Source organism: Uloborus diversus, chromosome 7 (genome assembly GCF_026930045.1).
Source record: "Uloborus diversus isolate 005 chromosome 7, Udiv.v.3.1, whole genome shotgun sequence".
NCBI lineage: Eukaryota > Metazoa > Arthropoda > Arachnida > Araneae > Uloboridae > Uloborus > Uloborus diversus.
Genome location: NC_072737.1, coordinates 66413041 through 66473988, shown reverse-complemented (window position 1 = coordinate 66473988; position 60948 = coordinate 66413041). Strand labels below are relative to the sequence as shown.

At 32.1% G+C, this 60948-nt stretch overlaps 2 protein-coding genes across 2 annotated transcripts; one reads left to right on the top strand and one right to left on the bottom strand.

Moving 5' to 3' along the window:
• Positions 1–344: 344 nt before the first annotated feature.
• LOC129225639 (nucleoside diphosphate kinase A2-like) lies at positions 345–11415 on the bottom strand. The gene is made up of 4 exons (XM_054860107.1): positions 11191–11415; positions 10608–10709; positions 5567–5679; positions 345–577 (listed from the first exon to the last, which is right to left on the bottom strand). The coding sequence occupies exons 1-4, from the start codon at positions 11314–11316 to the stop codon at positions 457–459; spliced, it is 462 nt and encodes a 153-aa protein (XP_054716082.1). The 5' UTR covers positions 11317–11415; the 3' UTR covers positions 345–456.
• Positions 11416–11846: 431 nt separating this feature from the next.
• LOC129226713 (probable inactive tRNA-specific adenosine deaminase-like protein 3) lies at positions 11847–36007 on the top strand. Its single transcript, XM_054861342.1, has 8 exons — positions 11847–11898; positions 13715–13769; positions 13854–13924; positions 14964–15183; positions 19731–19830; positions 22905–23058; positions 33594–33750; positions 35723–36007. The coding sequence occupies exons 1-8, from the start codon at positions 11847–11849 to the stop codon at positions 35916–35918; spliced, it is 1005 nt and encodes a 334-aa protein (XP_054717317.1). The 3' UTR covers positions 35919–36007.
• Positions 36008–60948: the final 24941 nt, after the last annotated feature.

Here is a 60948-nt window from a genome sequence, read left to right as displayed (position 1 = left end):
AAAAAATACCCTAATAATTCCCGATTTTTTTCCAGAAAAAATTTCTCCGATTTCCAGGTTGTGTTACCACTCTGAATATTGTTACTTATTTATCTAGCCCACTAAACAGTGGACAATAAAAAGCAGAAGCAAAAAATAAAAAGCTGCTTTTAGCATGTTTTTTCGTTTTGTTAAATTCTTCTTCCTGAAGAGCGGAAAAAATTACATGTCTGCTACAATAGCAATATGGATTGGCAATAGTAGGTGGTGGGGAGCTTTGACTCCCTAACCCTTTTACTATGCTCCTGGTTTGTTGGCATTTTTGTCAACAGCAAATATGAAAGTTTAATGACAGAAACAATTGATCAATAAGAAGCCACTTTATTTCTCAAAAATAGAAGCTGCAAACAAGTGCTCCCGATTCAAAATTGTACCGCACATGGTCCCTTTCCAATTAAAAAAAATAGCAATTTGAAGCTAGTTTTCATAAATCCAGCTTTCCATGCAACTTTTATAATTAACTAATTCTTCATCTTTAAACCATAAAGCTATTTCTTTATCAGCACTGGGAACAGAGTCGCTGCCATGAATGATGTTTCTAAAAAATAAAAATAATAAATTAGTTGTGTGCAAGATATTCTTTTTTTTGGAATTGTTAAAAAGATTGAAAGAACAAAAAAAGTAAATCTTAGATCTATAGTATTTGATCTGCACAAAAGCAATTCAACGCATTAACATTAAAACCGTATCCAGTTCTCTGCAGATGTTTTTGAACAGCCTGCTTGCCCTTTTCATTTAAAAATTAACCTTAGTTTTCAAAAATTAAATATTGTTCACCATAAAGAAACATAAGACATTTTACAGAATCTATGAATGGGTGGCAGAAAAAACTTTACAAAGCATAAAACGTTTACTAATATTGAAAAACAACATTAATGTTAAACTAATGTTATTATGAGGCTAAGCTCAACACATCATGAGAACATGACACTTCGATCACACAATGATATAACACATTTATGAGTCAAAGAAATGGCTAAAATTTTTCTTTAACGTACCAAGTCTGCTAACCTTATGATGAGAACAAGAGATCAGGATAAAGTTTTAGTGAATAAAAAGGAAAATTTTAAACAATGTTATTTGAGAGAAAAACATGGTTTTGTCTAGTATTTCTAGCTTAAAATAGACTAATGCATGACCTTAGAGTGAAAAAATTCGTTATAAAATATTTTTTTAACAAATACAATTATATTATAGCCATTATTACTAAGACATTCTTCTCAGCTTAGTTATGTTTTTCATCATGTTAAAAAGTTGAAAAAATATGTAATGAAAATTGTTAAAATATTGCCTTGTTATATCTCACTTTTCCGGAGACAAAGAAAAAGAGCGATATATCCGAAAGCGTGATATAACGGAGGTCATTGAAAATAGTTATAAGTCCAATGTACAAGTAAATTAGCATTCGTTCTTTTTGACATGATTTTCGAATGATTTCGATGTAGATCACGAATGTACTATCACATCTGTTGAAATTTAAGTAAATTTTCACTGTCAGAAAGTTAAAAACATCAAATGGCGAATGAAGCAGGGTTGGCTTTCTGCCGGCAGAAACTAGTTTTTGCCGTGCCAGTGGCAGAAACTGGATATTTGTTTAAGTAAACTAAAAAATTAAACATCATTTCATCATTTAAAAAAATAAAATCCCATGCTAGTGCCCCTTGATTTAGTTCAGAAAGGGAACTTTCCAATTGCAGAGGCTTGTAGCATTTGGATTAATTTAACAAAGGATAAAAAATCATACAGGGGTGCTTAGGAAAGAGGAGTGACATACAGAATTAAACAGGCATTACTGATTGTAATTTGCTCACTTATATGCTTCCTCTAAATTGTTCATGATTGAAATTATCATGTCATGTGCTTCAAGAAGAAAGTGCCAGAATTTTACTTGCCTAAATTTTGTACCTAATGTCACAGCTTTGCAAAACAAATTGGCCCCATTTCTCAAAACCCTTTTTTTTAGTTAAATTTTTACCACAACCTCATTTACTACATGGTGGACCAGTTATACAATTAGTGATGTGGATCGGGTAAATACCCAGCGGGTAGGTAAATATTTTTTGGGTATTTACCCAAGGCCTGGATAAATACCCAAAAACTGGGTATTTTACAAAAAAAATGCAAAAAGTGAAAGGGATTTCTTTTTAAAATCTAAATATAAAATAATTGGTAAAACTGACACATACATATGTATTACACAGTTTATAATATTTTTTATTGAGAGACTTGATTAATTTATAAAAGAAACATGTTGTGAAACAAAGAATCTTTCTTTTCAATGTCATAATTGGAGAAGTATAAGCAATTTTATGATGAACTTCAGAATTTCAAAATCACAATCTAGGTTAGTCATATATATGTATATATATATATATATATATATATATATATATATATATATATATATATATATATATATATATATATATATATATATATATATATATATATATAAAGAAGAAACATTAGGGATGTTTTGAAGAATAAACTAAGAAATTATTAAGACTGATGTTATTAATTAATTTTATTGTTGTTAATGTGATAATGTGCCAAATATAGAAAAAGGTTTTACATTAGTAAGCAAAAAAAAATCAAAAATCAAAATGTTGTTTTCTGTTGCGTTGCTCATTTGCATTTGCTCCCCGGTACTTCATGATGAAGATTTATTCAAACTATTTTTAATACACGCAATTAGTGATGTAGGGTGGGAAGGTAAATAGTTTTTTGGGTATTCATCCGAAGGCAGGGTAAATCCCCTAGTAATTGAGCATTTTGCAAAAAAATTTTGGGTGGTATCAAAAGGTGAGGATTTTCTTTTTTAAACATAAATCGTAAAATGAGAGATTAAAATATAAAAATTTATGTATTATAATTTTTTTAATTAAAGGCTTGATGAAATCTTATCACTAAAAAAAAAGAAAAACCGTCAGAATTTAGAATGAACTATTCTAAAACTTAAATGGGATGTTTACTTTTTTTTGTAACAAGTTAAGCTTTTTACTTTTTGTAGAAGGACTTTTTATATCTGAAATTTGACACTCAACATTGAGTAGGCATATACAACACATTTAATGTTAATATCATATTAGATTGCTAAGTTTTTTCACACAATAATTCTTTAAATAGTGATCAAAATACATTTTTTTTGCAAAAAGTTATTGTTTTGTATATGGTTGGTTATATATACATAGAACACATACAGGAAAGTATTTTAGTGGAATATAAATTTTTGAAATAAATACCCGGGTAAATACCCATTTTGGATATTTACCCAGGTATATACCCTGGGTATTTACCCCTAAAAATAAATACCCAGGTATTTTACATCACTATATACAATAGATGAAAGTTTCACGAACATTGCTTGCTCTTCTGTTTTAAGAAGATTCTAAAACTTCTCATTTGTGCGTAGTAAATTGAGAACCTGTTTAGATTTTTGAAACCACCTTTTCTAAGAGGCAATTGCAGGGTCCAAACAATATAGCATTTGATTTTGAATTGTGATAATTTTGTAATAAAATTACAGTACTTTGGTTAACAATTAATTATTTTTTCCATGCATTTTCTGTTGTATATCAAGAATTAATTTTTCATTTTGTGAGTTTTTGCCATGCCGGTTTTAACCGGTTTCTACCAGTGGTTTTAACCGCCTCGGCAGAAACTTGTCAACCCTGGAATGAAGACTATCTTTCTGAGCTACCGCGAGACAAAAATGAGCATTCCAATACCCTCTTATTCCCAATAGACTTTCCAATCCGTTTGACTTGCTGTAGAAAGGATATGAAAAGTAAAAATAACCACATTGCTAACAGAAAACTCTTTCGTCTGTCCAGATCATTCTTCCTTTCTTTGATGCAAATCCCGATTTGTGCAACCAAGCACAAATCTTCTGTACTAAAAGGGCGTATGTTCTCTTCTACACAGGCTAGTATGACATGATGCTTGCTTGATGTCTCTCACTCATTATAAAGGCAATGTATCAATACAAAAGATGTCAAGTAGTTTACAGACTATCCGAAATATACTGCATTTGAATGACAGGTATTGCTCCTGCTTTTCCAGTGAATTCAGAAGAACAGCTTCCTGTTGTTCCTTGACAAAATAAAGGAAATAGACCTTCTCTGAGCAATACCATGTTTTCAGGAATGGTTTCAAACTTAAAGCGAGATTTTTTTCTTATTTTAGACTTTAATACTTCGGGGAAAAAAAGTGACAAACTTCTACTTCAAACAAGGTTTTTTTTATTATAGGGGTGGGAGAGGTGGACAAACTAGAAAGATTCAAAAATATTGCTGCTTATTTACAAGCAATACACTAAAATTAAATAGGCATCTTCTCCACACACATACAGAATACAGATAAGTTATCCTGTTGGATTGGATCGTTTGACAAGCTCTGGCAAGGGCCATCAGACTTGGATAAAACAATGGTTACACATTTACAAATGAAAATCTATATATTACGAAAACCTATTATAAAATAAAAATCTAATGACTAATAAGAGAAATTAATACTTAAAACTGGGAGGAAAGGGTAAAAACCTAGAGTCTCCTTCATGGTTCATACTCAATTCGAATAAAAAACCACGACTTTTTCACGATTTTGTAAAAATTTTCATGACCTCGTTACACAAAGAGAATAGTACTATTTAATGTCAAAACTAGTCAATTTTCGCAAATTTTGTTGATGCCCTTCAACAAAACTTTTATGTGAATACCATTAGCTCATCGAAACACTGAAAAAAATATAGTGAAGCAATACACTCTGATGTTTAAATGTCTAATAAATATTTAATAAATAGGGTGTGAAGAATAGTAGTGAATGGGACCATATCCAACATACTCCTATGAACATTTTTATCATCTTTATATTTATGCCATTCATCGAAAAAGTGTGGGTCAACTGTTCAAAACAATATATCATGAGTCATAACAGCAAACAACGGCAGTCCAATACTATATTACAGTAATTCATTGTGCAACTTCAAAGTTAGTTAAAAGGGTAAAAGTACAGGATCTTTTTCTTTAAACATAGGATTTACATATAATAAGATAGAACGAAATTGATTCATGTTAAAACAAACTTCATTTAAACGTTTTTATGCAACTTTATCGAATTCCTTAAATGTGATGATTGAAAAGAGGTACTTTTCCGCTATAGGTACCTCACTTGGCCAATTTTTTATCTTTGGCAAATTTTATTCATTGATATTGCAGAAAAAATTTTATAGTTGAAAACATCAAACAATTTGAATTTCTAAATCCCAAATTGTATTTAAGAATTTCATTTTTTCATGTGTAAAAATTAAAAACTTTTTTTGCCTTTGTGTATATGTGTGTACGTGGGGACACTACAAATTACCATCCCGGGCGTCACTCATGCTAGGCACGCCACTGCATATACTTATAGATATCGCCAAATGCTTTAAGGAATATCTTTTAAGGCAGAAAATAAATCAGTAAAGAAGTCGTCAAATCAAGTGACATACCTTTGGAACAGAAAAGTATCTAAAAAAATAAAGACTTACCTTCCAACTTGAATACATAAATCACCTCGAATTGTGCCTGGTTGTGCATTGGCTGGATTTGTAGCACCAATTATATCTCTGCCTGTTTTAACAACATTATCACCTTCCCAAACCTAAAAGAGTAAGAAATAAGACTGGGTATTTAAGATTCTTAAGAAAGTGTAAAAATAAATAAGTCACTGCTCTAACTGATCAACAATTACTTCACTGGTAACACATTTTGAAGTCTATTTTCGGGTCAAGGAGCAAAATGCAAATAAAAGAAAAAAAATAAATATGCACAACCAAATTGACCTTATAAATGGATTCAATCATCTATTTTTTACAATCTCTAAACAACTGGGGAACAGAAAGAGCATCTTTAACATTAACAGCAGTCAGAGAATTTAGGAAATAAAACTATTGCTGCTCTGGGAAGGGATAAAAAGGGAGACCAAAACAATATGTTGTAATGCTGTTAGAAATTTAACATACCTTGGGGAACATTCGATAAAGGTGCTTTTTCAAATGTCGCCAAATTTTGGCGATAAATCTCTCTCATGGCAACCAAGCGCCACTGTTGCAATACTACGGCAACCCTACTATTCCCCCCTTCCCTGGCAAAAAACTGCTCTCATAGCAAACCGGCGCCACTACGGGGATACTACGGCACCCCCTTCATTTCTCTGACCCTACTACCCACTCTACGTAATGCCCACTGCCTTTTCCCCCTCCACCCCCGCTTTTCAGATGGGAGTGCAGTGGTGAATTCGCCTCGTGGCCACATTTTTTAAAATTAATTTAAATTGTTTCTTTTTTTCGCAAAAACTAAGAGGATCTTATTGAAAACCCAGCAAGCAATGAGTACAACTTTTTTTTTTTATTTAAATTTCTAATAGTTTTTATAAAACGGCATGCGATGCAGTGATTTCATTGTTACATAACCACTCTTCTTTAGTGCTAAACTGTTGCTAAATTTTTTGGCCCCCATATCCAGATGCATTTTTTTTCGCTCTATGAATGAAAAAGAAAGGGGGAAAATAATTTTTTTTTCTATCCTACTTCCGTGGAAAATGAATGAATTTCTCGTGCTTTGTAGAATTTATTTTTTAATTGAATTTTTAAGGGTTTATTTATTTAGATTAGTTAAATAATAGTGTTTTTGAGGATATTTCCCAAATTAATTTTTGATTTGATGTTTTTTTTTTCAATGTTTTTATTACTGTTTTATTAAAATTCATTTGTCTGGTTATAGTAGTATTTTACTGTATTTTTTGGGGTTTATTTATTTTGATTACTTTGTAATTAATGTTTTTGAGGAGTTAATTATTCAAATTGATTTCTGTTTTGCTGTGTTAAGTTTGTTTTAATGCTCCTTTACCGTTTTGCTAAAAATATATCTATCTAGCTTTCGTAGCATTTTATTGTATTGTTTAGGGTTGATTTATTTAGATTAGTTTATAATTAGTGTTTTTGTGCATTAAATGATTCAAATTAATTTCTTTCTTGATAAGTTAGTTATTTGTTTTAATGCTTTTTACCGTTTTTTTTAAAGATTTTTTTTGCCCAGTTTTCGTTGCATTTCAATGTAATTTTGAAGGTTTATTTGTTTAGATTAGTTCATATTTAGTGTTTTTGAGCAGTTGAGTTTTTTTAGTATTTATTTCTCGAGATTGAGTTGTTTTTGAACCTTTTGTTTACATTTTGATTTTCCAATTTCTTGTATTTCTGATGCAAAAACTCCATTTCATTCATTTTCCAGTAGGTTAGTAAAAAAAACATACGTTTCTCCCCCTTTATTTTCATTGGCAGAGCGGGAAAAATAGCGCCTAGACTTTAGCGCCAAAAAATTTGGCGAACTTTGAAAAAGTCGCCAAGACGCACCTTTATGGAAAACTTCCCTATACCTTTTCTTGTGAAACAGATTTAACACTAAGGAAAAAAAAGAACTTTATTGGTTCCAAGGACCACTAAAACATATTTTGCTGGGTCGAAATCGAAAGGGTTTCTGTGTCGCCACCCCCCAAAAATGAGAAAAATACCCCTCAAAATTTCAATCGATTCATATTCTCTGTGACTGTCCCTTAATCAGAGGTAAATACATTGGGGGGGGGGGACGGTATCTTTACGATATTTAGCAGGGGTAATTTAGTAAGGGCTCTGCTGAATACATGGAGATTCCTATTTGAAGGAATTGGGATCAGAAAAAATGTCCTTTAAAGAAGGTGCGACTATTTTATAAATTATATTATTTATAAAAGAATTTTATCATTACCTATACATCTAATATAAATTAATCTCTGAGCTAGAGAACAATGTACTTTTTCATATTTTTTGGAAAACTTTGTCGAAAGATTTCTACGCATTACTTGCAAACATGTCCTGCAAGCAGTGCTGCAATAGATACAGTCGAGTCTCAATTCGAAACCTCACAACTCATGGGTCTGGCCAGAGGATATTTGGGTCCGTTAACGGACCCTTCACAAAAATCCGATCAACCAAAACGGACCTTTCACAAAATCCCGATCTAACAAAACGGACCCTTCACAAAATTCTGATAAACAAGATCGGATCTTTCACAAATTGTTTATTGAAAGAGCAAATGAAATCTGAAAGCAAAATAATGCATATTTCTGTGTATAAACCAATAGTTTTTGGAACCTTTTTTTGAGTCAAATTAGAGGGATCAGCTTTTACAAAATCGGCTAATTTTGAAAAAAAAAAATCGGCACTCTTGCGATGCTCCTGCAAGCGATAAATAATTGCTACTGCCAAATAAATATAATGGTTGTTTGTTTTGTCACAGCTAATTAGCAGCGGTGTTGTTGTAAACTTTTCTGAAAAGGCATTGGTAAGAACTTTTCTCCCCGCTCATGATTTAATAAACAATAATAATATATATCTGCGAAATGAACTTAGAATTGCAAAGGGATAGTAAAGGTGGGGGGAAAATATGATTGCTTCAGATAGGGTTACCAACTTCAAAATTATCACCACTTAGCGTCTGGCGTTGAACCTTTATAATGACTTGACTCGAAAATATTCTCATCATTTTACCAGCTTGTCAATATTTGCGTTTTTACGGGTGCGGTGCGATGTTTAATTGTTATTTTGGGAGAAAATTATATGGGTTTTGATTTTTTGATGCTAACAAGGATGATTAACTTTAAATAAACTCTTTTAATTACCGTTTTTTTTTCTTTAGATGTCTACATTTTGAAAAATGCAATCTTTTAACATCCGATATGAGAATCATATTTTGTTCTTTTTTCAAGCTAACTTCGCTTTATTAGGATGCAAATAAATGAAAAGTCTCTTTATTTCTGTTAGAATTTTCATTTCAAGTTTTTAAAGCAAAATTCCATTTTCTGTTATGAGTCAAAAATTAAAATGCTGAATAGATGGTTTATTTTATTTATTTATATATTTTTTTTTTGGCGTCAACTGTGTCCACATATATTAATGAAATGTTTATCATAGGACTCTAAAATGCAATTTAAAAATAATTTTATCAAAAATATTTTTTTTACAAGCCGTTTTTATACTTTTGATGCCTTCACTTTGAGAAAGGCGATCTCTTTGCATCCGATATGGGAATTTCAATTTTTCGAAATTTTTATGATTATTACGCTTTGTTAAAAGGATATTTTAATTGTTTACCTCGTATTTTTGTTAAAATCACGGAATTTATAAGTTTTAAACGAAATTCTGTGCATTTTAAGAGTGTCTTGGGTCAAAAAGTTAAATGCTGAACTCCCTATTCTGAATTTTAAGTTATTTATTTATTTTTTTGTTAATTATTTTAAATGCTGTACAGAAATATTTCTAGTATAATTTAACATAACGTAGAAGGGTAGATAAATATTGTTACTTGAGAGGGCGATGCCCCCCCCCCCCCGGGCCAAATATCGGGAAAAACACTCAACTTTATGTGTAATTGATGCAGTTCGTGCCATCTCTAAATTCTAAAATTTCGTTTTAATAATTTTTTTTTGCGAAGTTATTTGATTTTTCACAAAATTAATTCATTTTTCACAAAATTATTTGATTTTTCACAAAAAACGGACCTTGTGAAAAATCCTGGACAGACCCCTGTAACTACAATATTCCTTTAACTGGAAGTTTTCAAAGGTTCCCAAACTCTTTAGATAGGTGTGCGAGCTTCTTATAACCCAAATCTACCAATAACTAAAGTTTTTACTAGTCCCTTGGTATTTTCAGTTACGAAGACTTGACTGTTCTAAGTTTTCCATCTTTCACTTAATTTATTTTCCTACACCTAACCTTACAAATCTAGTTTATCTTTATGCTATGATGAAACAGTAAAAAAGGTTTTAATGAACATTTTATAGCCTGCACTTATATTTAAAAGCTGAACATTAAAGGAAATTTGTTTAACTTTTCATTTAACTCGGTATCTTTCACTTTATAGCTTAGTATTGCTTAAAATTATACTATTTCTAAAAATATGGACTTGTCCGTAAAAATTGCTATAAGACAATAATCTTTACATTACAATTTAACAATTATTTTTCTGCCTCTAACACATACTGTAAAAATTTTTATGTTTGAAAAATTCAAAAACAAATTTTCGAAACAATGCCTAGAATAGACAAGTATCACTATATTTTTACTATATGAACACAACTTTTAACGAGTTACATGAATTTTTATATCGCAAGAATACAATAAAGGTAACACAGGAGATACAACATGTCCATTTAATGAGGAAAGATATTCCTAAACAAAATATCATAAGATACTATAACTTTATTTTCATAAGAAAGTAAAAAATAAATAAATATTCAATTTATAATAACACACAGGAGATATTACGTGTATACATTTCTAAGATTTGCTATTTATATTTTTAAAAAGTGCACAGCTGATACACATTCTTGAATAGAGACATACCACCTTCTCAAACATATTTCAGATTCTATGCAAAAAATCATTTTTTAAATACATGAAAGGGACTTTTATTATTAGAATGACTCATTTTACAATATTTTTGCAGCATTATGCACTATACTTCTGAGCTTACAAGACAAAAAATACTTACCATTGGAACAACAGGGCCTAATTGCATATACTGAACTAAAAAAGGGAAAAAAGGCAAGCTGGATAAATCTGCATAATGCTTTTCCAACAATTCTTGGCTCGCCTAAAATAAATTAATTTTCATTAGTATTTCAATTACATGACTGAAACTTACTCATAATATTGACTGTCTTTATTGAACCAAAGCAAAAACTTGAAAAAACAATTTTTATTTTGAAACCCTCAATTCGGCAACCAACGGCACATATCTGGTTGGATTGAATTCAAACGGATTTTTCCTGGATTGTGCAAATATAAGCCAGAGCTATTAAATCTTTTCCTTTCAGGAACACTTTAAACAAACAATTATCTTAAAAGAACCTCTTGATCAAGAAAAAAAAAATCCCCCCCCCCAAAAAAAAAGAGAAAAATACGCCTCAAAGCCCCCCCCCCTCTAGATATCAAAGCTTTAGCCCTTCCCCGTTCATAGTTTTTACGAAATTTGTAACTTGACTATTGAATATATACTACAGGAAAAAAGAAAACGTTGAAGTCAAATGATAAAGGATTTTAACATAAAATTTTAAGTTACACGTGGTCTTTACCTGCATGAATTTCATTGCCACGAGTTTGAATCCTTTTTCTTCAAATCGTGCAATAATTTTGGCAATTAAACCTCTCTGCACCCCATCTGGTTTAATCATAATAAAGGTCCTCTCTCGTTGAGCCATGATTCTAATTTAGTTTTAATTAAAAAAGTTTAATGAATTTAAATACGAATTGAATCTCACGACCGGCACCAAACAACGCGCAAAGAGAAAGAGAGCGACACAAATGTGGAGAAAGTATTTATAGACGAGTGATCTTTTTCTTTTTTCCTTTATTTTTTTATTTAAATTTTACCTATAATTAAAAAAATGTATCGTTTTCAAGCAATTAAAGCAACACACATTAAAAAAACATCTTTAAATAATTCTGAAATTTCACTGTTAAAATTTTTACTATTTTAGCGCTATCTAGTGAGCCTATCTCAAAACTAATTACTCTCGTCCTCACACATTTTTACTTGTTGATGTTGCTTTTGTAAACATGAAAACGTGGTTTTCACTTTCCGTCGTCGCAATGTTTGTTAGCATAATTAAACAGCAGTTTATAAAACCCTTCTACCTTACCATCTAAGAGAATAATAAATAAATTTTAAAAAATATCATTCTAACTATGAGCTAAAGACTTAGTTGCATGTTCATGTTTTGTAGAGATAATGAGTAGTAACAAGCCACAAAAGAAGAAATTGGAGCATGAAAAACTAAGAAGTATGTTCCCTTTTAGTGATAAAATGATTTAAAAAATGCAGGTTAAACCAAATTGCTAAATGTTTTTGTTATATTCAAGTGAAATTCAGGTTGTTTTGATTTTATTTACAATAATTTTCCTGGAGATCACGATTATTATTTAAAAAACGCAAGCTACTGTTTAAAACTACCAAGTGATGAATCTTAAATTTAAAAAAAACACCAACAAGTATTTATAATTGTATTATATACGTAATAGCAAATCAATATACATATCATTTTTCATCTTTTACTCAGAGTGAAAAGTGTATTCAATTCAATTGTTTGGAAAGAACGTTTTGATGCAATAAATGATAACAGAGAACGACCAAACAAAATTCTTTCCACAATGAGCAGCATGCTTTGAAGAGTGATAATGACATCCAGATGGAAGTCCTAGCAATTCCCATTGTGGGGAGAAAGAAACAGAGTTTCACCTTTCCACAGAGAGCATGCCAAATTTAACCTTGAAGGCTCAAATCTTCAGCAAGTCAGGTTCCATGGTGCTGATGTTTTCGCAGCTTAATTTTCCATTTTCCTTTCGCAGTAAAATACTTATAAATTAAATACATTTAACACACAATAATTTCAAATATATGTCTTGATCATGCAAATTCTCTACTTTTCAATATTATTTGTCAATTTATACCCTTTTAAACTTTTAAATAAAAAGGAACTACTTCACGGCGCAAATTAGCACATCCCTTCATTGCCAAGTTAGATTGGCACAGACTATAGTATATTATATTGACTCAAATAATTTATGATGTCTGATGTTAATTAATGATTTTATTTTGAATAGTTGAAGTTAAAAAGGCCAAAAGGACTTGTGAGACTGTACAAACCAACATGTCTCCAACATTTTTTCCCGTTCTAGGAACTGAGTTATATAGAGAAATTGTAACAGGTAACATACTTTGATTAATTTTGTTAGCACAGTATTAATTTCTTAAGTTTTTCAAACAAGCATTGCATAGTTTTTTTGAGCAGTCACGATTGCTTATTGTCCTCACTTGACTGTTTTGATGGCCCTCTGCAGGCCAGCACCACCGTCGCGTCGGCTGGCCGTCTCACAATGCTGCTCCTCTAGCGAAAACAGTCTTCAGGCTGTATCCATATCCTGTATACACACGCATACATAGATACACACATACTCATTCCTGCACACAGACAAAAACACACACGCATACACACACACACACTACCACACTCACGCCTACACACTGACACAAACACACGCCTTCATACGCACACACTCGTGATTGCAAAAAAAGGTGATTTTAATTCAAAATGTCAAGATTCAAATTATTATTATTATTTTTATTTTTTATTTTTTTGAGTTTTTTTCCATTTTTCCATCTGACCTATCTTTATGTTTCTACATCATTGACAATTTCATTCTGAATGAAAATTTTATTACTTTTTCCCTTGTTATTCTCACTGTTAAATGCATTATATAAAAGTGTTGTATTAAGATTCTCTATCTAACTGTTGCAATAAACTGCTTATAAAACAAATGGTGAAGAATATAATTTTCACTTAAAATTCATTTTGCACTTAAAAATTAGTTCATTCCTATTGCTGTTGTGATGTTGTTTAAAAAATTATTTCTCCTTGCTAATCCTACATGAGTTATAACTAATACAGTTAAATATGTGATAGCTTATGTTTAGAAAAACCCACTAATGCCCATAAAAAGTTTGCAAATCCTGAATTACCTATATTTAGTTTTATATACCAAAACAGGTTTTTGTAATTTTCTGCTTTTATGCGAATTCTAATTATTTCTTTATTTTAGAACCTATGATAGTGGGAAAGATAAAAGAGAAGAAAGAAACCTCTCGCCTTATTAAGTAAATATTACACTTCCAATTAATTACTCTTTTGCGTTTATTTATGTAACTGGTTATTTTAATGTATTTGAAAATACTCTACAGGGAACTTGCTGCCATTTGGCCTTTGGATGGGAAATCACACCTAAAAAGAGTTAGAAGAACGTCAGAGAAAGGTTATTTTCCTCAATAAATTACTGTTTCTGAAGCAATTACTGTTCATCTTATCTGTATTTAGTATTTCTAACAGTTATTTATGAAACTAGAAAGAAGTAACCCGTCTAATATTATTGGAAAATTGCCTTTTTATCAAAGAAATTGGCCGTCAAATTTGACGTGTTCTAAAAAACATCTGTACCTCAAAGTCTAATTACTTTTCTCTATTAATTAATTAGACTTTGTGTAATTAATTATTAGGGTATGTAAATTTTCTAATTTAAATGTTCTGTATTTTTCAGGAAAGCATAAAAACGTTTGTTTACTGAAAACAAAGGTTGAGACTCGTGCTCTTAAAACATTATGGTAAATAAATATAAAGTTTTTTTTTAGCAGAATTAGGTTGGTTTGTCTTAATGGGGAATAAGAGTTCTACATGCAATGCAGTAATAACCAGAAAATAAGTTTTTATATATGTTAGTACTGCTCTAAAGAAGATATATATGAGAGAGAAATGTTTAAAACCAATTATAATTCTATATACAAAGTTAAATGACCATTTTATTCATAAAACCATGTAATTAGCAACTCATCAGACGTTTGAAATTTTTGAGGATTTCCTTTTCGAAATCATAGTCAGTACACAGCTGTTCTCAGCTCGTCAACATTGCCAGAGAATATTGTTAAACTACATCATCGCAATTGCAATAAATAAACCTCATGTGTGATATACAACTGATTTAATTTACTACTTTTTGCTTTTTTTTTTTTTTTGTGAAATCTCTAATACCAGTATTACATTTGAAAAAATGCCAGTATTGCATTTTTGGTGTGGTATTGCAATCACTAAATATTAAATGTTACATATCGTCGCATCAGAGCAACAGTAAGATATTTTAGTGTTATTCCTGGGATTAGATGTCTTACTGTTGCTCTGAGGCGACAATATTTAAGTTCATCTACATTTTATGTCTTAAAATAGATGACATGCATGATTATTTTGACCGTGACTGTACCTTATTAAAATGTTGCTCATTTTCTTTACATTTCTATTTGTAGATATATTTGAGATTCTTCTGAGACCTTTGAAAGAAGAAGAAATTTCTTCAGTTCATGAAACATATTCTCTCAATACAATTCTAGGGATGGAGAAAATAAACAAAACAGGTCTTCAGGAGCATGCTTGCTTAAAATATGTGCCTAAGCATCCACCTTTAACATATGAGCAGTATAAGGAAGCAATTAGGTTTTGGCCAGTTCAGTTTAGAGAAGATAAGTAGTGAGTATGGATCTATTTCACATTTTTATGTTTACATTGAACCATTCTTACTTCCTTCTACATCTAATATATAGAAAAAAGTATTGGTTTTTTGCAAATTTTTGAATTTCAAATTTTGGTGGATTCAAACATTTTGAGGTGAGCTTAGTCCATTTCCAACATATTTTTAAAATATCTTGTATGTCTGTGACTGTTTTTTTGTGGCCGCTCTGCAGCAAAACTCGAAATCTAATGAAATTTGGCACACATATGTGGTAAGAAAGGTAAATCCCAATAGATAGTTATCTGCAAATCTTATGTGGTTGTAATTGTTGGAAAATCTCAATGATTTAAGTTTTTATCTGTTGCCATTTTCTGTTTGTTGACAAATAAAATGTTTGTAATTAGTTTAAACAAGGCTTTTAAAATAATTTTCAATTTTTGCTCTTTACTTTGCTTTTGTTAGGATATTTCGATGATTTGAGAATTGTGACGGTAATGCGTAATTGTGTTTGGAATGCCAACTGGACAATAACTCTTAAATTTCTCGCCAATCCCATAAGCATAATGTTGAAAAATGTATTGATTACATTGATTATAGTTGTGACTAAATGTGCAATAAATACAAATGTGATGACCAGCAACAAGCCCTGGTCCAACTAGGCTGGTCTTAGTCAGTTTATTAGTCCCCAATGAAGCTCAATGGCTCTCTTAAAGCTATCCACTCCCTAGCTCATTACTGCCTCTAGTAAGCAGTTCCAAGTCCTGTTGACCATACTAAAGTAGTAATATTTCCTAATTTCCAGGTTAGCCTGAGATTTGAATAGCTTAAAACAATGACTCCTTCTTCTGCTTTCGATGCAAAAATTTTAACCCGTTAACATCTTCCATTTTGATAAGTTTAAACAATTGAATCATGTCCCCTCTGACTCTCCTTTGCTCCAGGCTATTCATATTAAGCCTTTTAAGCCTGGTGTTATAATCTAAATCTGAAAGTACCCTTACTAATTTAGTAGCCCTCCTTTGAACACTTTCAATGCAGAAATATCTTTCCTAAGATAAGGTGACCAAAACTGAACAGCAAACTCCAAATAAGGTCTTACTAAACTCCTATATAAAGGCAGAAGAACCTTCTTAGATTTGTTTGAAATAGATCTATTGATAAACTCAAGCATTCTGTTGGCTTTGTTACTTGCAATGCTGCACTGTTGACTAATCTTGAAATCCTGATTTATTAAGACACCCAGATCAATAACATTTTCTGCCTGACTAATGACCGAACCCTGTAAATAATAACTCGTAGGCTTATTTCCATGACCTAAGTGTAGCACTTGACATTTTCTTACATTGCTGCCATACCCCACTTATTCACTTATTTTTAATATGGTCCAAATCCTCTTTAAGATGTTTTACTTGTTCTTCATTTTCTACAATCCCTATAACTTTAATGTCATCAGCAAAACAATTTACGTTTCCAGAAATATTTTCATGAATGTCATTCATAAAAATAATGAACAACAAAGGCCCTAAAACTGATTCCTGAGGAACCCTGCTTAAAACATCACTCAATTTAGAATGATTTCCCCTCACAACTATACTCTTTATTTCCTTCCAGTCAGCCAATTCCTTATCTAAAGTAAAGTTTTCTCTTCTATTGCTATATCAGCTAGTTTGCTGAGAAGAGCAACATGCAGTACTTATCAAAATCTTCAAGCTTTATAATAGCTTGTGTCTTGCTAGTGTCAACTGTTGAGATACAGTTATCGTTAAACACACTGGAAAAACAATTATTAAGAGCATTTGCAATATCTCTATCATTTTGAATTAAATTTCCTGCTCATCAACCAGCGGCCCAATTTGACTATTTTGAGCTTTCCCAGAATTAGCGTAGGCAAAAAACCTTTTATGATTCCTATCTATGTTATCTGCAAGCCTTTGCTCCAATTCCCTTTTCTGAATCTGTACCAAATGCTTAAAATTATGCCTTGCCTTACAATACTGGAGCCTATTAGCATTCTGACCAGTTTCTTTAAACTCATGAGAAGTGGCTTGCTTATAATTCAGAGCTTCTTTTATATCCCTGGAAAACTTTTTTTTTTTTTAACTTACATCCACCATTGTTCTTTCAAACATAAGGCATCTTGCTGTCCAGTATAACAATGAAGTGGCCTCAAAGGGTGTTAGGGCCTGGAAGTCATCACAATTATGAATATCATGAAAAGAGGAGCATCTATAAAGATGCTCCCCTGTCATTGGAGAAGTCCCCTCACTTATCACACGGAAAGGTGAATCTGCCAGGTTGATTTTATGTAAACTTTTTTGCCTGTAGATAGTCATGTCCAGTAATGGTTCGGAAAGAGGCAACTCCCAGGGCTCTGGGAAGGAGAGAAAGGGGCGTACGCTGTTCATCATCCAGAGGGCAAGCCCAGGGCTTTCCATCAGCTTTGTTCCTCAGGGCAGAGACTGTATCATGTGGGATTTTGCTTGCGAGAAGTCGCTTAGCGTTTCTAAGTGGAACCGGACGAGAAGGTGGATACAGGGACGCAGCCTCTTTAGCCAGATGTCCGCTCGTTCATTTCCATAGATGCCACAATGGCCTGGGATCCACTGGAAGACAACCTCTCTTCCGGAATGCAAAAGAGAGTCGATGGATTTTTCAGACTCAAGCTCAAGTTCTGAAGGGTATAGATTGTAATCAGTAATGGCCTGAATCACAGCCTGAGAATCAACAAAGAGAACAATATTTTGTTCAGCTGGTTCTCCAATAGATCTGATGGCCATAAAAATTGCATTCTTTTCTCCATCGAAGTTATCCACTCAAGTGTCGAGAGGCTCCTGAAGACTAAAATGTTTGGAGTAGGCACCTGCACCTGCTCTACCAGCTGAAGGAGTGGCCGATCCGTCAGTATAAACCCTAAACCAATCCTGATCAGGGTACCTCTCGTGTATTGTGGCCAAAGCAATGGAGTACACCTCAGTCTGATGAGAATCTGATTTCTTGACAGGCTGTACCAGATCAAACCTAGCTGTAGCATGTCTCAGAAGGCCAGTATAAGAAGATGGTCTATAGATGCCAAGTCTGGAGTTGGAGACCTCAAAGGCCTCTGCAAGTCTTTGGCACTCAAAAAGAAAAGAATGTTGAGATTTTAGTCTAGTATGCAGAAGAATGTAATCAGGTCAGAAAAGCTCTTATCTCAATAATCTTTCAGTGAGAGAAAGGGAAGCCTTGATTCGTCTGTCAGTTAAATTAAAATTTTTTGTCTGTAGCTGCATAGGAATAGGGGTGGACACCGCAGCACCAGTGATGAGTCTTTGTGCTTTATTTTGAACGAGGTCGAGTTTCGAAAGTGTGCTGTCAGAGGCAGTAATACCCTCGAAAGCTACATGGGCCTATTTTTAGTACTAACACTTTTTCTCTTTAATGGAATATAATCCCCAACAATTTTTCTTTAATTTCCGTCCACTACATGTTTACGTTGCTACTTTCCAATCCTGACAAAAATTCCTCTTTTAAGCTCTGCCCAAGTGCGACAAAATCAGTGTTTCTGAAATTGGGCACAAACCTAAAACTTTCATCTTTGTACACTTCAAATTTAATGCAGAACCTAATACTGTTATGATCACTATCTGCAATATGTTCCCCTACACACAACCTCTGAACTGAACTTCCTACGTCACAAAAAACTAGATCCAAGATCCTATCCTCTCGAGATCCTTGAGTTACAACTTGATCTAAGAAACAGTCACCAATTGCTGTAAAAAATTCCTCTTCTCTGCCATTACTAGGATAAAAATTGTTCCAACCAATACCCTGAAAATCCCCCATTATGATGACGGATCCCTTACTTGACATGTCACTAATAATACGATGTATCTGTTCATCTTGTCCCTGGTTTAAATTAGGTGGCCAGTAAATGTTTCCGAAGCACAATTTTTTTGCCCTTGTTGCTCATCAACTCCAGCCAAACCATATCTATATCAGTAGGTTTATCATTTATGACCAATTCATTGCAAATAAAAGTGTCTCTAACACAAAATAAAACCTCATTACTTCTTTTGCCTACTCTATTTTGTCCAAACTAATTATACCCAGCAATACATAATAAATATGCATCAAATTCGGTAGCCCATGTTTCTGTAATTCCAATAACATCCAACTTCTCATCTAAAACTATGCTTTTCAATTCTTCCATCTTGTTCCTATGAAACTGGGATCAGAACCACATTTAATAAAATGACATTGATTGCTAGTTTTATTGCATTTTTAAAAGGTCATAAGGTAAACGTTTTTAAGAGATCATAATTTATTGAATCATGCTACTGGATTTAAATAGTCGTTTAGAAAATGCCATGATTTTATTAGAAACATTTTTGGATTTCTTTGACTTAAAAATTGCACTAACTAAACATCACCTTACTGCTTGGATTATTATGGCAAACCTTTCTTCAAAATATATTATGATTACTATAAAGTTAGTCCAGAGTTTATCATAGTCTTATAATCAAATGTGAAAAAGGAAATTCACTTGCACTTATGAATTTCAGATGTTATGTTTAATGTTTTATAGTACTGAAAGCATTTTGAGTGACAAATTATTCAGTTTGAAAGAGAAAGAAGACATTTCAATGTTTATGAGAAAATCCATTTCAGCTGCTGAGCATGGTGATGTATGATAATTGTTAGTACTTAATTTTTTTACTGCATAACAAATCAAGCTAAACACATTTGCTTACTGTCATAAGAAGTTTTGAGTTTTAAATGTTTGACATTATTTTTAAAGTTAAGTAAGATGTGTAAGAAAATCAAATTATTTTGTGATGTTGAATGATGGTTTATGATTTTTAGTGTAATTTTTACTAATAATAAAGCTGAAACTATGTCTCTGGATGCCTATTATGCGCATAGCGCTAAGACCGTTCTGCTGATTTTCATGAAATTTGGCACAGAATTAGTTTGTAGCATAGACATGAGCACCTTGAAGCGATTTTTCAAAAACTAGATTTTATTCTTTTAATATTCCAATTTTAAGAACATTTTACTAAGCAAGTTATCATAACATGGACGAGCAAATTATCATAACGTGAATGAGCAAACTACCATAACATGGGTGAGCAAATGAACATAGCAAATTGGTGAGAAATTCATCATCAATTATTTGTAAATATACAAGCGAACCAAACGACCTTTTAATTTTCTTCTATGGGCAATAAATAAATTTTGTAACTTTTGCATACTTATTGAAAAATATTTAAAAAATTTACAATTGACTATACAAAAAATTTATAATTGTACTTGTTCTTTTTTCACCTTGTAGAGCAATTTAAAACAAATATCATTAACTGTTCTAAAAATGCAAAATTGCATATAATTTTTTTTTCTTTTGGTGGAAATTTAAAATATGTAATTAAAACTTCCTGTAACAAAATCAATATTTTTTCTACTGCTGGAGGTCATTTGAGGCATTAAAAATGTAGAGTATCTCACCCTGGGGCCACTTGACACTGACAAGGAATTAAAAATTGCTTATGCAGCTAGAGAAGACAATACCTATTTCACACTTATAAAAAATCTGAAATTATATTCAGCGTAAAAAAGCATCAACTACAGTATTATACTGTGAGATCACAAAAATTCGAGGTACTTGGGACTCTTGGATGATTGAAAAATTTAGCCTATCCAAGAAGTTCTTAGCTATTAAAATTTTACTGCTCGGATTCTGAAAAGGGAATGCACCTTTTACTTCCTTGTCCGAATTTCAACATCAGTTTGAATTGCCTATGAACGAATTTTGACTAGCCCTTTTCATGATGGCTGAGCATATTTTATCTGTAAACTTGTAAGCAACCTCAAAATGCATTTTAACTGTCCTTAAATCCATTTTGATCATTTTTGCCTAACATTTGTATCTATGTGTGTGCTTTTACAAAACCGGTTAGTCATAGATGTAGACATTTCTAATTCCGTATGTGCTTTTCTGTACGGCTTTAAGTTGTGCACTTACTTCTCTTATTGATTGCAATCGGTTGTTCCAACAAGAAGCTAGTTCCAAAACTAAACGAACCTACTTTCCTGTATACCAATATCTACTTTCTAGTATCTGATCAATATTCTCAAATATAGCTAAAATTGCAAACTGTTCCAAACATATTTTTTAAATATTTTAGGTTGATTTCTAGGAATAAAACATGCCTCACTCATCTAAAGAATTAGATGCGTAAAATAAATAAATAAATCAATCAAACTAAAATTATTTTGAATTTTGACATCTTGAATTCAAATTATGTTTTTCACAATCATGAGTGTGTGTATGTAGGCGTGTGTATTTGTGTGTGGGCGGTATGTGTGTTTGTGTGTGTAGGCATGCGTGTTTGTGTGTGTGCTAGCATAAGTGTGTGGGTAGTTGTGTGTATGAATTTATGTGTGGGGGGTATGTGTATCTTTGTGTATGCATATGTGTTAGTGTCTGTGTTCAGGCATGAATGTGCGTAGTTGTGTGTATGTTTTTGTGTGTGTGTGTGTGTGTGTATGTATGTGTATGTGTCTGTATGTATGCATGTGTGTATGTGTGTATGTGTGTGTGTAGTTGTGTATGTATGTGCATGTGTGTAGGACATGGATGCAACCTGGAGACGGCTTTCGCTATAGGTGCAGCATCGTGAGGAGCCCGCCTGTCCACGGTGATGGTGCAGAGGTTGGCGGTGGGAAAATAAAATGATAGGACATCAAAAACAGTCAAATGAAAGCAATAAGCAATCGTGATTGCTCAATAAATGAACAAATAAAATATCAGTACCTTTTAAACAAAGCAGCTAATGCACTTTTTTCCATTAAAAAAAAATCTTTAAATGCTTTCAAAAAGAAAAAAAAAAAAAAGAGAATTAAAATTTATAAGCTCATTAAAATAAATCCATCTTATCAAAAAAAAAAATCATTTGTTTTACCCCTGTTACCAAAAAAATTTAATTTTAAAATGAATTAATGTACTTTCAAAAACAAATAAAAGCAATAAAATGTCAAATTAAAAAAATAATTTTCATTGCAAAAGAAAAAAAAATCATCTGCTCTTCTTATTAAGTAGAAACATGAAGGACTCCGAATGTATTCGCCTAAAACTGAATAAATTAATTAAAACTTTAGAGTCAAAATAAAAACAAATCATATGAAGAATAATTATTTCTCAGTAAAAACCATGGCTGCAGAATCGAAGTCAGAATCAATCTTATTTTGAGACTAAAGGGTCAGATTCAGGAGCCGAAGGATTTTAATTCAAAAACTCTGAGTTGGAATCAGTCATTTTCCCTTTAAGTCCACAACTCTGACAGTGTTTGAAAAGTTGGAGTCAGACTACGTATAGAGCATCTATGTATAGAGATATTTGTGCTGAGAAAATTTCATTTTTGTGCGTACGTTAGCCCTTTACGGATTAACTTTCCCAACATTCAGAAGAATTATCTAAAAGAAAATGACAATAAAATATTTATTACTGTCAACAGTTTTGGTCAGAATGTGTATATATTTTTTCTTGATAGGAATTACATATGCTAGTATGAGTACTAAAGAAATATTTAAACATTTATTCTAATAGAATTTATGCAAAATTTGTTGTAATTGTACTAACATTGCTGCAGAAATTTTAAATGCAGACATTAGAATTTTATTTTCTGGTCAATGTACTTTTTTTTTATTTTGACAATTGCCCTATTTTTTAAAATAATTCTAAATTAATAATCACTTCCTCCAGGAAAAAGTTGGATGCATTATTGTAGACCCATCTTCATTAGATATCGTAGCTATAGCTCATGATTGTCGAAACAGTCATCCTTTACAACATGCTGTAATGGTTGCAGTTGATTTAGTTGCCAAAAGTCAAGGTGGTGGATCATGGAAGTTTGATAGTAAGTTTTGATTTTTACTGAAAGTAATTTGTGTAGGAAAAATGTGTCAAAGAAAATGTTAAATACTGTTTAATAATATTGTTTTATTTTTGCATTATTCAGTTAGTTATTCCAATTTGTCATGTTGCGCGCGATTAATTTTGTGAAATCATACGAAAACCAAAGAGAAAGCGATTTTAGGCCGTGGAAGTGGAAGCATCGCTGCCGCGCATAACCTCAGACCAACGACTGCCTTGAATGCCCAAGAACAAAAATTTAAAAGAGACTTACCCGGGGGTGGTGTTTGTTGACGATAGAAAACACAAAATTAATTACCACACATTCTTTATTCTACGTTACTTCCAAGAAGACATGAAGACAGGCACTAGGCATGGTGATCACCAGAACATTTCACTTAGTATAAAAAAAAAAACAAATGCGAGGAATACAGACTTAAGAGTTCATGAATGGAGCTGGGTTTTGTTGCTAAGTTCGTTAACGATCAAAAAAAAGGTAGAGTTCTCGCGGAGGGTGGTGGAATATTTAAATTGAAATGGACGAAGGACGTACAGTTCGCTATGAATATGGTGGGATGTTATCGAGGGATGGCTTTTGATAAAAAAAAATGTCCGTTGCAGGCCGATGTACGTTGAGACGAAAATGGTGCAGGCTGTAATCACCATGGTGACAACGTTGAGCTCGTCACACGCTTAAAAAGGAATCAGGATACTTTCAAGGTAATTGCGGATCCATGCCGTCACCTCATGGTATGTAGATCATCGAAGAAGTAGTTACATTAAGGGGACGATTCAGGTGCACACTGCGTGCCGCCATCGGACGCCATCATTCAAACAGGTAATGGATCATCAATGCACTCATCTTCAGCTGCGACGAAGTACGGTCTTGATTAATATATTTTAAACATATATAAAAAAATGAAACGTTCACCTCATGTTGAGGTTATTAACGATTTTGCGGCGAGCAACGGCCGTCCCCAGACGCCGTGCACCGATGCATCATTATCGCCATGGTAGAACAAAAACCGGAGCCGCAGAAAATGCGACCGAGCGGACAGAGAGCAGCAAGTAGAGTGAAGTGGGGTGGAAAAATGAATCGGCAAATGAGCGATCAGATCCGGGTACGCGGTGATGCGCGGGAACCAATGAGTGCGTTTGGCGCCCAAACAACGAAGGGAAGGGGACGCTACGCCATTTTAATGGCCGACAAGAAGATGCAAAAAAATCAGATCGACGCTTGAAAAATTGACAAAAAGCTAAACGATGGGAAAAGTGAATAAGTCATATTTTGATATCGTAAAGTGTGCGAAATTTAACGGGGGAACGCGGGGAAAACGTGGAATGCACAAGAAAATAAAAAAACAACAAAATGGGGGAAGAAAACGATTAAAATGACCGAAAACATGGGAAAAATGTAAATGGGTAAAAAAATGTGATATGCATTATCACATACACTGGCAAAGCAAAAGAAAAAAAAAGAGAAAAAAAAGAAAATTTTAAGTCCAGCTCCAATTTACCGAAACTTTACACAACAAATTCATACATCATATATATTCAAATGCATAAAGAGTTGTAACATCCAAAAAAAAGACATGGGATACAGTTTTATACTATCGTCAAGGTAGAAAATGGGTAAGTCAAAGAAAATGAACTGTTTGCATTTTCTTTTTGCATGTCATGATTGCACCCTGCTCACAAAACAATTTGCCACACACGACCAACCAAAAGGACAAAAAAATACACACAGTTGTAATTACGTGAACAACACATAGCATACCAAGAGTTAAAAATATAAACATTCAAAAAAAGTTCACAACAACCCAACACATGTAGAAGGTATGAATACAAAAAAATGCAATAACCCTCAAATATGACCATTCTCGATATGCATTAAATTATACAGAAACATATTAATGCACAAAAAACATTAGAATCATTATCTTGACTATCTATGTCAAGTGTTACACATTAGGGTAACATGAGTAAAAAATTTCAAGTAGAAATTTTTTTTTTTTGTAAACAGTTCCTATTGTTAAAGAGTTCAACAGCGTAGTGCACCAAATTACCAGGAGCACACTGAGTACTAAATTTGTATTTGAAAAAAAAATTGAATGTTGAAGACACACTAAGATTGAGACGGACAAATTCATAAGCATGAAGAGTAAGACATAATAAGGAAAACCGGTTGTAGATATTAGGACATAATCGAGAGATTGACATTATCATGTGGAGGAAAAATTGTTACGCACATGTTGACATACATATGTTGGTACCAACAGCAAAAAATATGACAGCGTCCTGTCATACGTAAAAATTAAAAAAAACACATAAGAATACATTTCCAAAAATAGAAAAAATGAGATCGACTTGCCTTGTATTAACAATAAATTCTCATCACTGTGCCCCTCAATGAAAACAAACATAGGGGAGAAAAAAATTACGTTCATAAAAGACATAGAGAGAATCACAAGCAAAATGATACGGATTCCGGAATTACAATCACGACCAGCACGACTGCCCGTACATAACAGCAAGTGGCACACCCTATGATTAAATTACTTACAACTACGGAGAAAGTAACGGGTTTGTTGACTGGGATGCTGAGGTTGGTGGGACACATTGTTATCTGTGTTAACAGACATTAAATTGCTTTTGCGAGGTGGGGCTAAACGTAAACGATTGACATGAATTACAAAAGGATGCGCGGAGTCATCACCTAAGAGTTTAATTTTACAATTTACATCCCCTACATTGCTTACAACAGTATAAGGGCCATCAAATCTAGGTTTAAAAGTGTCAGCCGACTTCATGTATACAATATCATTTTGTTTAAAATTTCGACTGTGAGAAGCAGGCAATTGCCTATTGTTTTGATTGATCTGTTTGAGTTGTAAAGAAGAGTACGCCTCCTCATAGATTAGGCGAAGATCCTGCAGAACATTTTGTATATAATGTGAGGTGTTAAGAAATCGAGGTTGCACGTCATTATCAAAAGTGTCAAAAAACAAGGATAGTTCCCTTCCCAAGTGCAACATGTTAGGAGTGAAACCAGTAGATGAATGAGTTGTCCCATTATATATAGACATGTGAACCATAACAGCAACTTCTAAAGACACATTCTGTTCGAGTAAAGACAGTAAACTAGACTTGATTTGACTATTAATTCTCTCAGAAATCGAATTGGACTGGGGATGAGCACGAGAAGAATGCTGAATTGTAACACCTAAGGCCTTGTTCAAAGAGTGAAATACATCACTGTCAAACTGACGGCCTAAATCTGACAGAAGATACGACATTCTACCATATAGAGAAATGTAATTCAACATGTGCTTAACTATTGTGTTGGCAGTAATATTTTTACAAGGATAAAGGACAACGTGACGAGAAAAATGATCAGTAACCGTCAAAATATATCCATATTGGCGAATTGGACCTACCAGGTCGATTGAACAGAACTCACCAGGTCTCCTCGGAATCCAAATATTTTGCAATGGGGCGGGTTTAATGGAATAGGGCTTCAGTCGAATACAAAAATCACATGATAAAACAAAATTCGACACATCCCGATACATTCCTAACCAAAAATATTTACTAACAACTACCTCATACGTTTTCTTTATTCCGGTGTGAGAAATGTGACAAATTTGCAAAACTTTAGCTTTCAATGTGTCGGGAACAACAATAGTAGGTAAACAAGTTTTGTTGCGAACATGCATTAATAGGTTTGTAGTTGGACAAATGAAAAAATCCTTAAGCTTGTGAGCATGATGCAGATTAGGCTTTTGCAAAAAGGAAACAGCTTCTTTAATGTACGGATCATTAAGTTGCTCACGTAAAAAGGTTTTAATAGATATTTCATTATGTGCATCAGTTTGGGCACACACAAATGAATGAAAGCTTAAATTATGACCAGACTGAGGTTCACATAGGGAAGTAGGGTGCGGTCTCAAATAATTAACCACATTAGTGGATTCAACACAAGGAGTATTAGAGGGTATATCACACTGCATATTGTCAGGGGTGGAAATATCAGTGAAGGGAAGGATCAACTCCTTATCCGCATTGGGTTGAAGAGCTGATTCATGTAAATTGGGGTCAGGGCTCCGAGAACAGAAATCTGCTAAAATATTCTGAGGGCCAGGGATATATGAAAAAGTATAGGAATATTGACCAATTTCTAACAACCAACGAGTAACAACATCGGCTGGCGAGGTTACATTGCTGTAACGCTCTAAGGGCTTACTGTCAGACATGAGAATAAATCTTCTATTAAAGAGGTATGTCTTGAATGCTGTCATTCCTTTATATATAGCATACAACTCGAGTTTAATTGGAGGATAATTACGCTCAGACTTTGACAAAGCTTTACTAAAATAAGACACGGGTTTTAGAATACCATTTCTCTTTTGCATCAATACAGCAGCAATTCCCTGAAGTGAAGCATCTGTATTTAAATAGAAATCATCATTCCAATTTGGAAGAACCACAAAAGGCTGCTTAAAAAAGGTAGACTGGAGATCATCAAAAGCTTTTTGGTGAACATCATTCCATTCAAAAGGTTTATTTTTTGCGGTTAATTGTGTCAAAACATGGGTGCGTTCAGCATACTTGTGAATTAAATGCCTATAAAATCCACATAACCCCAAGAATTTCTTGACCTGTCGCACAGTGCGAGGTGGGGCAAATTTGGTAATTTTGGCAATATTAGAAGTAATAGGTTGAATACAGTTGTGTGATATATGAAATCCCAAATAATCAATTTCGGTCTGGAAAAAAACACATTTAGATGGCGATAAAGTTAGATTATGTTTGGAGAGAACAGAAAAGACAGCCTCGAGCTTAGATACCATCTGGTCAAAGTTTTCGGCACAAACCAAAAAGTCGTCTTGAAATGCATGAATTCCGTGAATTCCTAGCAATTTTAACTCATCAATTAACTGATCCACGGCAGATTGGAAAATGTTGCTACTTACCTTAAGGCCAAAGGGCAAACGGTTATGAGCAAAAGAGCCAAATTCGGTCGAGAAAGTCACAATATCTTGGAGATGATTGGGAAGGAGAATTTGCCAATAGGCCGAATGCAGATCTAAAACGGTATAGTACTTATAGGATGAGACGGCATTGATTAACGTAGAAATTTTGGGAAGTGGGTATGTGGAACTTTCGATGACGGAATTTAATAATCTTAAATCTAATGCCATACGGTACTTAGGTGGTTCATTAGGCCCAGATTTCTTACGTACCATTATCATCGGACTCGCATAGTGGCTCACATTTCTAGAAATAATTCCAGCCTCAATTAATTCATCCAATTCTTCCTGAACCTGTCCTTTTAACGCCTGAGGAATTTCAAAAGGTAAGGCCTTAATTGGATTATTGTTACGCAAAATGACTGAAGGAGTGACAACGTCAGAACACCCTAAAGCTTTGACAGATTTACTAAACACAGAAAAATTTTTCATCAAAATGTTTAATAAAATATCTTGTTGTGAAGTATTTAAGTGATCTAATTTAAAATCTGAAGGACTAAGTTCCTCTTTCCTGATTTTTAATACTTCGTCTGATGCAATAATTTGGTGACAAAATTGGGATTGATTGCTTGAGCATGTAGTTTCATTCAAAGAATCATTTAAAATTTCAAACTGTTCAGTGACATGACCCATTACCATACCTTTATTTAAATGAAGAGGATTGTTACCTATATTTCTGATAATAGAGGAGAAATTATGTTTCTCGACTAAGTGCACAGCGGGATGAATTTCACAAGTTATGTCATTAACGGTAGGAATAAAATAAATTTCAGATGATTTGACCGGTATGTCAGATAACGAAAAATTAGCAATGGCAGTTTCCCCCGGTTGGATAATTAATTTGTTTTTAAGAGCAACAGAAAAAGCCTTGTCACTATGCAGAGAATTAATTTTGGCCAAATGTTGTGAGATGTCAGTTTGAGGCATTAAAGGAGCTTTAAAATTATCAAAAGTGGCACTGCCGGTCTTAGTGTCAATTAACACATTGAAACGGGTTAAAAAATCATAACCTAATATCCCATAAAAAGAGGAAGGTGCAAAATCAGCAACAAAAAATGGGTGCTTAAAGAAATTTTTACCAATTTTAAATGAAACCTCAGCGCACGCAGAAAATGATAAGTTAGAATTTACAGTCCTGATTGTGACAGTGCGTGAGAGAAATCTGCATTTTGTCAAAGATTTTATCTGTTCGAAAACAGCTTTTGAAAATAAGCTGACCGAAGATCCTGAATCCAAAAGCATTGGGAATATCTCATGACCAATTGAAATATTAAGTATAGGTAAGTCGCTAACCTTGTTATCAGAATGAACATTAAAAATGGATTCGGATTGTTTGCATTGAGACTCATCAGGCTTTGAAAATTTCGACAAAAATTCCCCAATAGTATCTTTACCAATGGAGCTATTTAAAAAGGTATGTAAATCTGGATATGTATTATGTTTCTTACATTGAACAGATTCAGTCTCCTGTACACTAATATTTTGAGGGACCAGATATGAGAAATCAGTTACCGAGGCCAAGCCGTCCCTCATGGATGACCCCCTCGCCAGTTTAAATTGTCTCCATTTTGTGTTGGAGTATTAAGTCTTACTTCCGGCGATGAAAATCTGTTTTGCGACGGAAATTGTAGGGGTGGAACAAAATGGTTGGGGAAATTAAAGTTACCACGTGGCCTAAATGGAATACGAGGTGCAAAGAAATTTTGACTTTGAGGCCTATTTTGACCTTGATTTGAGAAATTGTTAAGGGGTTGACCCCCATTGTAAATCCGACAATTAATCATTAAGTGGTTTGTTCTACCACAAAATACACAAAAAGTGTTATTAGAATTTTGAGAGACTTTTTGCTGGGGTTTGGGCAAAACAGTTTTCTCATTAACGGAAGAGACGCGAATGTACAAAGGACATTCAACAAGTGGGTGTGGACTTTCCCCACAAAGACGACAATTTGACATTAATTTAGTGACACATGTTGTTAAAGATCGTAAATTTTCGGCCAAGGCATCTATTTGCACTTGAGCACTAGTCATAGCATTTGTCAATTTTGGTTGGCCTGTTACATGTAAACAGTGTAACTTATTAGCCTTGTCGACTAAATCGGTAAACTTTGACGTGTCGACATCAAGTAGTTTGTCCTTGATATTCAATGGTAAAGCCGCCAAAAATTGGTAAGATTTTATTTGGGTGAGGGCAGCACTATCCGTAATAAAAGGATATGCTGAGTGAGCAGCACGTTCAACACGATGTGCTAAACTCTGAATACTCTCATGAGTTTCAAATTTGATATTTTGAAATTCTGAAAGGGACACAGAAGAAGGGGTATGCATTTTGAAAAATGCACGCAATTTGTCACAAGCCTGGTTAAAAGTCATAGACTCCAAGCAACTGGGATTGGTCGCAAAAAAATACAAGGCAGAGCCAGAAAGTTTTGACTTTAAAAACATAAGAGTCGTGGGATCATCCCAACCGTTTAAATTCTGCAAGTCCTTAATTTGTGATATAAAAAATTCAACAGTTTCTGGCTCGCCTGAATATGAGGGAATGGGGAAGTTAAAATTCCTACTCGCCACAGCACCTTGAGGTGACTCATTGGCCATATTCACACCATGGGGTGGGTCGGTTTGAGTACTATCAGTTGACATGGCAACAAATGTGCCGTCTTTTACTTTAGCACAAAAATCAATGAGCATCTAATATAATTTTCACTTAATTCACACGGTGCAATCATGAGAAACAAAAATGTTTAAATGCAAATATTGTTGAAAGCACATGCACACATGAGAATAAATGCAACTAATAAAATAAAAATTGACATCAAATTTTTGAACTAAATTAAAAAAAAAAATTAATATATCCCCCCATTAACATCACAGAAATACAAAAAGCCATATGAAAAAAACAACAAAAGTGCATATGCATTCAACTTCAGAAAAAAAAAAAAGGCATTCAAGACCTGGTCAAAAACGGCGCCATTTTGTCATGTTGCGCGCGATTAATTTTGTGAAATCATACGAAAACCAAAGAGAAAGCGATTTTAGGCCGTGGAAGTGGAAGCATCGCTGCCGCGCATAACCTCAGACCAACGACTGCCTTGAATGCCCAAGAACAAAAATTTAAAAGAGACTTACCCGGGGGTGGTGTTTGTTGACGATAGAAAACACAAAATTAATTACCACACATTCTTTATTCTACGTTACTTCCAAGAAGACATGAAGACAGGCACTAGGCATGGTGATCACCAGAACATTTCACTTAGTATAAAAAAAAAAACAAATGCGAGGAATACAGACTTAAGAGTTCATGAATGGAGCTGGGTTTTGTTGCTAAGTTCGTTAACGATCAAAAAAAGGTAGAGTTCTCGCGGAGGGTGGTGGAATATTTAAATTGAAATGGACGAAGGACGTACAGTTCGCTATGAATATGGTGGGATGTTATCGAGGGATGGCTTTTGATAAAAAAAAATGTCCGTTGCAGGCCGATGTACGTTGAGACGAAAATGGTGCAGGCTGTAATCACCATGGTGACAACGTTGAGCTCGTCACACGCTTAAAAAGGAATCAGGATACTTTCAAGGTAATTGCGGATCCATGCCGTCACCTCATGGTATGTAGATCATCGAAGAAGTAGTTACATTAAGGGGACGATTCAGGTGCACACTGCGTGCCGCCATCGGACGCCATCATTCAAACAGGTAATGGATCATCAATGCACTCATCTTCAGCTGCGACGAAGTACGGTCTTGATTAATATATTTTAAACATATATAAAAAAATGAAACGTTCACCTCATGTTGAGGTTATTAACGATTTTGCGGCGAGCAACGGCCGTCCCCAGACGCCGTGCACCGATGCATCATTATCGCCATGGTAGAACAAAAACCGGAGCCGCAGAAAATGCGACCGAGCGGACAGAGAGCAGCAAGTAGAGTGAAGTGGGGTGGAAAAATGAATCGGCAAATGAGCGATCAGATCCGGGTACGCGGTGATGCGCGGGAACCAATGAGTGCGTTTGGCGCCCAAACAACGAAGGGAAGGGGACGCTACGCCATTTTAATGGCCGACAAGAAGATGCAAAAAAATCAGATCGACGCTTGAAAAATTGACAAAAAGCTAAACGATGGGAAAAGTGAATAAGTCATATTTTGATATCGTAAAGTGTGCGAAATTTAACGGGGGAACGCGGGGAAAACGTGGAATGCACAAGAAAATAAAAAAACAACAAAATGGGGGAAGAAAACGATTAAAATGACCGAAAACATGGGAAAAATGTAAATGGGTAAAAAAATGTGATATGCATTATCACACAATTAATGAAATATTATTAGACCATGTACTCTAAATGTACCACAGGAAAAATTCTTTGCAAGTTTTATGAAATTTCTATTATAACTAGAGGTGATAGTGGACTCAAGTAAAATTTTCTGATATTATGAGAAAGCTTGACACCCCCCCCCCCCCAAGAAAAATTCATCAAATATGCATACAAAAATCATTGAAAAAAAAAAACATTTTAAAAGTTTTTTTTTTTTTTTTGAATAATTTTTCAGTTTTAGAATATGTTGTGAGCTCAAAACTTTTGGAAACGGCAACCCAAATTTTCAAAATTTTGGATGACAAACATCATTATTCAATGATCATTATTCTTCAAATTATGTAATCACTATGGTCCAGATTTCAATGCCATTTGCATTTTTTGTCTGTTTTTCTCTTTTAGGGGGGGGGGGGGATTTTCTAGGTATTTTAAGCTGCTGTTTTTAAGTGGGGTTATGAAGTGTAATCCGTTTTTAACAGACTCGGTAACTTTTTAGAGAGATTGAAGGAGAAATTTTGTTGATTCAGTTTTCTTCATATATGCACCAGTCAAAAAGAATCTTCGCTAGATTGAAAATTTTCTTTCAGACGAAAGACATTGTTTCACAGGGGTGCCCACCTATGGTTGGAGGTCATGGTGCAGACTGCGGCATTGAAATTTTTAGGGGTGGGGGTGTTTTGAGGGGTATTTTTCTCGTTTTGTGGGGAGAGCTCTTCTTTTTGGTGCGGGGGGGGGGGGGGCACCCCTGTGTTTCTGTTGAAAGTATCAAATTGCATTTTATAATGCAACTAAATATTGACCTTATGTAATTTTTTAAAGTACATTGAAATTTATGACAAAAAGGTTACTGTATCAATATATTTTTCCTTTTTTAAGTTTTTGTTAGTTCAGTATTTAACATAAATTTCTAATTTTGATAAATTGTATTCTCTCACTATATTTAAAAACACTTGAAACTAAAATAAAAGTTTAGAGTGCTATTTTTGTTTAATTAAAAGAGCTTTAAGGGTATTTTTTCTGTTTTCAGTCTATTTAAAAGATATGTTTGAAGGCAATTTCAGAGCTTTTGTAGAACTTTAAATTTTAGCTTTTATAGCAACACCAGGCAAACAATTTCAAGTTTTGTGCATTTTCTGAAGAGTAGTTTTTCCTAGTAAGTTTTTGACAATTGTTTAACTCGTATCGTTATTTTATTTAGGTAAACACATCTATCATGCACCTTTTGTAAAAGAAGAATATGAAAGAAAAATTGCTGCATTGAAAAAGTCAAATCCTGAGAAAGATGTGAAAAAAATGTGCATGCCATACTTATGTACTGGAATGGATGCGTATATAACAAGGGAACCTTGTATTATGTAAGTTTTTGATACATTGCTTGTATAAGTGTTAAAGAAAAGTTAGCAAGAAATAAATCCAACATATTCATATTCAAATCTTTCTTCAGAAAAAACAGTAAAGAAAAGTTGGCAGTTACTTTTGTTAAATATTATTAGTATATTCTTCTTAAAAACTAACATCAACTTGAATTCTTAAACTGCACAGCTTTTAGAGTGATCTATACAGTTTAATTCTTTGCTCTGTATTCATAAGTCTAACTTTATTATTTTATCTTTGTTATTTATTTGGATTAAATTAGTTATTAAACATCTTTTAAAATTTAAAGGCATTTGATTTAGTTAGCGTACAAGTCAATGTGATGATTATTGTTAGTTTTTCACTAGTTGAGGCACAGTAACAAAATAAAATAAATAAATAAAATCTTTATAATGTCATGAATCAAAGGACAATTGTTTTGTCAATCCTTGTTACATCTAAGTACTGTGACTGCAATACAGGCATTCCTCGTATAACACCATACTTCTACAACATGGTTTTGATATTACACAGTATCAAATTTGGTATTATTATAACACGGTTTCGATATTACATGGTACGAAACTTGAATTTAATACTTCATGGTTTTGATATAGCAAGAAAGTTATCTTTAAAAAAGATGGAATTTCATTTTTATTTAAAACATTTTGTAAATGTTTTATAACTCTAAAAAGTTTTTACTTTGTTTTTATGAAACTTGGTTTCAATATAACACGGTACACATCCCTTGATTTACATTATTTCTAAGTCTTGTATAACATGGTTTCGATATAACACGATACATCTCAACCTGTTTTTTTCTCATGCACATACATAATTACAATGAAACCTGTGTAAGCTGACCTCTTGCGGTGCTCTACTTTAGAGGTCAACTTATAGATGTTGAATTACAGGATATATACATCTAATTCTGTGCCTGAAAATAGTGGTCAACTTAGACAGGTGGTAAACTTACAACGGTGGTCAACTTTACAGGTTTTTACTGTGGTATGAAAAAGTAAAAATGTTATTTTTAAAAAAGTCTCATATATTACACGGTTTTGATACTACACAGTACGAATTAACAGTGTTATACTAGGAACATCTGTACATTTTTGCCAAAGCTTTTACTTATTCTAGCATTGATGGAAAATCTGTGTCATCTGGCAGATTTTTTGTTTTCAAAGGTTTCCTTATTTCTCCATAAAAAGTAAAGTTTTTTCATATCTGTAATATAGCTTTAATGGAAAAAAAATACAACTTCACTCTAAATTTTGAAAGATTATATTCGAGACCTTGTATTAATTTAAGCAAAATACTAATGATAGTTTTGAAGTTTATCTAAACACCACTAAAAACTTTTTTTATTTGCATATTCCTACATTAAGTGAAAAGTGCTAGAAGTTTTTTTTAATTATTAGTGTTTTTGATAGCTTGAAATGTAATTTGAACTAGAATTTTCATGCAATATTTACAGTGCAACATGAAATGTATATTTTACGCAATGAAAAGTCTATGCATTGGCTTTTTTTTTTACAGAACACCTTATACAATGGCCATTTTTTATGAATCATGTTCATTCTAAACAGTTTTAATTCCATAAAGCAGCTGATACAATAAAGCGGTCAATTCAAGCAAGCTAGATTTTGTTCTGTTTTTGACAATTTGATTCATTAAAGCTGTTGAATCAGTTAACTGGCGTCCATTGTATACATTACTCCATAAATTCCAAATTAAAAAAAATAGTATCTTTTTGTTTAAGTGTTACAAAATCATTTTGTTTGTTTGTTGATTCAGTTTTAATAAAACATTTTATTAAATTCAAGTGTATTTTATGAAAAACAAGACTTATAGTTTACATTTTAAAAATCTTCTCTGGCAACTGTTTTTATGTGAACCTTTTCTTTTGATCAAATGTTATGAATACAGGTTTCTTGCTTAAATGTGCTGAATTTATTAATTTTAATATTTCAGGTGCGCTATGGCTCTTGTTCACTCAAGAATTCGTCGTGTCTTTTACGGTTCTAGGACTTCTTGGGGAGCACTTGGTAGTCATCATAATCTTCACTTGCAACAAGGACTAAATCATCATTATGAAGTTTGGGGAAGGGTATTGGAAAGTGAGTGCTCAAAACTTGAATTTAAATCAAAACTAGAACAGGATTCTTGACGCACATAGTGTTTTTAGAAATGTATTATGTTTTTGTATAAATTTAATTAATATCTTCTCAAACAAACATTTAAACATTTTAGTTGGTTTTTAAACTGAAGACATTCAAATCATAATAAAAATATCTCTCAAATGAAATTAATACCTTGAAGGGTAAGTATTGCTGTATTCATTCCCTTCAAGGTATTATTAATACAGCAATTAATACCCTGCTGTATTAATACCCTAAAGAGTATTGATTGGCTGAAGAGGTTATTCATTTTTATTTACTTATTTTATAAATTTCAACTTCCACTAAAAATTCAATCTTTTAAAGTATTATGTAACTGTTAATGCTTTCTTTGGGGTGACCACTGTGCTTGAAAGCTGGGAACCATTGGATTTTTTAAAAATTTTATTTGGGAAATTTTATTGTGGAAGATGACATTTTATACCTAATTAATGATTTTGCATTCAAAATGATGATTTTCTCAACAGCAACCTAGTTTTGACCAAGCATTACTAGCTTCTAATAGTATTTTTAGTTTATTTATATGCCATTGTTTGCTGACAGAAAATAAGAACACACAATTTTAGTACATTTAATCAAATTATGTTGTGCAGTAATCTTTTAATATTTGCTGTAAACTAAAGCATATTAAAAAAAAAATGTTTTTTTCCATGTCTCCTCCCCCCACAAATTAACTAATGTAATCATTACTGTAATTAAAATAAGCAACAACATGTGAGTTTGAATTTTCATAGCACTTGAACTCAGTTTTATGTGTTTGCATTTAGCAAATAGATGTAAGCAGTTTTATTCCATTGAGTATTTTTTCAGCCATATTTTAGCAGCTGCTTAAAAGCTCTTCCCACCCCACTTTTAAAAAAAATTTGAAGTTAGATTTTGTTGTTCCATAAAAAAATAGAATGCTGAACAAAACAGAATAATGCACTAAAAAACACTATTTTTTCCATAATGTTTGCCTATTTGAAAAATAAAGAGGCGGGTCATTCACTAATTGTTTAGTGCAGCGTTTCTCAACCTTTTTCGACCCATGGACCGACAAGAGATTTTTTTTTAAACTTGCAGACGGGTGATGCCCCCCTCCGCCTCTTCTTTTTTTATTGCAAAAAAAAAAAAAAACTTCCACCTGGAGACCATTAAAAACATGATTTTTTATGGACCAGTGAGATTTTCTCTTCTACTTCTTTGGTAGAAAAAAAGAAATCGTCTCAAAGACCGTTAGTCACTTGTAGGAAAATTTTGCAATTGCCTGAGAAGTTTTTGCTTTTTTTACAAAATAATAAAAAGAAGAAATAAATAAATAAATGAAGGAATGAAACTTCACTTGTAGTTGAAGAACTTACAAAAAATATATAAATGTTAAGAATTGGAAAAGTAATAAGCATTATGGAAAAATCATTAAAAACAACTAAAAATAATCACAAAATTCATGTAAAAGATGTAGTATAAAATTATTATGATGGTGTTCTTTCTTTTTCCCTGTAAGATTTTTTTTTTTTTTTATGTAGACAAGCAAAAATCTCTGGGGATCGGTCAAATTCTGCATCAAAACGGTATCGGTTTGCTGGAGCACTGGTTGAGAATCGCTGGTTTAGTACATTGGGTGTAGTTGTGAAGTGATCTTTTTGCATTTATGTCTCATTTTTTCCTTAATTAGTAATGTTGTGACTAGCTTCTCAGATTCTTGAGAGTTTGCAGACTTTTTTTAACTGTAAGACAGCGCTACCAACAGCCACAAATTTTTTTGAATGTGCCATGAGCATAGCTGCCAAGTGCTCCGTTTTCCCCGGAGTTTCTCCGATTTTTATTGCGTACTCCGAAAATCCGATTTATTCCAAAAAACTCCGTTTTTTTGACTTTGCTTGTACATTTTCGATTTCTGAGGAAAAAGAAGAAATTTCCTTATCCTGGAAGGCAGGAATTGTGCACAAACTCAACAAAAGAGGAGGCAATTTGATGCTCTGGAAGCATTAGTGTAGGATAAACACTGAGCGGAAGCGTTTGATCGATCGGAGAACATCGTTTTTTCATCGAGTATTTCAGCTACGTGCAAAACGTAGCCGCCATGTTTGGTCATTCACAAGATGGAAGTAGACGATGCTTAAGTGCTTTCGTTTTCAAAGACAACACAGAATTGGGGGGTTTCTTTTAACTGCAAACTAATTAAAATAAGCAAAATGTGCTGAAAAATTTTTTTTTCTGGTTATTTTAAATAATTTTATTGAGAAATGAAAACAATTATACTACTTAAAATTTCATCTTATCCCTATTGCTTTGGACACGAATGTGCTAAAACTTATCAATTAAATTGTAGTGTAATGGGGATTTTTTATTTTTAAATTATTTTCATGCAACAAATTCAAAATTTTATATCTGAATTTTTGACTTAGTCGCCATATTTGGTCATTTGCGAGATTTAAGTACACAAGACTCTTAAAGTGGCCAAGTTTTCAAAATCGGAATTAGATGTTTTTTGCAATGCAAACTATTGAAAATAATGCAAAATGGGCTTCTTTTTTTTTGGGAAATTTTTAATTTTTTTCTTGAAGAATGCAAAATTTTTTTCTTCAGAATATTATTTTATCCTGATTGGTTTAGATGCTAATGTGCTAAAAACTGTCTATTTCATCTAAATTTTATTTTTTTAAGGATTATTAATTATTTATAATTACTTTTAATGCAACAAATTCAAAAATCTATCATCTTAAATTTTTCGTGTTGTTGCCATGTTTGGTCATTTGCAACATGGAAGTACACAAGAGTATTATTAGCCTAAGTTTCCGAAAACAGAATTGGTTGTTTGTCTCAATGTAAACTATTAAAAATAACAAAAAGCAAAAAGTTATGTTTTTTTTTAATTTTTTTTTTTTTTTTTGAAAGAGAAATTTTATCTGTGTTTGATCCTTATTGTCTCGGAGGCTTTGTTATAAATTGAAACTATTTCATCTAAAATGAAAGTTCCTGCTGACTTCTCATTTATTTATTTATTTTTTATTTATTTTTTTTAAAATAAATCAGAAATCTACTTTAACTTGAATTTTCCATGTACAAAAAAAGTATTGAATAATTCTATTTTAGAATGTGCAAAGTCCTATTCATCTAATTTTTTAATGAAAGTTGTAAAAACTGCCCCTGCCCCCTCCAGTTTGTGTTTCAAAGCTTGGCGACAGTGGTGGCCACTAAGTTTTTGGAGTCTAGTGGCCACTGGCCACTTAGAAGATTTCCGAGTCTTGACCTTTACTATGAAGTTGCTTTACTTCCAAGTATAAGAAGTAATCATGTTTTTTTTTTTTTAAATCTTCAATATGTTCTTATGCAATGCATTTTCAATACATGTAGGATATGTATGAAAGAATATTTTTAAAAAGGGTTGCAGTTTTATTAAATCAAAAAGTAATCTTGGTTTTTTTTTTTTTTACTTTTCAATATGTACCTACGTAATGATGCTTTTTTAATGTAAAATAATTTTATTTTAAACTTGGTTGTAGTTTTTTTGAAAATATAACATGAAAATTCAGAAACGCATTGTAATGATGCTTAGAACTTATAGAAGCTTACGGTACAGAAGGAAGATTTAGCACAGACCACGATTTGGAGCTCCTATTTTAACCCTCGTTGCTCCTATTTTTTCCCTTAAGTGCTCCTATTTTTTTAATCTTGAGGTTGGCAGCTATGCATGAGGCCCTGCACAGTCACACAGTTCAAAACATTGCCTGGCGTAGCCACTGTTGAGATATTAAAACTATATGAAATCAAAATGGAGTTATTAAATGAAACATACTAAAGTACAGGATTTTTTTATTTAACAATTTAACAGTTTGTGGTTCTTATTCATCTAAATGTAGCAACATACTTAAATCATTGATGCTATTTTTTTAACACACAACAGTCAAATACATAAAAATTTCAGTTTTATTTTGATTTACTGCTAATTGAATCATTAACATTAACATTTTTTATGTACATTAAGAAGATACACAAATGGAATGAAATTGTGATTTATATACAAATGTATAACGATGATATTATAACATTAAAATAATATCCTTTGTGTTGAAAATGTATTTTATACTCAACAATAATAAAAATGTTTTTAAAGAAAAAAGGGAAGTAAACTTATTAATTTATTGAACTTTCATAAAATGTTCACAGAATCTTGCTCATGTTAAAGAATTTGTTTGTACTTTATTTTAAGATAAATAGCTTGAAAGTCAGATTAAGTTAAGTTAAACAAACAGAAAATAACATACATTTAAAAAATGAAACAAGAGAGCGAGAAGAATGTTATTTTGCTATAATTTTCAATAGATGAAACGATTGTATAAAATTTAAAGTTCATATATGACATTAAACTTTTACTAAGAAAACTGAGAAATGAAATGTCAACAAATAATGAAAGAAGAACAACAATGAAAATTTGGCTTGATTAAAAAGTATGTATATGTTTGATACTCAACATATTTAATAAAAAGTAACATTGCATGACTCTTAAAACATGAGTTTACTAAAGTATAATACTTAGTACAAATGAGATCATAAAATTATTTTTACTAAAGCTTTTAAAGGAGCTCCCTGAGAAATAACACTGGTTGATGTAGATTATGTAACTTTTCAAAAAGGTAATGAAATATTGAACAATAGTAAACAGTAAGTTACCGCCTCTAAGCCAGGGCTAATGCAGAACTGAATGCAATATACCAACAGCCCAACTATCCCATCCTGAGACTGCAGTTTTTGTCCTTCCTCTTGACCTCTTCAGTCTGGAACAGGGAATAACTGAGCTGGAGGCAGATACCATCTCATTGAAGCTGAGAGTGCCAACGAACTGGTAGATTAAGGAAATTTATTTCACCAGCGAGAGTCAAGAACAAAACTGTAGTCTCTGGATGAGATAACCAGGCTGTTGATATATTGCTTATAGAACGACATTATTCACTAACTGTGCTTGTAATCTGTTATGTTAAGAGTAATTTGATTTATAGATGTACTCACATTATTTTGGCTTGATGAATACAGCAGTAAAATACTTTTGTGAAAATATTGTAGCTCAGGATAATTGGTATGTACAATTGAAATAAATATCACAAACTAGCCATATCAAATGTGCGAAAATTATATTTCGTTTCTTGAGTTACATGAACTATTGCACTTTTAATGAATATTTATGTATGAATAATTGATATTTTGCATTTTTAGCGCAAGCACATATGGTTAACACAAATAATAATTATTTATTATCAGAGTTAAACAGCTGTAGTAATGATAAAAGCTATTCTTTGCAACGGTTGATAAATATATTTTAATCATTTTAACATATAGTATTTTAAACATACAATTTTGTATTAAGTCGGAATATTTTGATTAATAGTTTTGTTTTCTTAATTTATCAACTGATCCTGATTATCAACCAAACAATATCTTATAAATATTTTTAAAATTAAGCGGATCATTTATCTCAGTGCCGGATCTACTTGGCCCTTGCCTCGGGTGGCAGCCTTTTGGGGGCGGCAAATCCGCCCTATTTCTGTGCTTTATTTTTGTTGAAACTCATAAAAACTTGAAGGAAGATGGGTAAGGCTACAGTTTTAAGTTTTCCCCCACTTGCAAACATCAAAGATCCGGCAATGACTTGCCATCAAGTGATGAGACTACTTCACTTCATAGTCATATTATTATTATTTTTTTCAGTGATATTTTGAACTATAAGGTAACAGTGATTATCTATTTTTAAAAAGTGCACAAGGGCTACAATTTGAAAAACTTGATGGCAAAAATGTCATTTGATTTTCCATGGGCATTTAGTTTTTGAGATTTCTTAATTTTCTATGGATTTTTGCTCTCACTGTAATGTGTGTGACATTTTTATGTTATTTTTTTCTTTTTAAAGGCGTTTTTTACTAGCTCAGCATCACAAAATCAAGTATCAGTTAATATTATCTTATTTTACATGCTTTGATAAAACAATTACATGCAGAATATAAATATTCAGTTTTTGATAATTAATTATTAATTTTATAAAACTTGTAACGTGTGTGTGTGACAGTTGAAATCTCACGTTACAAGTTTTATAAAATCCAGAATTGTTTAAAAAAAACTTAGAATAATTACAGTGTGTATGTAATCATTTCATAAGATTATGTAAAATATTAACTAAATGTGATAATATTAACTAATGCTTGACTTCTTAATGCTCAGCTACTGAAAAAAAAAACTTAAAAACAAAAACAAAAAAAAAGTGTAAAAATGTCACACACGTTATGGTGGCATCTCCCTTTACTTGAATTCCCATAACTTTATTGTCGAGTTAAGAAATTGAATTGTGTTATGTATGCACTTACTGTATATGAATAAAGATTAAAACTAATTATATTTTTCATAAAAGCATGAACAAAAAAGCATTTGAAATAGGTGTCAATTACTTAAAGCATGCAAATTGCTTCGGCAAAGTGTAACAAGACTGACATTTATAACTGAATTATTGACTACCGGACTGCTAACACCTTACAGTGTGTTTACCTACTAATTTAAAGTTTTCTAAAAGCACAAATATAACTATTTTAAACTAGCATACAACTCAGTTTATTGGTTTTAATTCCTATGTTTCTATCCTGTTAATAAACCACATAAAATTCAATGGATTGTATTTTATCAATCATTAAATGATATGTGACTACAAATTTTGATTTTATTTTCCTAATTTGTAATTTCTTTAATCCAAAATTTAAAAATTGCAAACTGGAGTTTTCTCCTCAGCTTAAAACTTAGTCTGCTTTTTTATCTGAACTTTCCTGTACTTCAGCTGCAGATTCATTATCACTTGTGCTTTCTTTCTCTTCATCTTTCATGGTCACATCCTCAGAAGCCTTTTGTTTGGGCCCTTTCTTGCTTTTTGGGGTCTCATATAAACTTGTAATGGAAAATATCGTGGGGTATGCATCGCTTTTCAAAGTTCTTCTGTTATTTTGTTTCACTACAAATGAATCTGGTGCAAAATGTTCTGAACATATAACACTGTACTTTGATGGTTCCCAATTGCCTCGCTTGATTTGGTACAGCCATAACTTCAGAAGATTCTTGTTATTGAGTGGGAACCTATAAAATATCAATGTAATTGTTAAACGTACAAGTTTTTTTTTTTTTTTTTTTTTTGTAAATGCTACTTGGAGTTTATCAGTGGCACACACAGGAATTTTTGAAAGGTAGGTTTCAGGATTGAAGGTTCACCATTCTCATATACTCCAACATGCATCCAAATAAATTTTTTTGATTTTGTCTATTGTCGGGATCAAAAAATTTTTTTGAAAAAACATTAGAACCGACTTCAAAATTGCTCTAAAAAGTGAAAAATAATTTTATTCTTTAAACACCATCGATAATATTTTTAAACATAATTTTTGAAGTTGACGCAAAAACAAAAAGTAAAATACAGTGTAACCATGCTTCATTCATATATTTTTTTTTAGAAAATCATCCAAAGTTAGGAACGAAACATTTATATCGTTACTCAAATATGCTGTTATCAATGCATAATGTATGTGGTAGTGAAGAAACTAGGCCTGGTTAAATATATAGTTGTAGTTGAGTTATGGCTGTGAATGATCTTATCTATCGTTTTTGCGCCAACTTCAAAAATTATGTTTAAAAGTATTATTGATGGTGTTTTAAGAATAAAATTATTTTTCACTTTTTAGAGCAATTTTGAAGTCGGTTCTATTTTTTTTCAATTTTTTTTATTTTATTCTTTTTAGTGTAAATGTAGGTATTTCAGTAAAAGTAAGAAGTTACCTGGTAAGAAGTTCAACTCTATATCACTGTATTACTTCAGAGAAGCCTTTATTCAAAATTATCATTACAATTACTATTAATGTTACTGTTATATGGCACCAAACATATGGGTTTCAATCATTTATAACAATGGGTTTCATATCATTTTAATCATTTAATAGGGAAATTGCATAAAATTTATTGTTTTTTGCCCATAACTTTTTTCTAAAGAACAAATATGGTCAAACAAAGTAATGGGACCTAAGTTGAGCCATCCCCTATCTATTAAAAAAAGAATCATCAAAATTGGTTCACTAGGTAGGACGCTGTGAGTGGACAAACAAAAAAGAACATACACATACGGTATGAACTGATAACCGCCTCCTTTTTGATGTCTGTTAAAAACGTTAAACTAATTGAATAATTACTTTTAGCATTAATTAATAAAATTCATTTATTAATAACAAAATGTTATTAAATTTAGTAATTACAAAATGTTACTAAATTTATTAATAACAAATAATTTAAATACCAGAAAGCACAAGAATGAATGTAATTACTTTTTTTATTATTAAAAATAAAAACAGCAAAGCAAATCACAGGGTTTGCCGATATATATCATGATTTATATCCGATATTTATTTTGAAAATATTATGACATTTTGATATTTATTTTTCCAACTACAGTATTTACAATATAAAAATTATATTAATCATAGTAATATTGCTCATTTATGATTAAAAATAACCAAAACCTTATGGGTCATTCCATATCAAATCAACCAATAAAAAATAAATTTTGAAGGTCAATGTTTTGGATTGTTATGATTTTTTGTTTGTTTATTATACTTACCTCCAGGATGAAAAAACTGAAGTTTCAATTTTTTTCAACAATTCTTTGCAAAGTTATATATTTTTTAAATTTTGGAGGAATTTGAAATTTTGCATTGATTAAAATCTTAAGAGGGCTATTATTAGAGTACTATTTGACTTAGAAGTTTACAATTGGTGCTGCTTTGTTCAGTCTTTTATGAGGTTTTCAAAAATGTATAACAAAGCCCAGTTGCTAAAAAAAAATTTATAATTTTTTTATTAAAATTTTTTTTTTTAATTTGTAAAAATTCAAAATCGAAATTTTTAATTTTCTTGAAAAAAATATATGTTACTTAGCCTTTTGTTAGCAACATTTATTCAAAATTTCAAGATGGCATTTTGGTATCATGCAGAAAAAATTTCTTTCCTCTTTCAACAGTGCTTTAATGGGTCATTCCATGTCAAATCAACCAATAAAAAATAAATTTTTAAAGTCAATGTTTTAGAATGTAATGATTTTTTATCTGTCTATGATACACACCTCCATGATGACAAATCTGAAGTTTGAAATTATTTCAACAATTCTTTCCAAAGTTATAAATTTTTAACTCTGGAAGCATCATAAATTTTACATTGTTTAGTAATCTTTAACAGGCTATTATCAAAGAACTAATTGACTTAAAAGGTTAAAACTTGTGCTGTTTTGTTCAGTATTTTAGGAGGTTTTAAAAAATATATAACAAAACCTATCTACAAAAAAAAAAAATGTCATTTATTTATAAAAAAAAAAAACTATTTTGTAAAATTTAAAAATCAAAATTTTTAACTTTTTGAAAAAAAAAACAGGGTACTTAGTCTTTTTTTAGCAACATAAATTCAAAATTTCATGATGGCATTTTTAGTGGTATCATGGAGAAAAAAAAATTGTCTTTCAAACAGTTGCTTTAATTTTATTTAAAAAACATTTGTTCTAATGAAAAATAGTTAAAGTTTAAACTGGGACTATTGCATAGAAGAACAAGAACTTGGCAGTATTGCAAGCATATTAACAAGTTCAAACAATTTTTTCGGTGAAAAAATATTTCTTATTGAATAAAAAATCTAAATTTTATTTAAATTTGAAAACTTTAATTTAAAAGTTACTGAAGCTTTTTTAGTCATATTTTAAATGCAAATTTAAGTTTTATTTATATATAATTTAATTGCTACAATATAAAATTTAATATTTTTTTAAAGCCCATTAAGAAGCAGTTTGAGATGTGTGTAACTCACTTTGCTACTATAGAACTCAATTTGTAAGTCCTAGTATAGATATACTTTCTTCGTAAGATTTCAATTGCTTTTGCCATCTCCTTTTTCGAGACTTGGTATGTTCTGCTTGTAGCAGTGACATGATGTAATTTGCACAGAACAAAATATTTAGGAATGGTCAAAATGTCTGCTTTTCTTGGATAAATGAATGATGATGATGGTTCGCTAGGATGAAGGAAAGAAACCTGGATTTCTTCTTCTACCTGATCTTTTGAAATTACATATCCTATACACCATTTGCTGTCATAGGCATAAGCAATATAGCCCACAATTTCTTCAAACTGTACATTCCCATTATGAGGACTTATGAACTCGGTATCCTCTGTACTAGAGCCTGGTTTTGGATCTTTGCTGAACTCATTCATAACATCATCAGTTTCAGGAACTAAAGAATGTTTTTGCTTACTTAATTGCATGCGACAAGCAGTACAAATTCTCATTCTTTCTTAAATGCCATATGTTAGTGTTGTCATCCACAAACTTGCAGTTCTTAGATCTTTTTTCATCCAATGTCCTTCCTTTTTAAATGGATTGCAGCAAAATATGCTCCATTGTTTATCCATTTTCAACTGAAAGTTGGCTCTTAACAACAAAAATATGCATAAATTTAACATTAAAATAACAATAACACTTTGAAGACGAATGGATTGGCTTTTTTATCAGGCTGAACAACGGACAGGATTTGTTTACGCGGATTTCAAGGTAAGACAATTTTGTTATTGGCAGGTACTGTCCCGTGGAAGGCTAATTATCGGAACTTGTTTTCCTAATTAGTCGAGGCGAAACCCCCTGCTTTTAGTTTTAGGTTTGAGCTCTAGTTTATTGTTTTTAGCTTAGCAAGTGGTGCGTTTGCCCATTGTTACTCTATATTACATGTACTGGAGCTTAAGCATTCTCTTCTAGTTTATAGTTAAATTTTTGGTCTTTTGACCATAATTAATGAATCCTCCACGGCTGATGTGCTCTGGATTCACTCTTTTTCTATTCCTACTTAATAGCTGTTTGCATTTTTCCTTTTTATCATAATTTGTTATTTATAATTTGTTTAATATTTGTAATTCTGTTTGCTTAATTATATATATATATATATATATATATATATATATATATATATATATATATATATATATATATATATATATTTCTGTATAAATAAGCATCTATATATATTTAAAGGAATCAAACAAAGGGTGCCAATAACACCTCCTCAAATACTATACAGCCCCCCCCCCCCACCTCACAGGGATGAAACCTCTTTACAGAGAAAAATGTCCCTTAAACATACCCTTAAAAATCTTAATGCCACAGTTTTTGCCATCCCTCCACCCCCTTTGGTTGATCCAGCTGATCAAGCAGTAAGAATTGCTACATGAATAAAGATGTTGAAAGAGGAAATATATTTTTTTTTTATGATACCACAATAATGCCATCATGAAACTTTGCATAAATGTTGCTAAAGTAAGACTTAATAACATAAATTTTTTTCAAAAAAATTAAAAATTTCGATTTTGAGTTTTTTTGAGTTAAAAAAATTTTTTTTCAAAAAAATGTTTAAAAAAAGAAAAAGGTAGAACTAGGTAATGTCATATATTTTATAAAACCTTATTAAATACAGTACAAAACACTACCAGTTTTAACTCTTTGAGTCAAATAGTTTTTTAATTACGGCTGTTTAAAGAAAACGTGTCGGGAAAAATTTTCCAACTTCGTCAAAACTTTAAAATATTATAATTCAAAAACAAATGAGTGAAAAAATCCAAAACATTGTATATTTTCTCTGTTGTGGTAATACTCCATTGGAACAAAAAATGAGCAAAATCTAAAGACATGACGTTTTGACCATTGGTTGATTTGATATGGAATTACCCTTATGTACTATATTTTATGATGCATTAATACATCATTAATATAACAAAATAATATAATATTATTTTTTTATTTTATATTCATAAACTTAATAGTGATGCAACAATTTTAATTCATATTAAAAGCACCTGATTAAATATTAAATATTGGTTGGAAAAAAAGAAAATTTCTTATAACTGTGCTCCTGGCTGTTACATATTGTTTATTTCTGAATTATATAAACTGTAAAAGTAGCTAACAGAAGACAAATGAGTTCAACAGCTAATGCTAAATTAACTCTATTAAAATTGACAAAAATGTAAAATGAAATATTAGATATGAATAATGAAAGAAACATTAATTTTAAGTCTACATATTATAACAATAATTAAAGAGTGATTTGAGGATGCATTTAGCATTTTGAAGACATTAGTTAGTGCTGATAGAAAATATCGGATACATATCAAAATATTGGATATTTTCGAAAATATCATGGTATTTTCAAACCCTGGCAAATCATCATTATACTAATAGAACAATTTATGCTCACATATAGAGTTTGATTTTGCAGAGGAAGAAAGAGATAAACTTTTTTTTTTTAAATTTATTGAATGTGAGATTGTTATCTAAACTTGAAATTCTTTTACATGCTCGTAAATAGAGCTATATTCAATCAAAAAAAAAACTTGAGAGTGATTTGGGGGGAGGGGGTGGGGGGTACGGACCATTTTCTCAAAAAAATTGTGGTACTCCTCCCGAGTCATATATCGCTTCTAACAGTAAAAAAAGTAAAGTTGAAAGTGAGTTGAGTACTACTATGCAACCAGAATGTTTTTTCAATTATATTAACTCCTATTTATAATATTACTAATTAGGGTACCTCAAAAGTGGAGATCACATTTGTTGCTCATCAAAAAATTTATTTGTTTAAACATTTCAAAATTTTCTGCAAAGTTTGAAAATTTTCTGCGAGCTGCGTTCACATGTTCGTCTATATTATCTTGGTCAGTCTTGCACACTATGTCTTTCTCCATCCTATTTATTTATTTTACTTTCCCTGAGAGAATTGTCTAAAAGTGTGTAACACTCTGCCTCCCACTCTTTTTACTGTTTACACACACACACACACACAAAAAAAAAAAAAAAAAAAAAAAACAACCACCTCATTTTACTAAAAGAAGGCCAAAAAAAAAAAAAAAAAATGCCGCTGATGCACCACATGTTTCTAGGAAATGGTTAATTGCTCATTCTTGATTCATTTAAGCACTGTGTTTGATTCAAATATCTGGCAGTTTTTCAACGTTAAAGATGGATTTCATTCTTTTTTTGAGGATTTGATTCATTTAAAAGGGCTGTTCAATCAAAACTTTTGCAGAGAAATAGTATGGACAGACAGGATATACGTGTCTGTAAATGTAAATATACTGCAGAATGATTCAATATATTGTAAGTAAATTAAAGTAGGGTTAGTTAGAGTAAAAGGAAATTTTATTCCAATTAAAAATTACTATACTTGTGGTAATTTTGAAACAAAACTGTTCGTGATTAAAGACAAAGTGACATATAGAAGAGAACAAATAAATAAATACCCTTGTGCAGAAGAGTGAAATTAAAAACATTTTATAGCACAAAAGTGCAAATTTTGTGCAACAAAACATTATGTTTAATTATATACAGAAAAGATTGTGAGAGTTCACAATGTTGTCCTAAACAATTGTGTAAGATTCATCATTGTTTGAAGATGACCCTGAAAGAAGTTGTTTTTCAAAGTTTAGTAGTAATCTTACCAGTTCCAAAAAATTATCGTAATACGAAGCAATTGGTTTCAACTAGCTTTACTCGTCAAGTGGAAGGTTACTGAAAACTTTTATTTATGAAATCCACTTTCTGTGCTTTTTTTTTTTTTTTTTATGATTTAATTTTGGTGTTTTTATTCCCTCCATAAATATTGTACTCTAGTCTAGGGTAAATAAAAACTGCTAAGTTTTTAATTTTATCCTTTTTTTTTGGAAGATTGAATCTTGATGTACATTATACTTTTGGGCAGGGTTATTGATTTAAATCAGCTTGATTTGAATCATGATTAAAATCATGATTTAAATCAAGTGATTATTTAACAATTTCATTGATTAAAATCAGTTGGTTTTATTTTATAAATTAATTTTGCATTTTTAGAATGTATTGCTCTAAATTAAAAAATATTGCATTATAAAATCTTAACTTCAACTGGAAAAACTACATAGATCCCTCTTTTTGTGTGTGTAATAGATTTTCAGAATCTTGCAATATTGCTTTTACTCAAAAATTAGTTTGGAAAAAAATTAAAATTTGCAGTTTTTCTTATACACCATGGCTAATATAGTAAAGAAAAGTTATCATTCAACATGTTTTACACTGAAAATGTCCATGATGATGGAAATCTTATCTTTAAGCAAAGCATAAAACAAAATCATATCTAATCTAAACATTATAACATTACTTATTTCAAAATCGTGAAAATTAATCGAATATTTAGAGAATTTATCCCAATTTTAAGAGTAAGCTAAATGGTTTCAGATTTCAAGGTTTTTTGCCTTCTTCATCCCAACTGAACAATTGGATCTATTTCAGAACATTTGTGGACTCTAAGCTGATAAAGCATAGAAAACTGCCAAATTGTAAGCATTTTTCTTCAAAAAAGTATTAAAATGATAATTCTTGGATATAGTGGTACCTTTGTTTCCTAGAATTTTAGTTGAAAGATTAGTGGTTGTAATTGGGGGAGGGGGTAACCAGGCTGATATCTATAAATCTCCTCCCTAACAAAGTCTGTAGGGCCCCACTCCAGAGGCCAGCAGTGTACGTTTGCAACGTTTATAAGTTTTGCCAGTTTTTTTTTTTTCAATTTCTTAGGCCGTTGGGAAATTTGAGGTTTTGCCCCCCCCCCCCCACCTCCCCTGTGGATACACAGATACAGGCCTGGAGATGGCTTTAAATTCAATTTGAATCCTGTATTTGTATTAAAACTGATCTACTTTTACCTGTTATTAAAAAATAGCCATTGCCATGAAATGAAATAAGCTAAAAAGTTGCTTTTTCATATGGGGTATGAAATATATTATTTTTATAAATGTAAAGTAATTATTATCTACCAATTTTTAAATGTTTAAAAAAATAACAAAAAATCTTACTTAAATTTAAAAAATCTGATTTAAATCAAAGAAAAAAAAAACACACACCTTTTTACATCAATTTAACTCATAATTAACTTTTTTGTATGATTTTGCTTTTTAAATGATTTTAGATTACATTTGAGGGATTCAGAGGGTTGTATGCTACCTACAGGCCACAGATTAAGTGTGGTTGGTATAGGCCATCTTAAGTTTCAAACTGATCACATATAACAGGGTGGTGACAGGAACTGTGAAAAAAACTTCCCTGATTTACGTTATCAATGATAATGGTTTCCTGTCTTTGCCCAACTTGAAAAGCATTGCATACTAAATAAAATAGTGTTTAAAACAGTTTAAGCTGTTAATTTTAAATATATTTTGAAAGCATGCTCATTTCTTTAGTAAAAATAGTATATTAAATTATCTACAGGGAAATATTATAGGAAATCTGAAACTAATACTTACTTCCAGTAACCAGAAGAATTCTAAGAAATAATTAAAACCACTCTCATATCTAATCATGAGATAAAACAAAAAAGTTTATATAGAAGTAATTTTGAACAGTGGCGTAGCTAGACCCGACTTTCGGGGGGGGTTACTTCTTATATCCCTATATATATATATATATATATATATATATATATATATATATATATATATATATATATATATATATATATATATGTGTATATATATATATATATATATATATATATATGTATATATACACATATATAATATATATGTATGTATAATCGCTTGGAATTTTTTCCTTTTCTTCTTTTTTTTATCTTTCTCTTCTCTCTTCTTTTTCTCTTTTTTTTTGAGACTAACTTTTCGGGGGGGGTTTTGTCCCCAAAACCCCCCCCTTAGCTACGCCCCTGATTTTGAACTAAATGTTCAAGCAATATCATTATTGCTGCAAGAATAACAAGTGGTAGTGAAAGTATATAAGTAATGTAGTTTTACTTACGTATAATAGAAATATTTATGCAAAGCAAATTGTAACCTTTTAACAACCAGTCATATTGAGCTATTCTCTAATCAAGAGCTTATGTTTTCATAGGGTTTAAGCTGAACTCAAAAGTTTAGCAAAAAAGCTAAAACTAGGGAAGTAGCTTTAGCAAAACGCTAAAATATCAAAGGTTAATGAATATGTTTACATATCTTTCTCACTGCCTCGGTATGTTTCTCATCTCTAGTTGAAAGTGACATTCATAATTCAGCCATGACATTTTTAAAGAAATAAATACACAGTTTTTTTTTATTTGAAATAAAAAAATAGGATTATTATACTTGGCATTGAGAGAACGTAAGTTTGCTTTTTAACACACCGAAAACATATTTATTGGAGGGACATAATGCTCATTAAGACAAAGTATTGTTGAACTTAATACTAGTTTAAACAAGTTAGCTAAGATTTATAGAACAATTGAGTTAAATATCGCCATGCTCTCGGACCTTTTCTTTTTTCTCCTAATTTGAGCAAAAAAATGAAAATGCCTGCTTCATTTTTGCAATTTAGATAATATTTTAGCATTTTGTGAAAAATGGGACCGTAGCGGAAATCCTGGGTTTTAATGAATGAATACAGCATTTTAACTATTAAAAAATAATAAAAATATTTACTTATGTACACAAAGTAAGCCAATTTCAAATGGAAAGGAAGCAAATGCTGTGTTAAAAAATTTATGGAGAGTTTACAAAATTTAAGACTCAGTTATGTTATATTTCGATTCTGTTATTTGTTTCGTGAGTAAAAAATGCTTACGAAATTGCTTCAAAAATTTCGGAAAGCAAAAAAGTTAAAATGTTTTCCCCAAACAAATAATGAACTAAATAACCTATAAAATGATCATTGTTTATAGACAAGAAATGAACCTATGAATTCAAATTTAGAACAAATAATAAGAAATCATTGTACCTATGAAAAGTTAATTGACTTCCTTTTGAATTTCTGTTCTTGCATCCATAAACACTACAAGAATTTACCATGGTTGAAATGAGAAATTTGCTTCACCGTTTACAATTCAAGAGTCAAAAGCCGTCAAAACAAAAGAGCTGTCTGATTGTCCGTTGCGGTTACGACTAAACCATTCCTTCGCAGAGGACCTGTTTCCTCCGTCGCTGTCACGTGGTTTGAGGACTTCATTTGGGAAATGACTTCCTTCAGTTCGGCTACGCTTTTATATCGCGATAGGTTCCAATCTCTGAGGCGTGCCTTCATAGGAAGGCATAGAATCATTGAAAGGTGAGCACAAACACCAATCTTTGACCTAAGTATTTGAACAAGAAGTTCCGACCAAAACTTAACGAACCTACTTTCCCTATACCAACGTTGACTTTCTAGCAGTTCCGGTAAAAATATTCGCGGTTTAAATTCATTTCATTTTGATTCAGTCACATTTTAAGTCTTCGAGAGATAGTATTTCAATTTTTATTAGAAATTCTTTTTCTATTTTATGAAACTCAGAACATACTTAGAATCATTTTTTTTCCTTCAATATTTTAGTATTGTCTCCCATTAGTGTCAATGTCAATGTTAAAATTATTTTGAATAGCTGAATAAAAATAAAAAAAAAATCAATTCATCTTCTTCATCTAGAGCGTTATCCAATAAAGTTGTTTGAAGCAAATCCGTTTTTAAGTTCAGTATCTATGTTTGCCTTAAATTCGGGGTAGGACTGGGTTCTCAAAAAGGCGCACACCCGAAATTCTCTGAAGGCGCATGCCAATGGATGGCAAGGGGGGATGCAGAAAGGATATAGGAGATCATTTTAAGGGAGCGAATAACTAATGCATTACGTGGGGGAAGTGACAAATTAAAATAAAACAACAAAATATATCTAAAAATGAGGTACGCATTTTATTTAATTACGTGATTAAAGATTTTAAAATGAACGTTAAAAGCGTTTCGAGCATAAAGAAAAGAAAAAAGAATTTTAACCAGTATTTTGGCTCCAATATCTAACTGAAATCCTTATGATTCATTTGAGGACTTGGGAACTTTTTCTAACAGTCAACACAAGGACAGATCCAGAAAGTGTTCAAGGAGGGGGCAATTTATCTCAGATGCTTACCCTTTAATAAATTCCCAAGCCTCCGCCCCCTAACATTATGAAAAATTGTCTTAAAAAAAGGTTTTTCTTTTTAGAACTTCCATTTCTTAAAATATTTTGAATTACTGTACTGAACTGCATCCCTTTCCTTAACGTTATCAAATTGTTCCTATAATTGCCTCTTAGAGCTTCAATTTAAAACACCTTCCGGAGGAGAGCCCTCGAACCCCATCTATCATCTAAGATCGTCTAAAATTGAGTTTTTGGTGCTTAGAAAACTTCCTCTACAAAGTTCCGATCCCGATCACGAAAGTATTAAGAGATGTGCAACTTGCCACATTTGCGTTTTCAAGATTTCAGTTCTGAAAAAAATTTCGAGGGGCAATTAAAGGGAAAAACAATCCCTCTATTGCGTCTTACTGAAGCGTTGCATTATTGATGTCGTTTTTGGAACTTCAGTATTGAAAACATGCCGAGGGAGAGTTCCTGCATCTCGGCTCAAGGAGGGGGCGATCGCCCCTCCCTTGTATCCGTCCTTGAGTCAACAGTTAGATCCTCAATTGTACTTTTTTCCCCTTGAAAGAAGATGAATGCAATATCAAGATGGCATCTCTATTTACCAGTTTTCGAACGGAATAAACTCGGAGAATAGTACAAAAACTGAGATTGTACGTGAAGTTTTTAGACAAATAGTGTCGTCATAGTTCAAAAAAGTTTCCACCGATCTTTTTGATGATAATTAGGGGAAAGGAAAATTCGGAGGCTCCTTCTTCGGAATGTTTATGGAACATAAGTCTTTTAAAACGCGGTTGTTGGCCATCTTTGGTAGTGTGAGAGGAGTTCAGGATCTCTTGCCCAATCACTTCCGGATTTTGGAAGTGTGGAGACCCCTAATCAGGGTTCGAAAAGATCATCATATTTTCGAAAATATCCGATACTTAGATATATGTCCGAGTATTTTGATATATATGTATATATCCGATATTTTCGACCCATGAAAGTTAGGATATTTTGTAAAAATTTTATTGTGGGGGCCTCTTTGTTGTGGAGGCCCTGGGGCAGTAGCCCCACCTACCCTCCCCTAAATCCGGCCCTGAAACGTCAAAAACAAAATTCTAGACAAATCTTATTATATGCTATGAAAAGGGGGTGAAAGAGTTCTCCTCAGAAAATTTGTGGAATTGTGGTGCTAAGAACGCAATTGTTGGTATCCTTTGATGATGTAGGAGAAGGAATGATTTCAAAACTCTCCCTCGACGAAATGTTTTTACATTGAAATTAAAACGCAATTTTAGACGATTTTTCGTGATGAAAGGGAAAGGACAAGTTTTGTGAACTTCTCTGGAATAGTTTCAAAATTTAAGTCCTAAAAACTTGATTTTAGGACATCTTTGGTAATGTTAGAAGAATGCATGTAGTTCAGAGACGTTCCACTGGTTTTCCTCAATTAAAATGTCGAAAACAAAATTTACAGAAAATAATGAGTTAGCACATACTGAATTTCTAACGTCGCGAAGTGGTTTGATTGTATATCTTCTAGGCGACATTGATGTCTCGTAGTCAGTTAGAGATGCACCGATTAATTGGCAGTAATCGGTGATAGGCTATTATCGATCAATTTAGACCGACTAAGCGGCCGATTTGTTTTCAAATTCAAGTTACTTTAAGTATGCGCAGAACAAGAAACTGTGCTGAATGAATCAATCAACAATAGATAAATGTACTTTTTTGCAACTAAAGGTAACATAATAAAAAAATAATAATGATGATTAATAATAGTAACAAAACAAAAAATAAAATAGGTAAATCATTCATTTAAAAATGTATTTATTGAATTGATGCATATGTTTTTTAAAAAGTAGGAAGTTTTGAGATGGTTGCGTATACGTGTATCCGTTAGTTTCACCCTAACTCCCCCAAACGTGTGAGGGAGTACTCCAATTCAAACATTTTTTTTTCTTTTTTGTTTTGTTATTCAGTTATTGTATTCACTGTTAATGCATACAATTACAACATGCATTTTATAATCTTCTTTTAAAATCTTTACCTTTTCCTTCAATAACATTTTCAATATCAGTTATTTTGTTTTAATTTTTCATTTCATTTTGAACGCTTGATGCTATCTTAATTTATTATTTAAATTTTATATTGACTTGCACATTAGGGTGGGCCGACAAACCTTTTTTTGGGAATCTGTTTTTGGATAGTGCGGAAAAGTTGCTATATGAGCCCGTTATTACCCATAAAAAATTTCGCTAAATTTGTTTAATATTTAGCCGGCGCTATTTGACTTTGAAAAACTGAAAAAAAATGGGCAAAAAATGCACTTTTTTCTTAAAAGGGGGGGGGGGGGGTGTCAAAAATAAAAGTTTGAAGCTAGTTTCAGCAAACATTAAATGTATCTGTCAGTGAATTAGTTGAAATTCTCAAAGACTTTTATACATTTCGTAGAATGTTTAGCTACTCTCCTTTAATACTGAAACATGGGAAAAATGAAAAAAAAAAACTAAGTAGTTTCGAAATAAGTAAATACTGAAATGTTACGCAATATGTTACTTAGAAAAAGCAGTGAAAATTCAATCAATTTTATGCGACATTTGTACGCCAATTTTAAAAAATGCACACACTCAAATAAAATATAGATAAGATGCTATTTTTTTAATCTTCGGTTCCAATTGTTTCTCCTGGATTGAGAGTTAAGGAAAGTCATATTACATTGAATGAACCTGAAACAGGGCTTGAATCAGGAGAAAGCACAGAAAATACAGATGATGATTTTAAAATGAATTATCCGCTTTCAAGAAAACGTAAGCGATGCACCATCAACAACGACAAGTCAAATGAGACTTTCTATGCCTCATACAGCTTTAGCAGCAGATCTAACTGGTGCTTCCAAAAGAGCAGAGGCTAAAATTGCTACAGCAGTTCTCGCTGATTTCGACTTAGTTTCTCCTAAACAAAACAAAAATATATAGTCGATAAAAACAAAGTAAGTCGATAAAAAAAGGAGCGAGCTAAGAGAAAGGGATTTAAGAGCAGTTAAAGGGGCAGCTGTAAAGAGTTTGTATTTTGACGACCCAAAAATGACATCTTTCAAAAGACATCTGGCCATCAAAAATTAGCATCTGAAGCACATGTAGCCCTGATAGAAGAACCAGGTAGCAAGTACATCGGTCATTTATCACTAACAGTTGGTGAAAGTGCTAGAGAAATTTCACAAGGTATTATAGGCTTTGCAAAAAAGTATAATATGAGCTTGCTTAACTTATCGGTTATTGGATGCAACGGAACAAATGTAAATACGGGATGGAAAGGTGGAGTAATTCGTTTACTTGAGACATATCTCAAAAGACCTTTACAGTGGAACATGTGTCTGCTGCATACTAATGAGTCACTGAGGCATCTTATTCTGGAATTGGACGGTTGCACAAAAGGGCCACATTCATATTCTGGATCTATCGGACAACTTCTTAGAGATTGTAAAAAAAATCCGGTGGTCCAATGGACAGTATTCACCTGACGTCACTGCGGGTAAAAAACCCTCACTGCAGTGCATTGTGGGAACTGTAGCAGACGAAAATCCGGCACTACAGCGTATAATAACACTTGCTTTTGTGAGGCTTATAAACTCTTCTTTCTATTTAAAAATGGGAGATTTTTTACGTTTTTAACTAAGAAACGCTGTAAAAGAATGATGAACGATTCATTTGATACGAAATACTTTCTTTATTATCGTATTTTCATGGGTTTAAGCCTCTTTGGTTCCTTATCACAAACATGGTGAAAACTCGAATTCTCTTTTTATTTTCTCCGTTTCTCGGCATTTTCCATGCATTCGTAAGTCTTTTTAAGCTCTAAACATGTTCATTATGCGCATGAAGTCCAGTAATCCTTAAATAAAACGAGTTTTTTTAGCACTACTGACACTGCGTGATTGGTCAAAATACCCGCAGACGGACAGCTGATGGGACCGTTGCCAAACCGTGAATAAGGTCCATTTGATAAAATTGACTGCAATCTTCTGGATTTGGACATGGAAGATATAAAAAATTTAAGTACTGAGCAACAATATTTGTATTGAATCTGTCTTGCCGTAAAAGATGGTGGTTGTCCTTCTAGCGTGGCTGACAGTAGCCCAGGTAAACTCAGTCGTGCGCGATGGCTGAGAATGCAAACCGTTTGTTACGCTTGCATATAGGCACTCCAACTCCATCAGAAAATCTTACAATGTTTGTAAAGTATGTAATGTTAGTTTATGCTCCAATGTGGTTTGAAATAAAAATGAAACCGAACTGCCAGTATGGTGCCCAACATTTTTGGAAAATGATTTCTCTTGCAAGTCAGTTTCCAGACAACGTTAAGGAGATCATTTTCAAAGTTCTCTCAAATAATGCATATTTCGCTCGTCCTGAACAGCTACTGTTGACAACGTTGTTTGACTCAAGAAAATACATTCGGGAATTATCTGTTAGGCGCATTCTGAACTCTAGAAATAAGAAGACGAGGAGCTCGGATGGTGTACGATTTTTCAAGTGTCCTAAACTCAATTTTGAAGCCATTGATTATGTTGATTTAGTTGATTGGGCAAACTGTGTTGTAACAGAGCCACCTCTTACAATGCATCTAAAAGACCAACAATTGAAAGAAATGTGCAAAGAACAGCCTACAGAGTTCACTTTCGAGAAATATTCCTGTCACATGCAAGCTGTGGAACGTTGTGTGAAACTAATAACCGAAGCCGCAATAAAAGTTCGTGGTGAAACTACACGAGATGGATACATTCATGCCAAACTTCAAGCTAGAAAAGAACTTCCATCATTTGATTACAAGGTACGATATTATTCCAAAAAATAATATTCATTATGTATGAGGTATTATAAATCAAATTTGAAGATTTTTTTTCCAAAATTTTATTATCTCTATATGTAATTCTAGAAAATGTGTGATACTATTGAGTGATAATAATTACTATGATTAATAGCGCTATTTAATTAATTAGTCTATGATTTAATTTTGAAAAATAATTTTCACATTGGTTTTTAAAGAATCTCAATATTTTTTCATTTTTCTCCAATTTTTGATGTTGGAAAGGAGCGGTTAAATGCTCATTAAATCAATGAAACATTTTATGGGCTCGAACTGGCTCATTATATAACATTTTCGGTGCATTCCAGCAAAATATTTGGAATTTAGTTTAAAAAAAAAATTTGACAAAAATTCATTTTTCTCATTTTTTTCGGTTTTTTAGTGTCAAATAGCGCCGGCTAGATCTTCTATATATATAAAAATGGACTTTGGTAAATTTGTTCCCTAAGATCTCAGAAACTACCCGGCAGATTTGGCTGAAACTTTCACCGTTTGTTCTTTTTGGTACTGGGGAGGTTTGTAGACCAGTTCGATAAAAATCCGATTCATAGTTCCTTTTTAATTCTAATTTGTCCAAATTTTCGCATAAATGCCCCAATATGACGATTAAAAAATACGTGCACATATTAAAATTATGTGTCCATCGAAAGCGTTTGTTTTCCTGCTGAAGATGGCATCTGTTAGAAAGTTCTAGGTTGTATGAAAAACGAGCTATGGCCTTTTTTTCTTCCATGTTCGAAGGCTTTCCTCAATACAATTCATTTTTTAGTGTATCATCTCAACTCCCAGTTGAAAGCTAGAATTGTTGAATATTTTTGTGTTTCGTCTGACTGTTTGAGGCTTATCTCAAGTCAAATCGTGAAGTAACGTTTTCCCCCAAGATTGGCTAATAATAACTAGATTTGGCTGATTATTTTCCATTTAAACGGAACTTCAATTGCAATTACTGTTTTTTTTTATAGTTATTTGTGCTGATTGGACACTTAATCATTATCCAATCTAACAGCAGAAACCTCGCCAAAATGTATGTAGAAAGATTTCAGTAGCGGATGCATTTGGCAGTTTTTTCAAGTGTCGCGGTTTTTGAAGCCAAAGACTATATTATAATGTTTATCAGCTTTCAGAATGTAAACAAAATATCGCCAATCAAAGACTCTTTAAGAACTTTTTTTACTGTAAAATAATTCAGCAACTAAATTACGCAAATCCATAAACAGCACAAAAACTTCCATTAATGTGACTTTGTGCACAAATTCAAACCAACGCCAAATTTTACTACTTATTTTGGAAACATTACGGATGAAATTGTTTAGCGCCATTTTTCGGTGACTAAAAGTATTTTAGCATATGGCGACAATATCTCTTTAACAAAAATTAATAAAATACCGTTTTACAAAGTAAGGAGGGGGAGCATTATCCAAGGTATCCCAAAACGATTTCCGCAAATTCGGTAATATTTTAAATCGCACCAAGAACCCACAATAATTAAAATTTTCCAAAATAACTAAAACAAGTTTAAGGGGATCACGGGCGCGAGGCTACATTTTTTTAAACAGTTCGTTCTTCAATAGACATACAGAGAAGGTAAGACTCAATGTAAACAAAAAAAAAAAAAAAAAAAGTATTAACTGATAAATCTTTTTAAACATGTGAAGTTTAATTTCATATTTCGGAAATTCTTCACATTTGTATACGCTTAAATTTCGTGTTTTCATTTCTAAATGAATACTATTTTGCTCTTTTTACTTACTGCTACTTTAGTTTTATGAGTAAGGAAGAAGCTAGATTTTAAATCACGTCAAAAAGGTGTGTTTTAAGTTCTTTGACTTAAACCAGAAAACAAATGCAAGTAACGATTGTTTCTCATAAATTGCTAAACCAGGCAACGCCGGGTATTTTTGCTAGTATTTTATAATATCCAAGAAATTTTTTGTGAGTGCTAACTAGCTCACTACGCAACTTTTGCGCGCTATCCAAAAATTGATTTCAAAAAAAAAAATTTTCGGCTTATTTCGGCCCACCCTACTGCACATCTAATATATGCAATGTTTTACGCATCTCATGAGTCAATGCATTTCTCCTCACCTTATACCTTTAGCATCGTGCTTTAAAATTGCCTCATAATTTTTGCAAAGATTCAAAGTCTGCATTAAATGGCTATTAATAGTAAAAATGTCGATGCTATACTAAACAGTCTGCAAACAACGGTTTAC

Excerpts from the sequence above, each read along its gene's own strand:
- LOC129225639 (XM_054860107.1), bottom strand. The coding sequence starts at position 11,316 with ATGGCTCAACGAGAGAGGACCTTTATTATGATTAAACCAGATGGGGTG. Across the intron at positions 10,710-11,190 it reads TGGCAATGAAATTCATGCAG|GCGAGCCAAGAATTGTTGGA; the intron begins GTAAAGACCACG and ends AATTTATTTTAG. Across the intron at positions 578-5,566 it reads TTATGTATTCAAGTTGGAAG|AAACATCATTCATGGCAGCG; the intron begins GTAAGTCTTTAT and ends TTTATTTTTTAG.
- LOC129226713 (XM_054861342.1), top strand. The coding sequence starts at position 11,847 with ATGAGTAGTAACAAGCCACAAAAGAAGAAATTGGAGCATGAAAAACTA. Across the intron at positions 15,184-19,730 it reads CAGTTTAGAGAAGATAAGTA|TACTGAAAGCATTTTGAGTG; the intron begins GTGAGTATGGAT and ends AATGTTTTATAG. Across the intron at positions 33,751-35,722 it reads ACAAGGGAACCTTGTATTAT|GTGCGCTATGGCTCTTGTTC; the intron begins GTAAGTTTTTGA and ends TTAATATTTCAG.